At 31.7% G+C, this 72,089-nt stretch overlaps 1 protein-coding gene and 1 long non-coding RNA gene across 4 annotated transcripts in view; one reads left to right on the top strand and one right to left on the bottom strand.

The window, feature by feature from the left end:
* The window catches only part of LOC127717601 (uncharacterized), a 7,655-nt gene extending 5,578 nt beyond the window's left edge, over nucleotides 1–2,077 (bottom strand). Inside the window, exon 1 of the long non-coding RNA XR_007989260.1 lies at nucleotides 2,011–2,077. This is a non-coding gene — a long non-coding RNA (uncharacterized LOC127717601). The remainder of the gene's footprint in view (nucleotides 1–2,010) is intronic.
* Nucleotides 2,078–18,963: 16,886 nt separating this feature from the next.
* LOC127717573 (hemicentin-1-like) lies at nucleotides 18,964–40,015 on the top strand. 3 transcript variants are annotated; one of them, XM_052223269.1, is made up of 13 exons: nucleotides 18,964–19,057; nucleotides 20,840–20,869; nucleotides 21,837–22,142; nucleotides 23,588–23,893; nucleotides 25,376–25,693; nucleotides 27,094–27,393; nucleotides 30,759–31,055; nucleotides 32,165–32,473; nucleotides 33,123–33,221; nucleotides 33,870–33,909; nucleotides 35,042–35,091; nucleotides 35,946–35,973; nucleotides 39,197–40,015. In XM_052223269.1, exons 1-13 carry the CDS (start codon nucleotides 18,979–18,981, stop codon nucleotides 39,351–39,353), a joined length of 2,319 nt encoding a protein of 772 aa, XP_052079229.1. In that variant the 5' UTR covers nucleotides 18,964–18,978; the 3' UTR covers nucleotides 39,354–40,015. The 3 variants fall into 3 exon arrangements, with proteins under 3 accessions (XP_052079229.1, XP_052079228.1, XP_052079230.1); XM_052223268.1 differs by having other exon boundaries at nucleotides 35,039–35,091; XM_052223270.1 differs by lacking the exons at nucleotides 18,964–19,057; nucleotides 20,840–20,869 and adding an exon at nucleotides 21,388–21,545 and having other exon boundaries at nucleotides 35,039–35,091.
* The last annotated feature ends 32,074 nt before the right edge of the window (nucleotides 40,016–72,089 follow it).

Below are 72,089 nucleotides of genomic sequence, written 5' to 3'. Positions count from 1 at the left end.
GATAACTTTTTACACCACTGGGTCGATGCCACTGCTGGTGGACGTTTCGTCCCCGTGTGTATCACCAGCCCAGTAGTCAGCACTCCGGTGTTGACATGAATATCAATGATATGGTCATTTTTATAAATTTCCTATTTTCAAAAGTATGAATTATTCAAAATACTAAGGATTTTTTCTTATCCCAGGCAAAGATTACCTTAGCCGTATTTGGCACAACTTTTTGGAATTTTTGGTCCTCAATGCTTTTCAACTTTGTATTTATTTGGCTTTCTAACTATTTTGATCGAAAAAAAGTTGAATAATTCACTCGAAAAAACACGATCTCCGCCGGACACTATACCTACTGTGAAAAGGTTACCAGGAAACAAATATGTATGTATATATATTTACTTGCAAATCAATCAGAGCAGTTAGTATAATATTTCTGGTGATTCTATTGTTTTACCGGGGCACATATTTTGAATATTTGAACGTCGTTATCAACATTACATTAGTTTTATGCTTTGATTACAGCAAAATTTTTGTTTGATATACATAGCACTGTAAATTAACACATTTCCGCTTGCTTTTAGGTGATACCAAACATCTTGACTAAAATTTATTTGGCTTGTTTAATTTTCATAACATTTTGACAAAATATTTACTTTGACCCTTTGACAAAAATATAAAAAAATTTAAAAAATTTGAACCACACACTTTATCGAAAAAATTTCATTATATATATAGCAGTTTGACAAACACTAATTTTGATTATTGAGGAGCTTAATATTTCCTTAACAATAGAACGTGATTAAAACGTTCAGCTGATTTTTACAGAGTTATCTCCCTGTAGTGTTATAACTTAACTCTGTAAATCTCCCAGTAGTGTTATAACTTTCTTTTTTTGTCTGTTTGGTGGTCACACTACAGTGTATAAGAAAGTATAACAAAATTACCGAACTCCAAGGGAAAATTCAAAAAGATGAAGTCCATGAAAACTGACAAAATGATACGTTATCAAACAACGGAATGAGTGGAAAACAACTCACATTCCTGACTTAGTACAGGCATTTTCCTAAAAAAAGGGTGGGCATACATTGTTAAAAGACGTAGGTAAAACATATGTGACGTTTTATTATGCATATTAGAATCAGTAATAAAAATCTTTAAAGTCGATTTACAGTAAATGATACTTTCTTATGATTACTCTGGAGAACATTTAATATGAAATTATATTTTTGAATAAATCCACGAATTCCCCCAACTGTAGAAAATGATTCGTATTTATATTTAGAAAGACATAAAAATTATTCTATTTCCAAACGTCTTTTCATAAATTTGAAACCATTCACTGATAACATCAGACTGTGTAAGTATGTGATCTTTTCGTAGTTTATATAATACCTTCCCAGTAGAATACAATAATTTAGAAAACATGAGCAACACGACGGGTGTCACATGTGGAGATCACCCCTATTTTTTGGCGGGGTCATGTTGCTCAGTCTTTAGATTTCTTTTTTAAGCCATGGCGTTGTCAGTTTATTTTCGACTTACTCCTAAAAATTGTTGAATTTAAGTACACTCAAACAAACTTATATATATATATATTTACATCTTTAGTAGGGGTCATTTGAGACAATTTAATGTTATTTTTATTACAGTTGAAAAAAAAACATCTTAAATAATTTAATTTTGTTACGATTTATATGCCTCTATCATGATTGGCATTTTAGAAATTTTTACGAGGCCATGATTCAGGATTCACTTTGGTTGTTTAAAAACGTCTAGAAAGCAAATATTAAATTTGATTTTAAATAATTTGTATCATTGTTGTTAAGTTGAAACAGTAATTAATTTGTAGACCGGAAATTAATGATCAGAACAACAGTCTCCTCTTACATTTGAAAGTCTACATTTTAGGGAGAGGCATGTATGCCAACAGTGGTTGGCCTTAACACTATATCGGTTGAAAAATTCTAATTAATATTTATATTCCGTTTTAGCAATTTTTATTTGTGAATATGTACATACCATGTATCAAGATCAAGTAAAATACTCCTATTAAAAATAAGAATTTCATGTTTACTTCATAAGGAAGTATATTCTACAATTGACTTACATTCTAATCGACGATGCATATCGGGTTAACCTATTAATGACAGATCCTGTTTTAACAAAAAAAACTTTAAAAATACCACTATTTCGGGACACAACAAAATTAGTCAACGTAATTGTTCGCCAAGTAAATGAGTAGGGACAATGTTGTATTCATCTTATCAAACTCCCGTTCTTTAACGAAAAGTTATCAAATATTTCCGTAGACTTTTCTTAAATGCTACAAACTATATGACTTTATCTTTGGTCAGCAGTTTGATAGTAATGAGTGGTTACGGGGAACACTTTCGGATCAGTCATTTGCTTACTTCACGATAGGTTTTTTATATTTTATGAGCAAACAATATCACAAAAAGGATGAGAATTTTAGATGGTCTTCTCTTAGAATATAATATTGATGGTTACAATTTATTAGTCTTCAAATTTTTCAATATATTATTACAAAATTCCCCCGCGTGGTTTAAATGACATATAAACAAACGAGATAGAGAAGGTAAGGTAAAAAAGTATTCTCATATTCGCGCTTGCGCATGTTCCATTCTTGTATTCCAAACAAGATCCGATGATCAGCAATTATCTATATATATATACACGTAGTCAATATGTCACAATTGGGAAAAAGAAACAATGGAAAAATTTTACAGTTTGACGACTATATTGGTATTTAAAGATCTAAACTGGATAACAAAGTATGTCCGTAGTTGAGTTTAGACCTCGACACATCGTTATTAATCCACCAATTTCGTGATGGTGACCTTTAAACTTTATAGGATCAATATCAATCTTCTTCCTTATAACTCTGTTGAATCAAGTTTTGTATAACGAGCACATCCCGGTTCATGAATTCGGTATTGTGTAAACATGCACGAGTGTAACGTATCAACTGAGATATGTAAACGTCATACGATGGAGCGCTTGGTATGCTCCTGCTGACAAACAGAAAGTTGAATTCATCACGTCTTTCATAATTTCTAGTTTGAAGTCGTCCATTTGTGTCAGTTGCGTTTGACTCCTATCTTAATTCACTAGTATTGTCCGGGTACTCTGGCTTCCTCCATCAATAAATATGATCGCCATAAAATAACTAATAGTGCTGAAAGTGGCGTTAAACACCAATCAACTAATCAACCAATCAATCTTATTTAAACAAAATTAATAATCCCAAATTCACTGAAATATATGAGATGTAAGACCTTATAGAAATTTAGGTAATTGAGTGGAAAGATACTTTATATTTTTGTCTTTTGGAGGTTCTTTACTAATATTGCTTCAAATTAGTACAAAACCAAGACGGTCAGTAGGATGACCAAGAAGTACTAATGTACAAAAAAGTGCAAATCCGTTACTTAAAGTTATTGGAACTGATTTTTTGAAATTAATAAAAGTTAATATTTCGAATTAAAAGTCTTTTTGAATTGTTACGGTTTTAAACACATATACGTAAAATATTAAGATAAAAGTCGTTTTAACAAAATAAAATAAATGTCAAATGAGCACGAAGTTTATATCATCATTTACACAATCAGTTAACGCGAAAAGTAAACGCGCGTTTACTTTCAAGTGCACGCAAAAATACACTTGTGAAATCTGTAGTAAACGCCCGTTTACTTTTAAGTGCACGTGAAAATAAACTTGTGAAATCTGAAGTAAACGCCCGTTTACAACTGACTAAACGGACACAGAGTAAACGCACGTGTACTCGGGTAGACATTAGAAATTTCCATTTAGACCGCGTTAAAGTAATTATAGTAAACGCGAAAAATGAAGTTAACTAACAAAATATGTGCACGCGGCGTTAACGTGCGTTTACTTTATGTAATGCTTGGTCTACACCCAACTGTATCTGTAGTGATTTTTTTTTATCAGAGTTGATTATCATGTGGTGTATTTATTTAACGTCATAACGTGCTTACCATCACAGCTTCCAGAGCATCAAATATATTAATAGGTAAGGCGTGGCTATATATGATTTGTAATACTAATCGGCGATGAAACATGTCAAAGGTTAGATGCTAACCAATGAAATTTAACGGTTCTTTTCATGAATTTAAAATGTTTACCAAATAGATTTGAGCTTACTATGCTAAGCACAAAACGTATCCTATTTTCAGAAAATAATTACATTAATGTTTTTGGAAGGACTTTTATTTCAGTTACATGTAAATGCATTTTTGCCATGAGATTTTCATTGCAGTTTACAGACCTGAGAACGATTTATGTGGTATTAAATAGCGTTCCCTCCCCTTGGGAGAGAATATATGCAGGATCTTGTTTGATGTACCGCGTGCTGTTTGCTTTCACAGCCAGTGGGACGAGTAGTTTCAGAGGAGTGTAACGTTGTGACGAAAAGGAAAGAACTTTTAAACTAATAGTGGAGGAAGTCTTCTTATCCCAAAAACATGGAAAAGATCGATTAATTGATAGGGTTTTGATCACGTCCAGGGACAGATTGTTTAAGCATACCCAATTCACAGAGAAAATCATTGTGCTGGGTGGATGAAATGAATGAACAAGTAACATAGATTTTAGTCATGTTTATTTTCACACGATAAAAATAGGTAACCAAAAGAACGCTGGAGGGAAACCTTTTTCGCCTTAAAATATACTGGGTTGGGTTGCCAGAAAAGTTAGACAAAAATGAGGACATGATCTCCTTTAAACATATTTTAGGAAGGTGTGATCGATTTATCTTTTTAAGGTTTTTGTATTTCTTGGAATTTAAACGTATTCGATTAAGAAATTTCGTAATATTGCCTCTAAGTTTATTCATTTTTGTAGCTCCCATCGTGCATACCTTTACTTAAAGTTAAGGGAATCTTTCATAATTTAGGGGTTTAGGAATTGGTTAAAGTTATTTTGAAGGTAAGGTGTAATCTGGTTGAGCACACACCAATTTGGCCTAAGTACCCTAGAGAAAATGACTCCCCCGCCCCATTATACTTTATTAGTTTGCAGTGTTCATTTATTTTGTAAATCATAAGGGTATTTCATGGTCATTGGTATAACACTATTTTACTATTCCAAACTAGTGCAATGATTTTCAATTTTGTAACTGATTTTGCCGTCCAACGTAATTGTTTCCATCGCTTTTTTTTAGTATTACATAGAAAAAAGTGCACCAGGCGTACTTCAATAATGCGTGTAATTTCCAAACTGAAACAAATATCGCATCGCAAATATGAACTTTTGATTTTTATAACGGGTGATCTGAATGTAACGGTAGACATTTCTTCCTCTATTAATTACAGTTGTCGTCAAAAAATTGATACATATAGAAATAAGGAGATATGAATATGATTGTCTATTGCTTAGGGGACAAATAATGCCAAAAGACAAGTTAAAACTGCTGCAACTCACCCTAATTTAAATATATTTAGCATTACAGAAACACGATGAGGGTAATTATAAATGCTGAGGAAACAATTGGAAGCGGCGATTTATGACTGCAAGTTTTAGAAGATAAATCGTTTTGTTTGTACTTTCATTTTCTTTTCACATTCAGACATGAGCAAATGTTAGAAAGTTTGCATATCCCCCAAAAAAGTAGAGATTGTGGCATTGTCTATCAATTGGTTCTTACAACCAGAAACAAAGTACATGTTTCTACAATAAGATCCTTAAGTTTTTATAGCAAATCGCTAATCTTATATGCATTTTTGGTTTATAGAACCCTGCGCTCTATTTGATTCTTTAATATGTAAATTGTGTTTAAAGTCTACATTTTGCACCATTTTACTGCTATCTCGTTTTTGTGGCCTACTCGGGAGGAAAATTTCAACGCTTTAAAAAAAAAAATCGACAAAAAAGTTCTATTTCCTGACATGCATTAGGGATAAGGAAATTCTATATACCAATTGGGTTTATTGCACTTGCTAATCTCTTATGGTTGGACAGGAAATATTAACTAGTGCCATATTTAAATATGTCTTACCAGTGGATTGTATTTTGTTAACGGCAGTATCAGACTAGTTGTTGTCTCTTTGACACATTTAGTGTTTGTTTATGTATTTGTGCTTTAGTCATTGACTGATATTTGTCCAATGGACAATCATAATCATATCTCCTTATTTCAATATGTATCATTTGTTTGACGACAGCTGTTTTTAATAGAGAAAGAAATGCCTACCGTTAGGATGGCTTTTTTAAGGGGAATTTGTGTTGTAAGACCGTTGGCCTGTTTCATATTTCATTAACCATTGTTTGTCTCTGTATCGTTGCTACTTTGTTGTATTTCCTTGGTGGACTTTTGAATGCTATTTTTATATCCTGTTAGTATTTATCCATACTGCTGGCTGTTCAGCTTGGGAAATATTGTTTGATTGTATATAGATATAAGAAGGTGTTCTTATTTGAAAGTGTAAGAATCGAGGGATTATTATATATGTTATCCATTTTTAAAAAATTTTATATGAAATGTTTCAACGATAAACCAAAGGTACATTTTTTGTGTTTTTGTTGTTGTTGTTGTTTTTTTTTTATATCAATTGTAAACCAAATTACTTTCGCGGATACTTTTATACGTTTAGACATTTTTTTGCAGACTTCGTGACTATTTATTTTCGAGATTTACTAACTTTGTTGATGATTAGAGAAGATCCAATTTAGTAATAAAATTAAAAAAAATGTAAACCTCTCACTTGTATGACAGTCGAATAAAATTCCATTATATTGAGAACAATGTGCGATAAAAAAAAACAGACATAGGAGGTAAAAATGTCACAAATTGGGGTACAGCTGTCAATATTGTGTTAGTCTTAATCACTATAAAAACAAACAACTATGTCAACAAAGAAAAACAAAATGGCATGTAGCCGCTCTATAGACAAAGCACAAAAGCAAAAATGAAAGACAAGAATGCAAAAAATTTCCATAGCACAATAACACAATGGCGGGATGTATAAATACCAAACCACGCCAAAAGGATAACACTAATAATGGACTAAACAGTAAAGGTAAACAATGTAAAAAGACAAATCAAAAGAATACTATAACACGTAATTACGATGACAAACAACGTCAGTACCTAGAACCTATACTTCAAGACGATCTATAACACGTAATTACGATGATAAACAACGTCAGTACCTAGAACCTATACTTCAAGACTATCTATAACACGTAATTACGATGATAAACAACGTCAGTACCTAGAACCTATACTTCAAGACTATCTATAACACGTAATTACGATGATAAACAACGTCAGTACCTAGAATCTATACTTCAAGACTATCTATAACACGTAATTTCGATGATAAACAACGTCAGTACCTAGAACCTATACTTCAAGACTATCTATAACACGTAATTACGATGACAAACAACGTCAGTACCTAGAACCTATACTTTAAGACTATCTATAACACGTTATTAAGATGATAAACAACGTCAGTACCTAGAATCTATACTTCAAGACTATCTATAACACGTAATTAAGATGATAAACAACGTCAGTACCTAGAATCTATACTTCAAGACTATCTTTAACACGTAATTAAGATGATAAACAACGTCAGTACCTAGAATCTATACTTCAAGACTATCTATAACACGTAATTACGATGATAAACAACGTCAGTACCTAGAACCTATACTTCAAGACTATCTATAACACGTAATTACGATGATAAACAACGTCAGTACCTAGAACCTATACTTCAAGACCATCATGTATTATTTGTGAAGTTGATACGGAATATTTATCAACACGATCTTGAATATTTCGATGAACTTTTTTTTAGAGAAAGGACAAGACGTTTTTTGACATGACTCTTGTTCGTCAACCTTCTGCTCAGATACTGGTGACGTTTTGTCGTTCTTCGTAGGGTTATAAGATCACAGGATTAGATTTCTAATCTTAATTTTCACTTTAGCTAATAACGCACTCGATTTTCTGTTGTTTCTGCTTTTTGTTCGGGTTGTTGTTACTTAAACGTATTCCCGGGTTCCATTTTCTATTCGATGTCATAACTATTTTAAAAAGTTATTTTAATTAATTTGGTGATGTCTTATATGTTAAGATGGTATAAGTTAATAGTTTATTGCTGTACAGTCATATGATGTTATTGACCGACGTTATACTGTAGCTGGTACACTGGACTTGGTTTCATCGTCTGATAAAAGTGGGCACAATCTTTGTTGGGATGTTAGTCATCTGTTTAATAACAAAGTACCTCAATCAGTGTGTTTGCAGTTGAACATTAATGGTATGTTGTATGAAACTGTTTGATCAGTTGGATATATGCAAACTAAAAATATAAAAAAAAATTGTTGAAATACACCGAATTGAATTTATATTAGGAATCTGGCATTCTTGATAAAGACACATGTTTGATCACTTCGGCATTTATGTTTAAAGACAAAACATAGCCAAATATTTACTGCAAAGACATGTCCACATTCAATCCTCAACCTGAAAACATAAAGCAGGATGAATCTATCAAAGCACTTCTACAACTGACGGTTCGTTAATAGCAATTATTTTATATCCATTACTTTGGAAGGCTTTTCCCCTTTAATGACATATTTCTCTCTTTTTAAATACAATAAGTGACATTTGTAATTAGAATCGTATACATAGGCAAATACATTTTGAACTGAAACAACCATTTTGAACTGAAACGGCAATTTTGAACTCTAAAAAGACTAAGATAAATTATTGGGTCATGTTCAATCTTTCCATCAATTTTTCAACAGCGCTACATTCAGCACAATTTAGACATTTCGCTTGCAGCTAATAAAGAACTGTTCAATTTATGTTTAAGCTGTTCAATAGTTATTTACTAATACAAATCAATAACTTTTTCAATAATGATTAAATACAAGACAATTGTCTGCATGAACAGTACTACATTTAAAACAAGAGAAAAATCATCTGAAATAGCTTAACTGCTTATTAAGACTTAACGTTTTTAGAATCAGACTTTTTAGTTGATGTGTAGATCAAATTGATTGTTTGAGACTAAAATTCATTGCGTGTACCACAATATTAGCCTAGTATCTTTGATAAGTTTTTGAATGGTGATTAGACTAAAACCTTATAAAATTGAGAATGAAAATGGGGAATGTGTGAAAGAGACAACAACCCGACCATATTGCAGACAACAGCCGAAGGCCACCAATGGGTCTTCAATGCAGCGAGAAACTCCCGCACCCGGAGGCGTTCTTTAGCTGGCCCCTAAACAAATATGTATACTAGTTCAGTGAAAATGGACGTCATACTAAACTCCAAATTATACACAGGTAACTAAAATTAAAAATAATACAAGACTAACAAAGGCCAGAGGCTCCTGACTTGGGACAGGCGCAAAAATGCAGCGAGGTTAAACATGTTTTTTTGAGATCTCAACCCTCCCCCTATACCTCTAGCCAATGTAGAAAAAAATAAACGCACAACAGTACGCACAGTAAAACTCAGTATAAGAGAAGTCCGAGTAATGTTTACTTTTAGATACCGAAGATCAAACCGTTATTATCTACGTCGTGGTTGGAATAGTGACAGGATTGCTACTCTTCATAATAATCACTGCAATACTTTGTTAAAGAAATGGTATGGTTTATATTATTAAGAAAGTTAAACTTCACTCGTTTCATACATGGTAAAAAAATACTAAAAGTTTCTGTCAACTTTCTCTGATGGAGTTTTAGTTATATGCTCAACTAATTTAGTTGTACCAGAATAATTATTACGTTGTGTATTCATATAATCATAATATCATAAGTTATCTACGTCCATATCTACGGATATGGACGAAGATAACGAATTTATCCCCGGTCTTAGTCCAAATCTGGCGAATTTTAGTGAAATTCGACCACAAAAAGTAACGTGAATGCAACGTTTTTTTTTATTATCTAAAAAGTTTTATTGAAATTTGGGAATTGGACATATTTTTAACGAGATGTATGGTACTACCTTTGGTAGAACCCTACAGGTAGTCAAATATAAGAAGTTTTTAATCCAGAGACAGAGAAACTGGAATGAGTCAAATTTTGCGCTCAATGTTGTGCATAGCTAGGCCAGTAGTCCCATTCATTGACAATGTGGCAGCCAAGTGATGCATTTACTAAAATGAGTGCAAATGATTGGTATAATAGGATAAAATCGTTAGTATATTAAATATTTATTTCATTTTGAATATTTAGCGTATGTATTTGATTGCGCTTTTTTTTTATAAGTAGTTCGGTCTACTCGACTATAAAAGGTTGTTCTTCCGCCTTTTTCATTTATCGAGATAAATTCACACATATTCGACAGGTATATTATTAAAATAATTTGCATGTAGTAACATGATACCAATTTCTAAAATGTTGTCTTTTATTTTGTAGATGCATGTTACTGTTCATTGAGGAAGTCGACCGTTTTGGACTCTATCGAAATTCAATGTCAAATAATACATAATTAAAACTGGTTGGTGTGCACTCTCAATCCTTTATATATTTATTTGTTATTTATTATAGAGAAATAAGAAATGTTTTATATTCGTGAAGTTCCCCGGTGTAATGGGTAGCAACGTCCGGGTATATGGGTTAGCTACACCCGGGGCAATGGGTTTTGTAACGACGTGCGTTAACCAAAATCCTAGAAATATACTATGCCGTGGATAAGATTTTTTCTTTGATATTCAAACATTATTAATTAAGGCGACTGAAGTTTACCGATGTTCAAATATCATCAATCGATTAAGAACTGATAAACCATGATAAGAAACATGAACATCAAACATCAAACATGAAACAACAACATTAGAACAAACTACAAAACTCAGTCTAAAAGGCTAGACTCATGAGATCGATACAAAGCAAATCACATGACTAACAAAAAATACGAAAGACATTAGTTATAGATCTGAGAATACTCACAGTTACTGAAAGCTAGTTCAAAGCCAATAACAACTAATAAAAAATGTCACGATATAAGACAAAATATTAATTAGAACACTTTTAATTGATGAAGTGTAAAGACTTCAAACATAGCCTCTGAAAAATTGTATTGTTCAATGGAAATATTAGTATTGATAGGATGTAGAACCGTTAGCAGTAGTAACTACATATGAATATATGCCGTTTTCATTCAGTACTTAACAGACATGTTTCCAAATAGTAACTCATTGAAAAAAAAGCATTTTTATCTTAAATAATTCAGTTTTAACATAAGTTTAGATGTAATTATTTCGACCTAAATTTAAGCATTAAATACATATCACAACAGACAATAATTCAAACCAGCATGATTCTACAGGTAAAAATAAAATAAACTGACAATGCCATGGCAAAAAACGAAAAAGGACAAATAGACAAACAACAGTTCAAAGCACACAACACAGAAAACTAAATACCGAGCAGACACGAACCACACAGAAAACAGGGGATGATACCAGGTGATCCAAAAATATTAGACGATCTTGATCTACATGTGGCAGCCGTCGTTTTGCTCATGTTAGTACAAATCCGATGATAAGTCTTAATATTTTATAATTTAACGAACATGTTATCAACTGTTTCTTTGAATCGGCTATGTTTTACTTTATTTCATTTTATTAGAATACTGTCATATTAAATGCAACCGATGTGCATTCTTATAAAAAATACAAAACAATGCAATTTTGTCACTCAAACCCCTTCTTCATTTTTACGCCATTTTTCTTGTTTTTGTTGTTGTCAATTGTTTTATATTCTTGATATGTTATAACCGCGGTATTCCCTAGTTTTGCACATTTTTCTCTATTCTTTTTTTTGTTGATTTTCTATATTTTTTGCGTATTATTCTTTATTCGGTAAACCCTATCAACAATACCCCCTTTTATATCATAACACTTATCTTGGTGTCCGACATATTCCTCTCAAGTACAATATATTTTGTATTTACATCATGTACATGTATTTTTTGCCCTCTTTTGCGAGATGAAATATCACTAAATAATTTCGTGCTTTCCGAGCAAAAAAAAAGAAAAAAAACATAACAAAACAAAATTGTCATTAATGCACTCGAATGCGTTTTTCTTCACTGCAGTCTACTTGACTGCTTGTTTAATTGTGCACCACTCATCCCCCATCTTTATCCCAATTAGCACTCATTATGCTTCCTTACTGTACCTTTGTCCAGAAACATATCACATCATTTCTATAGTTGTGGCTTCGGTTGCTGACTTTTCCTTACATGATACATGTAAGCCTGTACTCTCTTTTGACCTATTCATTCAAGAAACTGGCATTACATAATGGGTATTAATTGTACACAGTTCAGAGAGAAAACAGGTTTATTTTACCCTCTCGCACGGTTTTCCAATAGAAAGTATTGGATGTCAAAAAATGATTTAATGTGTGTTTGTCTACTTAAAACGCATGGATTGAAGATATTCCCTGTCATTGTGTTTGTATGTTTTTGTTTGACGGAGAAAAACGACCAAAACGGCAAATCGGTTCACGATAAATTCGAATTTTCTTTTGGATCCGAAAAAGCAACGACTAGGTCAGTATGTATATTAGTTTTAACGCGCCTACTTATTAATTTATTATTGATTATCGGAGGTGTTGAACTAAATCCCGGACCTAACCACTTAGACGAAAATTCTGATAGTACCGTTAGTGGAAACTCGTTTGATCTCACCTCACTCTTAGAAAATAACATATCCTTTATTCATTTAAACGTCCAAAGCTTAGTCCCTAAGCTAAATAGATTATCAATAGAATATACTGAATATGATTTGATGTCATTTACTCAGAGCTGGCTTAATCCATCTGTAAATGATACCGACATTTCAATTCCATCATATAAACTGTTTCGTAATGATAGAACTAATCGCGTCGGCGGTTGCGTGGTAGTGTATATAAAAGAAAATATTAACTGCGTCCATAGACCCGACTTGCAGATAGGTAGTTTAGAATGCGTCTGGATAGAATTAAAATAAAAAAACAAATCCTATTTATATGGAACATTTTACATACCCCCAAATAGTTCACAACAAACATGGGACAATTTTTATCATTCAGTTGACCTTGCTATTTCTACTAATAAGGACATTATCCTTACAGGCGATTTTAATATAAACCAAAATAATAAAAATCCCAATGACAAAATTACAAACTTTATTGCTCAATATAATCTTAATTAATTAATTGAAGAAAACACTTATTTTACTGAATACAGTTCGTCAATTTTAGATTTAGTCATTGTAAGCAATCCAAATAGTATTCTTTACACCGATGTCGGTCCACCTCTACTTGAACAAACGCGTTATCATTTGCCAGTTATAGGTATTATTAATTGTATTAAAAAGATTGATCATCCCATTAGGCGAAAAATTTACCTGTACGACCGTGGTGACTATGAATCATATAGACAACGCCTTTCGGACATAAATTGGGACTCTTTGTTCGTCGCAGATGATGTGGAAAAAATTACCATAAACATAACCAAAGTTATTCTCGAAATCGCAGAGCAAGTTATCCCAAACCGATTTATAAATGTAAAAAAAGGCGACCCCCCATGGGTAATTACAATGCTGAAAAAAATTATAAAGAAAAAAAATAGATCCCATAAGAAAGCCAAACGATCGAACACACCCTATCAGTGGGAGAAATTTAGAAAAGTTAGAAATAAATGTAATACTGCTGTTGAAAAGGCCAAAAACAGATACTATAAGAAACTATCTGATATAATTATGAACGATCCGTTAATAGTAAAAACTGGTCTAAAATGGTCAAATCATTATTTGGAAGGCAACATAAAGAAATTCCTTTACTGAAAGTAAATGACGAAATAATAGATGATCGTGAAAAAATGGCTGATATTTTTAATGTATGCTTTAGTGATCAGTCGAATATCGATGATTCTAACGTCCAACTGCCAGATTTAGAAAAGTTTACTTCAGAATTATCCACAATAGAAATTACAGAAAAATATGTTGAGGACATATTGTTAAATTTAGACACGTCGAAAGCTATTGGGCCCGATTGCGTAAGTCCTCGGTTATTAAAAGAAGCGAGTAATATTGTTAAACGTCCTTTTTGTAAATTATTTAACATGTCTATTTCTGTTGGTAGGTTTCCCAGTGACTGGAAACTTGCCAATGTTATTCCTGTTTTCAAAAAAAATTCTTCTACGGTCAGTTGCTTCACTGGGTCAAAGACTACTTAAGAGGCAGGAAGCAACGAGTGGTTATTAACAATAAAACGTCAGGATGGCGAGACATTAATGCCGGTGTTCCTCAGGGATCAATCCTTGGTCCTCTCTTCTTTTTAATATTTATTAATGATATTGTAGCTGAAATTCAGTCAGAAATAAAACTTGTTGCAGATGACACAAGTCTGTATCTTATAGTGGACAATCCAGTAAATGATGCATTAAAGTTAAATGAAGATTAAAAGAATGCAAATAAAACTGAGAGCATGACCATATCCCGGAAACTTAAAAAACCATTTCATCCATAGCTTTTCATGAATAATTTTCCTTTAAACTCTGTAAATGAACACAAGCATCTTGGTGTGATACTGTCAAACGACGGTAATTGGCACAAGCATATCGATATGATGGTTAAAAAAGCTTATTCCCGCTTAAACATACTTAGAAAATTTAAATTCATTTTAAACAGAAAAACCTTAGAACAACTTTATTTTTCTTATATAAGGCCGGTTGAATATGCTGATGTAGTTTGGGATACATCTACATTGATTTTAGTTCATAAAATAGAAAGTGTCCAAATAGAGGCTGCAAGGATTGTGACTGGAGGAACACGGTTAACATCTATTACTTTACTTTATAAGGAAACGGGATGGGAAAAACTAAAGGATAGACGAGAGGCCCACAGACTCACATATTTGTACAAAATGTCTAACAATATTACTCCATCTTATCTTAATAATATTTTACCTGAACGGTTTCGTAATATACATGAATATAATACGCGTAATGCGAATGATTTGCAACCTATTGCAGCTAGAACAACATTATACTCCAACTATTTTCTCTCATCAACAGTAAAATCCTGGAACTCGCAGACAATTGAACTACAAAATAGTCCGTCCCTTCTCGCCTTCAAAAATAATTTTAAGAGTAACCGTGAAATTAAGCCGGTATTTTATTATTGTGGTTCCAGATCCGGTCAAATATATCATGCGAGAATAAGAATGAACTGTAGTGGACTCAACAAACACCTCTATGACAGAAACTTGATACAATCCCCGAAGTGTGTTTGTGGAGACCCTGAAACAACGGAACACTATTTATTAAAATGCAAAATATTCAATGTACCTTGCCAAAGACACATTCACCACCTACAGATTCCAATCAAAATTTCAACTAATGTCTTACTTTTTGGCTCCGATAGACTCGCAGTAGAACAAAACATACTGATATTCAAAGCTGTGCAAAACTTTATTATAAATAGCAATCGATTCACATCCACAATCAAATAATTCTAATTAATCACTCCTCCTCTATATTACAAATATTGTTTCATTCTTTAATAACACTCTCATTTTTCTAAAAACGCCTTTCACCCCCTTCCTTTACTATATATTTTTTCTTATGAATTTTCCTTTTGTTATTGTAATCATTGACTGTATTTTGTTACATATTTATTCGTTTGCTATTCAGCATGTACTCATAGATTGTAATCTTATTTTCGAATTTAGGGAGACGGATTTATATAAGAGCACTGCTCTTGTTTCCTAATCCCAATTAATGAATCTCTGACTTGTATATTTCGTATTTATGTCTTTACCCTTGTAGCTATATATTATACCGATTTCTTTAATAAAATATGTTTACAGTAAATTAAATATTTGTATATACGTTTAGTTTAGTGTTGGAAGCACATCGCGGTTTATATATAGATATAACACGTTAAAACCATTCAGAAACTCTTGAAGGTGATCTTTTAACTGCAAGTCCAATTTTTTAATCATGTATAGTATATTGTGACTTTACAGTGGTATTCTCAATGGACCGTTTACACAGGGCGGATATTAGGTGTGCCGGAAGACAAACATTATACAGTTGATATACCTACAATGGATTAATTTAAGCCCTGATGGAGGTACAGTCCTTAATCAAAATGATTTAAAAACATTTATAACAAGCTCAATTTGTATGTTTACATCATTGGCGTCCTGGATGTACTGGATGCAAAAAACTCTTCCAAGGTTTCAGACCGATATACATGATATAAGCTATTAAACGAGACACGTGTTTCGACTACAGAAGACTCACCAGTGTTGCCATATTAAATACCTTGCGAAACAGAGTTCAGGAGGATGGTTTCCTTTCATCTGTTGCTACGCTTGGTTATTTTGCACTTTGTATACAATTGTTTCCTTCATTTTCTGCTGCAGTCTATTCATTTTCATCCTTTCTTATGCAAATTATTTTCTTTCATCTCTTATCAGAACAATTTATTTATTTTCAAAATACTTTACCCCCGAAAACCAAAAAAATGTCCTCTATATTCGAGATATTTTGAAAATCAAATTTAATTGATTATCTGTGATAGAAAAGTTCTTAGTATAGTTGTATTTTTATTTTTACTTTTTCATTTTTTCAAGAAGACCTTTTAGTTTTCTTTTTTTTCTAAAATTAAGCGATTATACAAAAACAGCTTGCACATTTTACCCTTTATGTTTATTTTGGGTTTGATACTCTTAAGCCTCAAAACCATGACATCGAGCACACCTAATCACGATTATTTCCGAAAGAAATGTACTTCATTATTTCAGAGATATACTGATTGTACATTGTCGGTTTAAAAATAATGCAGATTTATGGGAAGGAATGGTATTACTTCCTCAGAACAGGGATACACATTAACAGCTATTGTTTGTTCTGCTAATGCGCTTTTTGGTCACCTGGCCCACGGGTCACACGAGCTTCTCTCATCACATTGTGTTCGTCGTACGTCTTCGTTGTCCGTTAACTTTTACAAATTTCTCTCCTCTGAAACTACTAGACCAAATGCCTGTACCAAGTCAGGAATATGGCAGATGGTTTTTAATTGTTACGTTGATTAATAGCGTCTGATTTTATCAGTTTTTATGGACTTCCCCTTTTTGAATTTGCCTTAGAGTTCGGTATTTTTGTTATACTTTTTTATTCAAATTGGCCACAATCATTAGAAAGGTACCTAGATTCACCAGTGCGTCAAAAGAACCCGTAGTTGTAAATTTAAACTAAAATTAAAGTGATGAATAACCTTAATTGTCAGTTTGGGGGTTTGCAAGTTGCTGACCTGCAAAAATTTTATAAAGATTAACGTTGACAAGTGAGATTTGGTGAAACAAACATAGCAAACTTTCATACGAAATCTGTGAAGGAGTACTTTAAATGATGAAGCATTGTTTAATTAACCATGTTAACATTCAGTGCTCAGCCAATACAGACTATAGACCAATAAAGTCTAATGTTTGGCCAAAATTGTGTTGTTCCTTGCCAAACAGTACTTAAATACAATATTTGTTTAATTTTACGTATATATGTTGCACTTATATAGAAATTGTGTAATTACATGAAATCAGCATGGTCAATCAGATCCCATTTTTTTATAAGTTTATTTTATTATTGATTTTTATGTAATACTCTGTGTTGTATATCATTTGTACATGTTGTAACTATACTTCCTATGCTGCACAATTTTTTAATGCTTTTTTGCAATAAGGTATTCATTCATAATCCTAATTCATGTATTTGGATAAGAAGATAGACAAAACAAATACATATCAAGTGATTTGCATTTATCATTCTTTAAGAGTATGACGGAATGGCTGCAAATAGACAGGATATGCATGTTTATACCACGCCACAAGACAATGATTACAGTCATCATATGACGATACCTGCAGCCTATACTCACCTTCCACCAATAACTGGAAACTCTTAAATCAACAACGTAGTTCTAAACCATGAGATTTCAGATATTGTATTGCGTGATACAGTAAAGAATTTAGTTATCAGCGAAGGTTCTTAAATTCATATGCAAAGGGATTTATGTCAGCAAGAGATAGAATTTTAAGTTTGTAATTGTCTATCTATATTCATTGTATTTCCATTATGTCCTTCACATGTATATATATCAATATACATACTTGTCTTTCATCGTTTACTGGTAAATAAAAGTTTTTGTCACTCAGAAAACAAAACTTTTTTATTGGACACTTACATTGGCTCAGTACAAAAATCATAGTCCAAACGATTGGAAAGATGGTGGACTGGAACAATGGGATGCATTATTTCAATTTCACTGATATATGAGTAGTATTGCCTGTTCTAGACAATCCGGTACATATAAAAATATAAAAATTGGTTGGTCTTTTGAAGAGACATTTCTATATATACAATATATAGATAATCGCTGGTCATCGGTATAGAGGACACTTTATTCACTTTACCCTCTCTATCTCGTTTATTTATATGACACCTAATATAAACCGCACATGTGTTTGTTTTGAATTATGTAATAATGTATTGCAATATTTGCATCATTATAAATTGTAATCAGAAGACGATCTAAATTTTTACTCCTTTTCCCGATATTTTTTGCTAATAAAATATTTATAATCTATCATGAAGTAGGCGAATGACAGATCCGAAAAGTGTTCACACGCAACGACACATCAGTGCCTAGCTGCTGACCAAAGATGTTGTCATACTGTTAGTGGTACTTGAGAAAAATGCTACGGAAATACTAAATAGACGACCGAAAGGACGGTTGATATGATGAACGCAAAATAGACCCCAATCAATTACTGGGTGTATAATTACGGTTAATAGTGTTGTTGTGTCGCGAAAGAGTGGTATTTAAATTTTTTGTTCAAACTGTCATTGAATTGGTGAACCCGATACGCATTGTCGATTAGAATTTAAATATTAAAATCTAGACTTTCAAATATAATGTTATGTGGAATATACTTCCTTATGAAGTAAAAATGGAATTCTTGGTTTTGATTAAAGTTTTGTACTTGATCTTGATACATGGTATGTACTTATTTACAAATAAAAATTGAGTATACCGAATCTAAATAATTACATTTTTGACCAATACAGTATAAATGCCATCCTTTCCAACATGTTTCATACGCGCCTCCCCACATATCTAGCCTTCAAATATAAAAGGACAATTTTGTACTGATCATTATTTTACGGCCTACAATTTCAACTTTTCCACGTGCCAACAATGATACCAATCATTGTTTAAAACAAACATTTAGATGTAATTAATTAAAACACATTTGCATATTAAACGTTCTCAAAAGTAATACCAAGAAAGTATCATTTTACTGTTTATACACCTTATCGCTATTTATTCAAATCCGGATAAGTTCTAAAATTACACAACTTTTTCATCCAGTTGAAGCTATTTGGGACCCTTTTAAACAATGTACTATGCCTAAAATTTTTCAAAGAGAAATGTTTAAACCATCGTAAACACTTCAAACAAAGCATTTTTATTACTTTGACTTGTTTTTTTAAAAAAGTAGATCATAATCTATAACAGTTTTTCAAAATGTTTGCTATCAAAACGTTTGCCTTTCTTAGCTCATTACTGATAACCTTTGTTTTTGCAAGACTTGACTCAAACAGAAAGTTGTATAAGTGAATGTTTTTTTCGGATTGGACTACATAGCGATAAGGTGTATTGACATCGAAGACTTTTATATCATTAATAATTCGCAGTCGCATAATAAAAACGTCACATGTGTTTTACTTATAGATTATAACGTATGTATGCACTGTAGTCTGAACACCAAAGAGACAAAAAAAAAGAAGAAAAATATAAGTTAAGTGCAAGCGATAATATCTGAATTTACAGTGCTATATCTTAAACGATTTCTGGTGTTATCAACCCATGCCACTATAATTTGACAATAACGACAAAAAATATTTTATAACTGATGGTGTGAGACAATATAATACCCCTCCCCCCCAAAAAAAAAATATATATATAAACAGCTCTGTTGAGGCGCAAGTAAATAGATATGAGTTCACCTGTGATCCCCAGTTTCCACTTTGTCGTACATGTAACGCTTCAGTGAAATCAACAACTGTAATTTTAAACGTTGGATCTTCACCAGGATGATCCTTTGACAGGGGAGGTGGGTCAGGTACACCAATAGGTGACCAATCCTGTTCCTACAGGGAGTACACCTCCTTTTTAATTTTTCGGTATCCACAAATCGAAAAGAATGCCAACTTTAAATCTATTTTTCTATGTACAGGGTCATTAAATTTTATATTTGTCGGACGGACTATTGTATGCATTTAACTGTATGATAACAATACAAGTATAATCACACACTGAAATAATTTCACGTAAACAAAGAAAACATATGCTTTAGAATCACTAGTAACTTTAAAACTAATAGAATACAAATTTAAATAACGCATATCTCCGTCAATAATCGAAAGAAATTCAAATTTATATTTAATAAAAAGGTAAAAATGTTTGTATTTAATACTTGATATCTTTTAAATTTCACAAATATTGTCTTGCTATTAAAGGTAAATGAACAAATGGTTCATTACACTAATCGATTCATTTATTTTGATGACTTCACTTGAGGTTATTTATTAGGCATCTTAATCAAAAATATTCATTTGATGTTTCATTATAATGTAAGGTATCCAAAAATTAATGCGAAGAAAGCGTATAATTTCTATTGAATATTTTAAAGTCTTGTATACAGTGTCAATTCTATGTTTACATGATTTATAGTTGTATTTAAAGAACATATAATATCAAATAATCGAATATTTTAGCTATACCAAAGGTGCGATTACAAAACGGAGGTAAGATCTCATTTTTTATATACACAAACAAAAGTTAAATCACAAAAAATTCTGAACTCCGAGGAAAATTCAAACCGGAAAGTCCCTAATCAAATGGCAAAATCAAAAGCACAAACATATCAAACCAATAGACAAGACATGTCATATTCCTGACTTGGTACAGGTATTTTCTTATGTAGAAAATGGTGGATTGAACCTGGTTTTATAGCGCCAAACCTCTCACTTGTATGACAGTCGTGAAATCAAAGTGAATCTTCTTAATTCGATTGATTGTAATTTTACCCATCATGCTTATATAAATATTACAAATGTGTTAATATTAACAACATTGTTATTGTATATTTTAGCCACACCATATATTATTGTTTCTCTCTTTTTACAATTTAGTTATACTGCTTATATACAACATCTACTAATCACAGTGCTACATATGCCTTTTTCAAATTTTACTTACAGCTCTTGAAATGTGTAAACCCGCAGTATAAAACGATTATGGTATAATGGTGTATAGTTTATGGTTTTATAGTTTATGGTGCATAGGAATAGTGTATGGTGCATAACGAATGTTTTTTAAGACAAAAATAAACACAACATGAACGTTATATATTGTATGTATGCAATTTGAATAGACTTGACTTGTTGACAGATGGGAAGTTTGGCAGTAATGAACTTAAAGGTACATGCACATCTAGTGACAATCTATAATGCTGCATACTTCGATGATGCTTTTATATTTACATTTTGTATAAGTTTAATGTCATTATGTAATGGAAGTACATGTATTTGGCTATAACTTTTCAGTTCCGTTTAATAATATTGTTCTTTACGTGTTCAGGTACATATGCATCTTTGGCTTTCAAAGTTTTGGGTTAACACATTCCTGATGAAGATAAAACCTGAAAAATGATTCGGAAACATGGAATTCTACAGTGTTATTTTCATTTTACACGTGTTGTTTATTTTGTAGGTCAGATTTCAATAAAAGTTAATCCCTTAGATGGGACTGCTGTTTACGGAGATGCCTCATACACCATACAGTGTACTATAACTGGAACCCAGGCTACAGCATGGTCGTGGTCAAAGAGTTCAATCACTGGTGGTACAACAACAACAATATCTACTGGAAGCAAATACAGCATTGCAATGTATCCTAATGCTACGAATTTAACTATCAACAATATTGTGGAGGAGGACGAACAGGATTATTTCTGTCAGGCGACAATTGGTATAGGATTAAAATTCCAGACACGATCAAGGCTTATTGTCAATGGAGGTCAGTTCTAGTTAGGTGTAGCTGACAAAGTAAATGAGCTCTAATTTTGAATAAAAAGTTGATGTGGTAATACTGATTATTTAAAATATATACAGCTAATAGATAATTGAAAAAAAAATGTTTTACTAATGTGGCAGATCATATCATTCATGATAAGATAAATTTAAATATATATAACTCATACTAAAAGCCAGTGATAAGATTTCAGAAATGCTATCATAAATGAAGGGGCCTTTCATAGATGACTATGCGGTATGGGCTTTGCTACTTGTTGAAGGCCGTACTGTGACCTATAGTTGTTATTTTTTTGTCATTTGGTCTCTTGTGGACAGTTGTCTCATTGGCAATCATACCACATCTTCTTATTTATATATAAGCCGTATGCACACTTGGAGAACAATATACTAACACCTAGGGAACATATGCGATCATCCCCGGTGTTTGAAGGGTTTTGTGTTGCTGAACATTAGTTATCTGTCTGCTTGAAATGTATTGCAGACTGTTGTTCATTTCGCCATTTTTTTTATATTTTGCATTGGTGTTGTTGGTTTCTCTTTTTACTTATGAATTTTGATTGTCCTTTGATGCTCGTCGTGCATTTTTTTTTCTCACGATTACTCTATACCACGTGCTAAAATAAACCTTACAAATTACCAATGAGTTTGAAAAGTTGGTACAGGTTTAATCTGAATATAGTTCTATATTGACTATAAAACTGGATTATCCAAATGTAAATTCTTAAAACATATGAACGCTTTGTAAAATTACATAATTTATTTAAAATTACAGTCATATACAAATATCAATAACAAAGAAAAAAACACAACGTTGTTCATTGTTGTTCTATCATAAACATTTAAATTTGTTGCACGTAGTACATTACAAAAATTGAAAATTAATTCGGAAGTGTCTTGGATCAACACACCGAACAGTATATAGAATTTTCAGTTTTTGATAGCATACTTGAATGATTTTTTAAATGAAATTAAAAAATGTAGTATGACTGCCAATGAAAAAATCATCCACCAAAAACCAAATGACACAGAAATCAACAACCACAAGACACTGCACGGCCCATAACAACGAGCAAACCCCACTACGAACAGCAATACACAAAAGACCTTCAAACGACATACAATCCAAAAGAGAAAACCAACGGCTCAACCTAAACTCAAAACAATAAAAGATAGATAAATACTGGTACAAATGACAACCATTAAATTTCAGGGTCCATTATTTTGTTTGTTTGTAAAATAAACCTCATTTTGATAAATTCATATTTTCACTTTTCTCTCTGACACCTTTTTGTAACTATCATTCATTAATTCTAAATGGTAAATCCTCTCTACGGAGATTTTAGTTCGATGAATTAATAGTATAGTTTTTGCCTGTAGTGGTTATATTTTCGTCATTTAGATAATGGATATTGTCTAAAATCTTTTCAGGTTTACTGGCTGTTGGTATTTCTCCAACTGATGCTGATGTCCTCCAGGGACAATCTCAGTTAATCACATGTACTGTCGTTGGAGAACCAGCAGCCACATTCATTAATTGGTATTTCATACAAGCTGGTTCTGAGCGAGAACAAACATTAAGCACAGGCAATACTGCCAAATATTCTGGTGGTAACACTCAGACTCCTTCCTTAACAGTACTGAACTTCCAATCATCCGATAGTGGAAACTATGCATGTATTGCTTCAAATGCTGCTGGAAAAAGTTCGAGTACATATTGTGCTCTTAGATTCATAAGTAAGTATATGTTAATATATCTTGGCTTCATATTTTGATTACAGGAAAAAGGTGGAACATTGAGAGTAATTCTTGGCTGATTTGAACTTTTGATTATGTTCCTACTAAGATTCAAAGCAAAATATATTACAAAAATTACCAGCGTTGTTCTTATGGACAATATAAGCCATCAAATATGTTAGGACACAGACATCAAAGAAAGCAAATACATAACACCGCGTTTTGGAAAATTAAAGCCAAAATGCATGCTTCTAAAGCAGCTAAAACAGTTTAATGTAAACTCTGTGTATGGGACTTAAGTTATTGTAATGGAAAAAACTAATCTCAATTCTGAAAAATGGTGAAAAATTTAAACAACACTTTATAAATTTCATGCGTCGGAAGCTCTTTTCTGGATTTAACTTCAACAGGAACCCCCTAAGCCGTATATTTGAACGCAAAGGATGTTTAAGAACCAAGACAGTTGAATAGCTGTATTAATTACCAAAATGGATCTAAAACAATAGCCAAATCCATCGAAGGTCAACTGTGTCTGAAGGAGTTGAAACCTTAGTTTCTTAATGATTTCTAAATTCATAAATAGACAATTTAAGAAAGGTTTGTTATAAATCATGACTGTACCGAAGTTAAACATATATTATGCACAGCCATAATATATGAAATAAAAAGCCAATAAACACAAAAAGTAATATCATATACTTGAATGTAGGGATATTTAGTAAATGCATGTCGAATAAAAAAAAAGAAACAACAAAATTACAAACAACAATCTGCAAAACACTGCACAGAAACCACAAGTTTGAGAAACACAGATGTAAGTGGTTGCTCTTGAACTTTCAGTAGTTACATATAGCAAGTTAACTTCTGTGATGGTCGCATTCAGTGCTGTCACAATCAGGCAACATATGATCAAACATATCGTTGGTCCTTAGTAACAAAAAATATTCAATAACGCTCTAATAAATCATGGTGGCGTCCTTAGACTGTATTGGTTTGATCGCTGCTGACGATTCTTGTGTAGACGAAACACGCGACTATCGTACTAAAATCAAAACTTGGCATCTTTGATGACTTAGTGCAACCGAATGGTTGAAGCAAATGCTTGTGGTCATTTCGTTCCCATTAATATTATCAGGCTAGTAGTCAGAACTCATTTGCTGGTATACAATATCATTGATATTATCATTCTCTGAAAATTTAATAGTTTGATATTCATAAAATGTTAGCATATTAAACGTACTAATGTTTGTCTACTCAAGATTCGGCACAACATCGATTTTTTTCTTTCATTCCAATGGTCTTTTCTTTCATACATGCTATAATTTAATCAGGCTTCATACTCAATTTAATCCAATAACGTTAATTTCTTAGATAGAACGCGCATCAGGCGAAATGATGCGTGTGCATTTCAAAATTTATACAACAATCTTATACATGTACAGGTATCCAGACAAATTAAAATTATGTTCATTTCGATTACAGGTGATCTTAATGTAACAGCTTCATTGAAAACACATTCCTCTATAGAAGGAGACTCTATAGTTACCATACTATGTGCAATAAGCGGCACGCCACTAGCTATTGAATGGGACTGGACAAAAACATCCGTTAATGGAGTCAAGGTTGAAGTAATAGCTCAGCAGACAAATAATGCTAAGAGACAAGTAATAAATTCTGCAACAAACCCTAATTTGAATATATATAGCATTACAGAAAACGATGAGGGTATTTATAAATGCAGAGCAAATAATGGGAAACGTACATTTATGAGTGAACCTGTCATACTTAAAGTTCTAGAAGGTAAACTGTTCTTACTTCTATATTGAATTTTCGCATAGTCATGTACTTGGGTTAAAAAAAAACACAAAAAAGTAAGTGTTTTATTGTCTATCCATTGGTTTTGAAACTGAGAACATGCGACGAAAAACAAAATGTGAAAATTTAATGTTGTTGTAGCAGATATTTAATATTACTTGCATATCTAGTTAATCGAACTCTGCACTCTATGTTTCTTATGTCAATTTTTTGTGTGGAATGTACATTTTGTCAAATTTTACTGATATCTTTTGTGTGTGATATAAAATGTCAACGCTTTATAAGAAAAGCTATAGCTAAAAACTTCGAGTCATGTGTTTAAGGATATTACATTTCAATATACCAACTGCATTAATTACACTTTGGTAATCTCTTAGGGTTAGACAAGAAATATTGATTTATGCCATATGAGAAATACATCTTACTAGTGAATCTTATTTGAAATAATTAGTTTATAACTTCTAACTGAAGTTAAAGAAAGAAATATAAAATAACTGAGGCGGAAGATTCAAAACGGGTATTCAAACCGAAGTCGAAGTCGAAGACAAACTGAAAACGTCACAGCAAAAATCGAAAAACGACCAAAAGACAAACAACAGTCTATAAAACACAATGTTGTCGACTTAGTACAACCGAAATTTTGAGCGTAATTGGATCGGTGTTTGTTAAGAGCGGTATACTACTGTTGCATTTATTTAACTTCTTTCTGCTTTGGTCTTTGACTTATCCCATTGACAATCATAAACATATATCCTTATTTTCATATGTATTATTTGTTTGACGAAGACTGTAACTTTAAGAGGAAGAAATACTTACACATGCAAATTTTGTTCACTTAATTTCACATTTATTGAGTTTATATGTTAATTTATTGTGAAACTGTTTTAAACGTGAAATTTTTCAAGTTAATTTAATGTAAAATTTTTCGCGGGAATCAAACTTGAAAATTTTCACGTGAATTTCATGTGAATATAGAACTTTTTAAGAAAGTGAAGGTTTTCAAAGGAAAATATAATATATTTAGTACAAGGTATTAGCTATTAACAAAAGTTATAAGTTTGGGAAAATATTTTTCAACTTGGACATCATAAATATTTTTTCACGTGAAATTCACTTGAAAAATTTAAATTGAAATTCACGTGAGCAAAATTTGCCTGTGTACCGTTTTAAAGGGAATATCCGTTGCTTGACCATAAGCCTGTGTGTTCATTGATCATTGATAATTGTTTGTCACTATATTTTGTTTCTTTCGTTTATAATGTAATAGTTCTTGAAAGTCATCTATTTGTTATATTAGTGCTTCAAACTAATCATTGCGTCTACACGTTTAAATGAAAAGCTACATTGTTCATTTAAAGTTCTTACCGGAAGCATTGATATTTTAGCATCCATTAGGAGGGCTCCAGGTGAACCTGAAACCAGTAGATCATTAGAATTTCAGACAGGAAAACCTGTAACTCTTTCATGCAGTTCTTCTGGAGGAAATCCACCACCATCAGTAATTTGGTTGAGAGATGATATTGTAATGTCGTCTGGTAGTAATACATCTACTAGTGGTAATGTAACAACAACAACATTGAATTTTGCAACAACTGCTGATGATGATCTAGAGGTATTTGAATGTCAGGCAGCTAATGGATTCCTCCAGAGACCACTAATAAAGACAACTTATCTTACACTTAATCGTATGTATTGTCACGTCTTTAGACAAGCATTCATAGCTGTGCATATTTTATATACATTAGTTTCTTGTGAAAGAATGTATGTTGACAAAATTTCAATGATTACATCTGATTCGTTTACAATGTTTTCTAATGAAATCTAAAAAAAAAATCGATTAAACATATGCTCACGCTTGTCAATATTACTGTCAATGAGGCCATTTGGAAATAATAACTGTAACATTCATAATATCGCAAAATTGAATTTGAAATGAAAGGTGAAAAAAAAAGAATTAAAATGTTACCTATTGAAAGGACAGTTCAGGGGCGGACCCAGCAAATTTTGAAAGGGGAGTTCCCAACACAGGATAAAGGGGGGGGGGGGTTCCAACTATATGTCCTCATTCAAATGCATTGATTTACAAAACAAAAGGAGGGGGTCCAACACCCGGACCCCCCTCCCCTGGATTCGCCATTGCAGTTGTTGTGTAATATATTTTTTGAAAAATTACGTCACAATTAATTCAGTATCTTGGTAGTGGTTGTCTGTGTGTCTTATAATTTTTTGCACTTTCAGAAATTTCAACTAATCTTAAGTATATCTTTCCTGAGAATAGTAAAAGCCTGCTATAGGTATCAGCATATCAATATTATCACAACATATTTAAGGCCACACCAATTTGATTAATAGTTCTTTGGATTTTCCCGCTCCTGTTTTGGAGAAATTGACTTTTCAATAAATAAAAAAAAATAACCGCTTCCGCAAATTTTTGGGCCGCATGTCGCTCCAAATTTTGTTTCTCCATGAAATTTTTTTTTTTCACATAGACCTTTTTTCTTGTGCATATATTGCTCCGTTCGATTCAAACGCACGTGTGATAAATCGAATTGTAAATAAAAGGTCAAAAAACGGGATCCATTTTATGGATAAATAGTTCAAAGTGGACATCAAGGAGCCAATAAACAATCACTACCATTTATAGATATAATGAAAACAACTATATAAAAAAATATTTAATATTTTGCAGGGGCCTTTTTTTTGGTACATACAAGTACACATATTTAAATTTTATTCAACATATATCATTTACCTAACTGACATAATTCCACAGGCACTTGTTTCAGAATTTTTTCCCTTATATACCTTAATAACGTGTTATATTAAGGTATATAGGAAATTTGTTTTCTGAGACAAGTGCCTGTGCATAATTCCTCTTGTTAAACTGCATCTGCTATGCTTCCTTAAAATATACACATGTATGAATTTTAATGAAAATTCACGCAGACAAAGCTTATTTGACGAAAATATTTATAAATTAACTAAACCCCAGCGAGACAAGAAAGTTGGGTATGGTTCATGCGCCAATCCATCAAATTATATGCATTAGAGCATGTTTCTTCTCCTTTTTCTATGAAGTAACCCAGTTTTAACATGTACATAAATTCTAAATCGCACAATTTAAAAAAAAAATATACCGCTTGCTTCACTTGAAGAGCACCCGCCTCATAAAAACTCATTTTCAAGAAAAAAAATGCAATCAAAAAAATTTCGCTCGCTCGTCCAATATTTTTTGGAGCTTTTGTCCGAAGAACTACAAATCAAATTGGTGTGGCCTATCTGTGGAACCTTGTTTGTGTTTTGTTACTGACCAATTAACATACAGCCTACATATCATTTGATTCATTCCCAGGGGAAAGAAGGAGGTGTGATAAAAGCCATTATTTAACCCCTGCAGTGGCAGAAATAGTAAATCTATTGAAGCCTTTAAATTTTATGCTAAACTGGACACCACTTTAGTGAAAAAAGGTCATTTGTAATGTTACTATGACGTCATAAACATTTCGATATTACCATACTTGATCTAAAACGTCCATTTTATACATAGGTGTTAGTAAAAATATATATTTCAGTAACAGCTTTACCCAAAAATATATTTTACACACATAAACTTTCTTGTTAAATACAATTTGGTGTAAAATATCTTTTTGGATAAAGCTTTTACTCATTTCTAAATATTGATGACAAGATCTCAAAAAAGGCTATTTTAACAGTTTTTGCTGTTTTACACTTGATTAAAGTTGGAGTCCCTATTGCTAATATATAAAACAAAGTTCAAAAATATAAATAATGATTACCGACAAAGGAGAGCCTCATGAACATCTGATTGGTGTAATTTGTTAGATTTATTGTACTTTTTGATTTTGTAATTCATGGGCAAAACGTGGCCTAAACATACCTTTTCTTTGCACGCCATTTGCTCATGTTGCTGTTGAACGTATTTCCTTCTCATGTTCGTAGAAATTAAACAACAGCTTATCTGTTTTTACCTGCTTTTCTACATAACTTTAAGAAATGACGTTTGTAGACCAAAATCATTTATAAAACTATATAATTAGAGCTACGATACCTTATCACACAACTGCGTAGTATTGTATACATATCAATTTTAACATAAAAGTTTCCTATATCACATAGAAATAAGAAGATGTGGTATGAGTGCCAATGAGACAACTCTCCATCCAAGTCACAATGTAAAAAGTAAACAGTTATAGGTCAAAAAACGAGAAACGAGAAACCTTTTATGAACCACATCAACAAACGACAACCACCGAACAACAGATTCCTGACTTAGGACAGGTGCAAACAAATGCAGCGGGTTTAAACTTTTTACCAGGCGCCAACCTTCACCCTAACCTGCAAAAGTAGTGTAACATAACAACATAGAGAGACACACTATAAAAATCAATTGAAATGGCTTAACTCAATCAAAAAGACATTTTAACAAAAAACAAGTAAACATACACTGAACGAATAAATTTGATCTATAACACAATATAAACACAATATTAAATAAAAAAACGGGGAGATGAAAAACAATATCAAAAAGACAACTATAACCTGGGACAAAATTGAGTTAAATAAAATAACGTACAACGGTAAATTTGAATATACTAATTTTGTTGTTAGGAGTACGGAAATGTTTTTTACAAAATAAATAAATTTGTTGTTCATAGTACGAGAACAGAAGTGAAAATTTATCGTCATGCTAAATACTTATGCAAGATTGTACAAATTAAAAATAGTGAGACGAGATATAACACAAAATAAGTAAACATTGAGTAACAAAAATGCATTACAAATTGTGTCAACATGTCAAATGAACACGAAAGTACAATTTGAGAGTACTTGCAGTTACTAAAAGCTAGTTAAAGCCAAAAACAATTAATAATAAAAAATCGTGCACCAGAGACTAAAATCAACTAAAACACATCCCAGGGATTTAGTCTTTTAACGCCACGGACAGTCAAAGAAGACATGACTTGTGCAATGTCAAAATATAGTATTGATATGTACATCTGTAATACAAATTTCTTTTTTTCGTTAATAGCTTCAAACAACCCTCCAGGTCAACCACAAATCACAGGATCACACCTCTATGATTTAGGAGATACTGTAACATTATCATGCAGTTCTACAGGAGGAAATCCTTTACCAACAGTTAATTGGCTGAGAGATGACAATGTCATCACCACTGGTATAACTTCATCGTCAGTCAGCGGAATGATAACAACAGCTCTTACTTTTACTGCTGGTTTGGAAGACCACCTTGAAGTGTTTAAATGTCAGGCGAACAACGGCGTTTTACAGAAGCCACTTTCATCGACAACATACATTGAATTATATTGTACGTATAATCTTCGAGCATTTCAGACGATGTTAACAAATGTACGTTTACTGAACAAACTAAATTGGTTGTTATTGCTAAAATTGTATTTACTACAAATAGCAATACCGCTACAGGTTCACTCTTAGCAACTTAAACACATTTTATTAAACTCATGACTGAGGTAAGTTTTGAATTGCAATTGTTTCTCCTAATCGCATTTCATATTTTATTTTTTTCTTTAAAGTCAAAGACAAAAATAAAAGCTAAATTTCTTTTCGCTTTTAGATATATTGATGATGTCACCCAAGAACCCATATTTCAATGCGTGCTTGCATCTCAAACATCTGAGTGTACTTGGGATGATGAATACAACCGTAACATGAAGGTCTGTCTAATATCTTGAGCTTTTCTTCGATATTGACACAGATGGACGACTTAAAAAATATAATCTATATATGACACACGTGATGATTTTAACTTTACAATCAACGGTTTTTTAATTATCGGCTTTGAAATATCCTCTTTCTAATCGTATGGCGTTAACATATCTCAATTGATACGCTACGCTCGCGCATTATCACTCTATATGGACTCCTTTGTGTTTCTTACACACAAAAAATTGTTGCAACAGAGTTGTGAGGAAAAACGGCTGAAATAAGCACTACACAAGTTGTACGCCCTGGATCACGAATTCGTGTCTTAAGTCAGTACGACATGTTGTAGCATTATTAGATTTATGGATGCCAGAATAGTCCCTTTTAAAATATGTTATTATACCGATTGTGTTTTATTTCTGATTGTAACATTTTGACTAAGTGTGGATTCCATGGCAGATGATGTATACATAACAGTAGACGCTTACTCTGTCGGTGAACACGGTCCTTTTGAAGTTCATGTAATTCACGAGGTTTGTGTGTTAGAATGATTTGTTTTCTTAATCAGTCTATTAGATCTGAAAGTGAATAACTATTGGTTCCTAAATTCTTTACCCGGCTTTGGGTTTGTTAGATCAGGTTAGTGTATTCATAATCAGAACTGATAACTATTTTAAAAAGTTATTTTATACATTATCTGGTAATATTGTATATGTAAAGATACTATATATTTTCATTTTCCTGTCATTTAAGTTGCACCAAAAGTTCCTACACTGACCGGACCTACCAACTTGGTCTCTGGATCTTCAGGAACATGGAGTTGTTCTTCAATGAATGGATATCCTGCTCCGACCATTTCCATGAGAATCCAAGACCGACATTACACAAACGAACTTATTGTTGTACAGTCATATGATGTTATTGACAGAAGTTATACAGTATCTGGTACACTGAACTTGGTACCATCGTCTGACAAAAGTGGACAAAATCTTTGTTGTGATGTTAGTCATCTGTTCAATAACAAAGTACCTCAATCAGTGTGTTTGCAGTTGACAATTAATGGTATGTTGTATGATAGTGATGTTTTTTCTCGGAAAATATATATTCAAGTGTTTTATGTATTCAATTCGAAATGCGCCAAACAAATATCATGAAAATATTTGATGAAACATGGGAAATACACCGAATTGATTTTTTTTTTGGTTACGGGCATTTCTGATTCCAGACATCTTTTTGGTCTTTTAAATCGGTATTCAACTTTTAGCCTATTATTATTTTACATCATCAAAACAAAAAATTATGAATCAACAACATATAGTTGTTAAAGAAAAAAAATGGATTTGAACAAGGAGATTTGATAAGTTAAGATAAATATAAGAACATTTTACGTCGATTTTATGTGCATTCTACAGAATGTGTTCGCCTTTTTTGAAATTCAATCACTTATAAATCAGATAACAAAAGAGTTAAACACATTTTTTTTCGATTTTCAGTTATCGTTTCTCATAACAAAAGTTGTATGCAAAATTTTACCAAAATCAGTAACATAGCCCATTTAGTGTAACTTGACGTTAATTTCTCATCTGAACAATATTACAACTCTGATCAATATTTTTAGATTCAGACTTTTCAATTGACGTTAAGATAAAAATGGCCGTTAAAGCCTAAAACTAGTAATATACAGATCTATAAACGTATTATTTACTTTTAGATGAAGAAGAACAGAATGTTATTATGTACGTCGTGATAGGACTGGTTGCATTATTGCTGCTCTTCATATTAATCATTGCAATACTTTGTAACAGAAATGGTATGGTTCCTTATTAAAACAAATATTCCCAAAGGGTTGCATTCATGCTGATCTATAGTTTTAAGTTTCCAGCGAAATTCTCTGATCGGTTTGTATGTACATGTTCTTGTTGGACTTATCTAAGGGAAATGTTTTGGTGGTGTTATAATATAACCATAGTTATAGTGTTTTTACTCTCCGAACATTATAAAATATCTTTCGAACAGTTATTTTGACTAAAAAATAGCGGAACTATTGCTTATCTCTGTTCATTCGTTACATTTTGTTTTTAAGACTCTTCAAAGAATGATTTCATACCAACTGGTATAACATTTACATTGGCACGTGTACTATTTTGCAAGTTCAATTGATACTGGTATAAAGAGAAATATTTTCAATGACCAAATATATACACATGCTTCTGTTTATAATAAGTGAATATAATCGTTTTAATTAAAAACTAAAGTACAATAAAAGTCTGATATTTTTCTTTGTTTTATTTCCCTTATGTTGACATCCTTGATCTTTCGTTTTCAATAGTCTGAAAAGCAATAACCTCATGACTTTTTTTTATATAAATTAAAATCAAATCAAATTTTTGAGAAGTGTAGTCAGTATTAGTAAACATATGATTTATGTTCAATAAGATATGGTTTTTATTTGTTCAAGGCTGTAAACTTAGTCAAGGCAAAAAGAGAGAAAATACAAAGTAAGTAAAGATATTCAAAAAATTGTTTACGTTTGCATGTTGATTACTTGCATGTATGATATAACTGATTGAACTGTTGATCTATCATCTTCAAGATAAACATAAATATACATAACTTTTTTCGATGCAGAGTGTCTAATTTCAGAAATTGTAATCTCACTCCTTTTTTCTGTGTTTTTTTGGGTTAAACGGTACTACTTAATTGCTTGTGGAGAAAAGGATATCAGCGTTAGAAAAATATATAACATACAATTATATATAACTTTAAAAAAAGAGGTCGGTGATACCAAAGATACATTAAAAACTCATGAGATGGAGATAAAACTGACTACCCAAAAGCAAACAAACGAAAACGACGAAAAGCGAGACATTTAAAAAAAAGTGCTACATAGAAAACTAAGGAGACTGACAGTATTTGGATCTTTTGGAAGTTGATGTTCTTAAACTCTTCATTATTACGTTTACAGTCAAACTGTTTAGATTCGAACACAGCTGGTGACTCCTAAGAAGATGAAACGCGTGCCCGGCGTACTGAATTTAAATCATATTATATAAATAAACTCATCATATATACCATGATTTAACGTTTGTACGCCAAATGTACGTTTTGTATATGAAAGACTCATCAGTGAAGATACAAAAAGGCCAAATATAATACAAGGTTGAAGAGCATTGAGGACCTGAATTTTCGAAAGGTTTTGTCAAATAAAGCATAGGTAATTCATTCCTTTGGTAGAAAATCCTTAGTAGTTCGAAAAATTCAAAGTTTTGTAGACAGTCAATTTATAAGTATGACCATATCAATGATAGTTCATGTCAACACAGACATGCTGACTACTGGGCTGGTAATACCCTTGGGGAGGAAACCTCCACCAGCAGTGGCATATATTTAATGTGTTTTTCTATTCAGGTCTTTAAGAGATAGGGTGCTTTCATAATGATGTTTCATTGGTTGGATGTTATTTAATATGTTAAATATTTCAATCTAAAATATAAGGTGTTACATTAACTGTCCTCTAGCATCACTGAAGGACATTATCTACTGAAATACGCATTTGGTGCCGTAAAATTGGTACCGTTAATGTTTTGAATACATATTCAGGTGTTTTTATTTTATCATTTGTTTTAGCAGAAAATATGTATCACAACAGACAGCAATTTCTAGCCAGTATGATTCTACAGGTAAAACACTGTCATAAATACTATAATATTTATATCAAAACAACAACTGCAATCAATATCTTTCAAATTGTATATTGGAAAAAAAATGCATAAGTCCCTTGTTTGCATTTTGTAATGAAGTGTGCATCCTTCAAGAAGAGGCGAAAGATGCAATAGAAGATCAAAACTCATTAATAAAAGAAAACAGACAACGACAACGCCCAAGCTAAAAATGAAAAACAACACAAAGACTAACACATTCATAAGAAATACACTGAAAACTAATGGAGTACTAACACAACACAAAATTGTGGATGATCTCAGGTTCTCCAAAAAGGTGAGCAGACCCCGCTCCACATATGACATCCGTTATGTTACTCCTCTAAATTACATCGATAAGTTAGATAAGTTAGTTAGGTATCACATAATATCGGATCGTTCATCATTCTTCGTTCATTTTATCAGCGGTAAAATACCTTGCAACTGCTTTATTTTAACTATTACTTTTCTGGGACAATACAATTAAATTCTCCCAATGTCTTTTCTTTATTGACATTTTGATTTTGTGTGGATATATATTACGGGTATTGCATGCATAACAGGAGACGCTCACCCTGACGATACATCCGGTCCCGCTCCTTTAGGAGTTCATGCCGTTTTGGTTTTTACCTTGATTTGTAACATTAACTGCTGTTTTCTCAAATTCATATCATCACACTTACTTTAATATCAGAATTAGAATGTGAACGACAATACTATTGTTTTGCATTTATATCTATATATATATTGTGTCCTCCTTTATTATAATTATGCAAAAACAAAGTATATTAGAGTTCAGAGTAAAAAGAAATACACTTGTATATGTTTTGTTTCAGGTAATCTTGGACAGCAGAATCGTGACAGGTAGGTTGTTAATATAATAAGAACAGACGCAGCTGGAATTTTTGTATCTTACATAGATATAAGAAGATGTGGTATGAGTGCCAATGAGACAACTCTACATCCAAATTACAATTTATAAAAGTAAACCGTTATAGGTCAAGGTACGGCCTACAACACGGAGGTTTGGCTCACACCGAACAGCAAGCTATAAAGGGCCCCAAAAAATTACTAGTGTAAAACCATTCAAACGGAAAAACCAACGGTCTAATCTATATAAAAACGAGAAACACGTATGATCTACATAAACAGACGACAACTACTGTAATCAGATTTCTGACTTAGGACAGGTGCAAACATTTACAGCGGGATTAAACGTTTTAATGGTACCAAACCTTCTCCCTTTTCTGAAACAATAGTATAACATCACAACATAGAAAAACACACTATAAAATATCAATTGGAAGGCTTAACTCAATCAAAAAACGTAAATTAACACACAATGAACGAATAAATTTGACCTGTGACACCTGAATGCAAATACACAGTTAATAAAAAATTACAAGGGATAAATAATTAAAGTCAAAAGTAAATAAACAGGTTTAAACAAAGTTAAAGTATGATATCACTGTGAAATTTCAAACAATTTATAGAAAATCATCACTTTTGAATAAACCTGCGTCATATTATACACAGGTAAATGAAAATAATTTTGTTGTTAAGTATACTTCTTCTTCTGTGTGTATAAAATCTTCCGTTTAGGAATACCAAGAAATTTCTTTAATATCAATAAAACTAATCTAACACTTGGTACATATGGGGTGAATATCAACAATAAAAATATACAATTAGTGCTAGATAAAACTTCCTGTACAGGTCCAAGAACAGCTTCTAAGGAAAAATGAAATAATTTTGATGTTCATAGTACGAAGAAGTGAAAATTTGTAGTAATTAAATACCAAATAATCAAAGCTGGTATATAGACAAGATCCATGTTAACATTAAATAACAAAAAAGCATTACAAATAGTATCAACAGGTCAAATTAAAAAGAAAGTACATGTTTATTCTAGTTTTTGGAGAACGTCAAGATTTAAAACGTTAAAGCAAGGTTGGCAAAACGCGGGCTTTATGATTACTGACAAGCCCAGAAGAAAATACTTGGACAATTAAGGTTTCACAGGCGCATACTTGTAGATATTTGGCAAAATTTAAAAAAATGGCCTGAATCTTTGATTGTATTGTGTGCTCTATTACAAAAGCAATTCATAACGATATATAAGATGGCTTAGTATTTTAATTCTAATTTTCATTATATAAGTTTACTTGTTTGAGATTCTAATCAGATAGTGCATTAATTTGAGAAATAATTGATGCAGCAACACTAAGATGTACACGTACATCTGTGGTTTTGTTACTTATATTTCTGCTTTATATCGATCCGATCTCTTTTCAACTGCTTTTTATAGATTGTTCATATGGTGTGCTGTTACACCACTGTCAAAGGTTAGGGGTGGGTTGGCCGCCCGCAAAAATGTTTAAAAACCAGCCACATCCTGTATGTGACTCTCCCAAGTAAGAAGCCTGTAATTCAGGGGTTGTCGTCAATTGCTGTATAACATATTTGTTTTTCGTTCATTTTTTTTTCATAAATCAGGCCATTAATTTTCTCGGCTGAATTGTTTTACATGTGTCATTTCAGGGCCTTTTATAACACACTATGCGGTATGGCTTTTTCTCATTGTTGACTGCCATATGGTGACCTATAGTTGTTTACTTCTTTTTCATTGGCAATTATACCAAATTTTCTTATTTTTATATGAATGCACATGCCCAAATGAACATTTTTCTCAATAAGATTTGTAAATAATTCTTATAACAAGTTATCTAATTGTTGTTCTGTCTAAATTGGTAGAACTGTTTACATGAAAGCAAATATTTCAATATATTTATATAGCTAATATTTATAACATAGAAATAACAAGGCCGTGAATACCTTACGGTGGCCTATAATGCTTATACATATACGTCAGTTGGTATCTGGTGGATAGTTGCATCATATTGAAAATGTGGTAGAATTGCTTATGACAGATTGTCCAAAAAATGTGCTCAACTAAGTAGTCTGCCTATACTGAAATATTGTAGAAAAGGAAGACATTGAGATTTTCATCTTCTGAAAATGACTTTCAGTGTTTATTTGTAAAGCTGTATATATCACACATAGATACGTTAGAACTACAATATGGCCTACTATTGTGTGTACCATAATATCAAGCTTAAACAATCATAGTACTACCGATTTCAAGGAGTATTGCTTCATCTGGAACAACCTTGGCTTATACATCCGATTTTTCCCGCCAGGGCAAATGTTTTCTAAACCTACTTAAAGCCGTTGAATAACACTTGAAGGTGATGAGATGTAAGTTAAACTTTATAATTGTGAACAGTATTATGTGCCTTTTCATGGCGGTTGACAGAATACCGTAAACACTTCCGATATCTTCCCTTTTCAGCTCCCGCTATATAATTTATTTTTATAACTATCTGATTTACTCAGTAGAAATGGTTAACATGACAATGAATAAACGAATGAAGCAACCAATACATTTACCACCGAATCATTATGTAGTTTTTGACATAAGTATAATCATGATTGAGCACACTATTCTTATTTTTTAATCTAATATCATGAGCAGTACTCATTTCAATTTTCCAGATGCGCATTCAACAATTAATGTCTGCACAGGCAATGCCGTTTTAGTACTGTAAAAGAGAGGCAAAAAATACCAAAGGTTCATTCAAACTCGTAACCCGAAAACAAACTGACAAGGCCATGGCATAAAACAAAAAACGACAAAAAAGACAAAACAACACTACACAAAACACAACACAGAAAACTAAAGACTGAACAACACGAGACCTCACCAAAAACTGGGTTTTTTTCAGGTGCTCCAGAAGGGTAAGCAGATCTTGCTCCACATGTGGAATCCGTCATGTTGCTAATTTAAGTACAAACCCGATGATAAATCTAATTTGGTAGGTCACATTCAATGAAAAGAGAACGGGATTGTGGTAACAATAATTGTAAACCTACTTGTTTTCTCGGATACTCAATTTTTTGTTTGGCTCCTTATAGCCGACTTCACAGTAATCTTAATTTTTTTGATTTTTTTAAAGAGAATACAACAAATATGACATAGCATTATACATATCAAGTAATTTGTATTTATAATGTTTATTACCTTCAGAGTTTATAATGGAATGCTACCAAATAGAGTGGAGATGCATGTTTATAGCACACCACAAGACCAGGACGATTACAATCATTATATGACGATACCTGGAGATCTACGTAATACTTATTTTCAACCAATCAGCGGAAACACTTTGAAATCAACAACGTAGTTGACCTGATGTTCTAAAAGACAAGTCATGAGATTTCAAAACATTTTGTAAATGTATACTTTTTATTGTGTAATACAAGAACGAAAGAAATTATCAGCGATGGTTCCTTGATACATACTTAAAGAGATAATACTTTGCAAGAGCTGCAATTTTACATTTCGAATTTGTTTTTCTGTATATGAACATTATGTCCTTTAGATATATATATGTGCCTTTGTCCGTAGACAGTAACAATGTTCCACTACTGGTAAATGAAAGTGGTCACTACAAAGTATAAACATTTTGAGTGTAACATACATAGGCTCAGAACAAAAGACCCAATCTAAACTATTCAAATGTTTTGAAAGATTGTGGACGGGAATAATTCGAATTTCACTGATAAAATACGATAAATTGTTTGTTTCTCTCCTGTTGTGATTTTCTGTATTGGTTTATCCAAAATGATATTTTTGTTCCAAATTTTTTCACTGAAGCATGACTGCAAAGGGCCCTCTCTTAGGCAGTCAATGCCCCCCCCCCCCCCCCTATATGAAAATTTCTGGATCCGCCACTGCTAATTACGTAATGTTTTGTAAATAAACAGTTTATTTTGTCCTGCATAAATTAATTTGTGTGCATAAATATTTTTGAAATAAAAGCGCCGTTTGAAATGATGATATTCATTCAGTCTTCTTTATTCATATTGTCAAGGCATAGAACAGACATAATATCGAAGTAAGACTGATGTTTCAAACTTTCTCTCTTCATTTACTGTATCATGTATATCGTTATCAAGTTTAGTAAGTGTTTATATGAAAAATGTAATTAAATATATTCAAGTGCATTTATGTGAAATAAATTTACAAGAAATTATTCTATTAGATTTTATTTTCATATAAACGATGACTACATAGTGAGTGCATCTCTTCTCAAGATCACAGTATGGTATACGATATATATTTGAAGTACATACTTGTTTACAATAACTTTATAAATTATGAACTAATAATTTTTTCTGGAAAACTAAAGAGCTACCTTTTTTACACGAGATTACTACAATGTGCTTTGATATTTTTTTTTTTTTTTTTTTTTTTTTAAATTTTACATACTTTATTGAAAACTTTCACATTTTTTATTTGGATACAGAAAGTACCGGTACCTTATCCCGGCCTCGTTAAACATTAGCTGTATATTTAGATAGAAAATAGTTAGTAATTGTTAGTATTCTAAATTATAAAATATATACACTATATTATTATGTATCCATTATTTCTATATTGTGCAATAAAGAGAGAATTTTATTTCATAAAGAAAGAAAAATGAGAAGAGAAAATAATAAATAAATAAAAAAAAAAAAAAAAAAACCAACAAAAAAACAACAAAAAAAACCAACAAAAAAATAACTGAAATTTGGATTTTTGGCAGCAGTATTTTGGTCAAAACTAGCATGTGTCTTAAGATATAACATTAAATAAATTTGGCAAAGTTGGTTTTCCATTGTAAAAAAATCATACAAACACAAAATAGACATTAAAAAACGTACATGTGGTTTTAGGCACAAAACAAGAACAAAAAACAATAAACAAACATATAACAATATATTAAATAAAACATATATGGTGGTTTGGAGAAGGCTAAAACAATATACACAGTAACATTACATAGGGTAATGCTAATTTGTTAAGTGTAAATTATTCTAGTATTGGAAGCCAAGGGTCCCAGTAGAGGTTGGCAATGTGTAGAGGCTTTGTTTTAAAAAAATATATTCTTTTCTAGTATTAGATTTTCTTTTAGATAATTTTTCAGCCCTGCAAAACTGACTTGATTTTCACACAGTTTTGTTCTATAAATAAAGAATTTTGATAATAGTATTATTAAATTTTTTATTTTATTATTTTCTGTTTTTCCTAAATTTCCGAATAAAATTATATCCATGTTAAACGGAATAATTATTTGTGTTTGGTTATAAATCCAGTCACCGAGTCTTATCCGCAGATCTGCTATTTTATGGCATGTCCAAAATATGTGTTCAATATCTTCGGTAAATTCATTGCAGAAAGTACATTTATCGCTTTGTTTTATTTTTATTTTAAATAAAAATTTATTTGTGCCAAAGATTCTGTGTATTATTCTAAACTGGAACCATTGAAGTTTTGAGCTTTTTGTGGAGTAAAAAGACATACTATGCACGGTTTTCCAATCAAAATTTTTGTTCAGTGTTAAGGACCATTTGTCTTCACAGTTAAGTTTAGTACTGTTTGTTTTTCTAATAGAACATTATACAGTCTTTCGAGCCTTTTTTTGATAAAAAAAATATTCTTATATTATTTGGAATAATTGGTCCTTGTGTTTTATTAAGATTGTTTATGGATATATCTTTCTTGAGAGCTTTTTTATATGATTTTATTGATGAAATTACCCTATTATAAGTAAGAAAGTTTGACTTAATTTTATAAATGTCTTGGAATTGTTGAAAAGTCATTAGTTTTCCCTCATCGTTTAATAGATCATTTATCAAAAAGATCCCTTTATCTGCCCAGTCTTTATAGAAAATAGATGTTGTTCCTATTTTAATATTTTCATTATTCCAGAGTGAATCTGATACAAACTCGTCTTCATTTTTTGGTATAAATTTATTTTGTAAATCTGTCCAAGCTTTAAAGACCTCTTCCCAAAAAGGGTTTTTACATCTTTTTGTTGGGCCTAAATAAATTAGGTTTTCAATACTGATTTTTCAGTACTTTCTAGTAGCTTATTTAGTTTTGGGTTGTTTTTCAACAACCGTCTAATCCATGTTAGTTTTTAATCCTTTTATATATTTGTCAATATTTATCATTTTCAGCCCTCCTAATTTGTGTTCAGAACATAATATTCTCTTTTTATCTTGTCAGGTTTGTTTTCCCAAATAAATGAATAAATTTTGTCAGTTAGTTGTTTTAAAGTATTTTTGCATAGTGTTTGTAATGTTAAAAACAGATGGTTCAATTTTGAGATAATTAGTGTCTTGATGATTGTTATTTTTCCAACCGGTGTTAATGTTTGTTTAGACCAAATTTTTATTATATTCTCAATTTCCTTAATTCTTGGACCATAGTTTTACAATTCCATTTCATGCAAATTGACAGAAAAGTTTATTCCTAGTAATGTAATCCTACTGGAACCCCATTCCAATCCCCATTTTACACACATGGTGTCTTGACTATATTTTTTTTTGCCTATCCACACCACCTTTGTTTTGTCCAAGTTCATACGGAGACCAGACATGTCAGTATATTTTGTAGTAAGCGAAGAGATGCATCTAGAGATTTGGGAGTACCGTCCAGTATTATTGATGTGTCATCGGCGTATTGAGAGATAAGATATTCTGTGTCATCAATTTTAATTCCTTTAATTTCTTTGTTCTTTCTGATTAAAATTCCTAGAATTTCAGCACATAAAAGAAAAAGGTAAGGTGATAAAGGATCCCCTTGTCTACAGCCTCTTTGGATCTCAAAGAAATCTGACAGAAAACAGTTTTGGGATACTGATGAGCTTATATTTGTGTAAAAACTCCTTATCCAATGTTTTATAGAGGGTCCAAAGTTGAAAAAGTCTAATACTTCATTTATGAATTTCCATGATACGGAATCAAAAGCTTTTTCAAAATCTATGAGAAGGAGAAGACCTGGTAAATCATTTACTTCTGTATAGAATAAAATATCATATATGAGACGAGTGTTTTCTCCAATATATCTTCCAGGAATGAAACCTGTCTGATCATTGTTAATAATAATAGGTAGGACAGATTTTATACGCTCTGCTATACAGCTTGATGCTAGTTTATATGTTGTATTCAAAAGACTTATTGGTCGCCAATTTTTCATGAACTGTCTAGGTTTGTCACCTTTTGGTAAACAAGTAATAATACCCTGCTTTTGAGTTATTGACAATTCCCCCCTTTTGTAACCACAAATTATAGATCTGAAAACAAATTTTCCTACATTTGTCCAAAAAAAATTAAAAAATTCATTTGTATAGCCATCTGACCCAGGACTTTTCTCATTTTTCATTCTACGCAAAGCTGTTGTCAATTCATTATAAGTTATCTCCCCCTCTAAAGATTCTTTTAAAGTATCAGTTAATATTTCAATATCAGAATCAGGAATTTCGTTATTAAGATTTACACTACTCAAGCTCTCTGTTTTAGTATAAAGTTTTTTAAAGTAATTTTTGGCCTCTTCTAATATTTTATCTTGTTTACAAATTGTGTCCCCTTTTTCGTTAACTAGTTTGGGGATGGTTTTATTTATAAAATGTTTAGTTTCCATATTCAAAAAGAAACTAGATGGCTTTTCCCCTTCTTCAATCCATTGCATTTTCGATCTGATATAGTACCCCCTCATTTTTTCTTTCCTTATTATTCTAAGATCAGATTTATGGTGTTCAATTTCTGTTAATATTTCCTCTGTTAAGATGCTTTCCTCTAATTTCTGAATTTTTTCTGATAACATTTTTTCCTGTTTATCTCTTTCCTTCTTTTTATAAGATGCATAGGAAATAGTTTTTCCTCTGATTTCAGTAAGTAATATTTCTAAAAAGAGTTGGTCATTTATTGTAAAGTGGATATCTAAATCATTTATTTGTTCTAAAGTTTCTCTATTATATACTAGTGATGCATATTGGTCTTTTACTTTAAGTATAGTGTCTTTTATAGTTTTGGAATATTCAATATCATGTAAAAGTGAGTTGTTAAATTTCCATAATCCTCTTCCAATTATGAAATCATTCATCTTCAGATTTAATATTATTGGGGAGTGATCTGATCTATAGCTGTTGTGAATTTTTACATCATATACATTTTGATTAAGGTCTTGGGTTATTAAAAAGAAATCTAATCTTGCTTGTTTTATGGGATTAGCTTTTCTCCATGTGAATTGTTTTAAGTCTGGATTAATTTCCCTAAATGGGTTTGTTGAATTATAAAATTCTATTTAGTCTAGAACTTTCTCCTTAGCTTTTGGGTTATTAATATTTTGATAATTATATGTATCAAGACTTTGGTTTTGTACTAAATTATAGTCTCCAATTATAACAACTGACTGATTGTTTAAAGTTTATATCATTTCACTTAGTTTTATATAAAATACTGTTGTATCTTTGTTTGGACCATATAAGGTTATTAGGGTCATTCTTTTTCCTTCTATTTCCATATCAATTCCTAACAAATTTCCTTGATCGTCTTTTTTTACTTTACGTATCTTATACTCAAAGTTTGTTGTCAATAAAATTGCTACCCCTCTTTGATTTGTTGCAAATGAATTAAAAATTCACTCTCCTCCCCATAGATTTTTTATTGATATTTCACCATTTTCTGAAAAATGTGTATCTTGTAAGCAATATATATTACAGTTTTTTGATTTAAGATAATCAAAAACATCTCTTCGCTTCTCTTTTGAATTAAGACCTTGACAGTTGTATGAGAAAATTTTTATAATATTATTACTCATTTTTCTTGTGATATTTCTATTTTATAACAAAACAATAATATGTAATTTTGATGAATGCATAAAAAACTGAATGACCCATACAACTGACTGTGTACTTTTAAGTGTGTGAATGTCAAAATATCCTTCAGATGTCTGATCTCACCTGCCATGTCTGTGTGGAATTCTAATTGTAACCAGAATACACCAACGATGCTGTATAATATAATATAAAGAACTGTGCCAATAGCATGGTATAGAGAAAAAGACGTACAATTTGTAAAATGTAAAAATTGAAAGAAGAGAAAAATGAGATCATAAATAATCCAATAAAAAAAGACAAAGCAAGAAAATCAAATAATTAAAAACAAATTATGTTGTTCAAAAAGTAATATATCCACTGCTGTTCTATTTTTTTTTCAAGTACAGAAATGATGTGCTCTATGGGTGATATCTTTATCATAAAAACTAAAGACGATAATCTCCCTTACATCATCAATCAATAGAATGATTCTTAAGCGTCAATGATTGAGATGACAGTTAGCTTAGTCATTAATTTCATTAAAGTTATTTATATATATATATTTTTTTTTTTTTTTTTTTTTACGTTATCTTATAATTACTCATCCAAATATACACAAATAGTTAGGTTTATTCAAAAAGGTAGAGATAATGAAAAAACAATTTATTTATTTTTGTTTATATCAAAGTTAGTTGTATATGCATGATATGTGTGTACACAGATTTCACTCTTGCCTAGCTGTATTTTTTTAGAAAGAAAGAAAAAAGTACACGTATGGTACTTTATGCATTCGGGTTTCATAGTTTGTTGAGTTATTTATTAGCTTATAGTTCTTCTACTCAATACTACAAATCTTCATGTAAGCATTTATGCTATTTTGCAATTTAAGATTGAGCATTCATGTCACAGGAAAATATTTCTCCACAAAACAGTATATAATTTGATCTTGACCTGATTATAAATAGTATATATGTAGGTTAATAAACTTTCAAAGTAAGGGCTCTTGTAATGCACATGTTAAACATGAGTATAGAAAAAAAAACTAAACAAACAGCAAAAAGAAGCATTAAATTATGTTAGAGCAATGTATAGCGTTTCAAAAATCATGTTAAAACTTATAATTCTAACAGTATATTTTAGTATTTAGATGGAGAAACATGGTTGGTACATACAGGGTTTCAAGTACTATGTAATCTTCATTTTGATAAAAAGATGCAGATGCTAATGTAAAACATACTAGGTAAAGAAAGGTATTCATTATAGTTTGTGATTTAAAGTTTGAAATATCAACAATTTAGTACAAAGAATATAAACTTTTGAGAGCCCAACACCACATGTTTAACACTATATGTTCCTTTGACTTATGGGGTGTTGTTGGGTTGTTGTCCCATTACAGGATTGATCATATGAAAGCACTTTATTAGAATGTTAAAAATATTAAGAATGGAGTTTATTTGTTTACTGGTAGATAATTTTTACATCATTTTTTTCTTTTTCATTTACAGATTAAAAAATCTGTTTTTATAAACGACTCCTTAAATAAAACATTTTCTTCTTATAATATTAGGTTCTTCCTGTATGTACCAAAGAATGATGATAAAAAATACACATATTTTTTGGGCCAAAACTAAAGAAAAAATTAAAGCTTAAATAACAAGACTATGAACTAACATGCAGCCTATGTATATACTATATGATTGCGACTTCAACAAAAAGCATAATGGAAAAAACACACAAGCAAAAACAAATTTAACACAGCAATATACTTACTGACAAGCAAGTCCTACAAAAGATTGAACATTTTAATATGTTAAAGTTGTATGATAAGTTTTTCAGTCATAGAAACAACAAAGAAAAGCACAAGATCGCATCAGCCTGTATTTACAATTTCTGTAGTCACAGTCATACATGTACTTGTATCATCTGACACAATTAATTTTTTTGCGCGTATTCCACACATCCTTTGAGTTAAGTCGTGTTTCTAGAACCAGGATTATGCCTCTTACTTTTATTCTGGTTTGTAATTTCTCGTCATTTCTTATTTTATATGCAACTTTTGCAAGATCATTTCGTGCCTCTTTCATTATAACGGGTAAATCGTCTACTACTCTGATTTTTTTATTTGCAACTTTGTATGCATTTTCCATTATTAATTGTTTGTCTGAGTAGTGCATAAACCTCACAATTATAGCATCTGGTCTTTTTGGGCCAACAACTGGGGCTCTTGATGGGATCCTGTGGGCATTTGCAAGGGGGAAACTTTCTGCTTTAAACTTTTCTATCCCCAGCTCCTTCACAAAGAAATTGTCTACTACTTCCCATATGTTCTCATCTCGTTTTTGTTTTATACCGTAAATAAGAATATTGTATTTACGCTCATGTTTCTCTAGAAAAAGTTGATTTTCTTTCAATGCGAAAAGTTTGTCGTCAAAGTTTTTTTTTCAGACATTCCATTTTTTCCATTTCTAGAGTATTGAGTTGTGACTCTATGTACCCTATACCTCTATCTAGCTCGTTGTGATCTAGTCTAACCTTTTCCAACTCAGTTTGTGTAGTACTAAGATCTGACTTTAATTGCACAACTTCTGACCTGACCTCGGTAATGAGATGCGTTAAGTTTTGTTCAACAGAGTCTAACCTTGATGTAAAGAGTGTTACCTTTGAATCAATACCCATGACAACAGACTTCAGATCGGCAATAGCTTATAAAGTCGCCATATTATCGAGTATATACCTGACAAGTTCCGATGTAAACAATCACTATTCTCACAACTCACGTTGATTATGTAATCATATAATTATTGTTATTTACACAACATTCTGAATTAAAGTAGAAGTAATTTTTAAGTTGTTTACTGTTTACATTATTTTTCCCGACAAATTACTTTTTCCTAGTGGACATACTACTTTTTTTCTTTAGCTAATAAATTTCGTGGGTGCCGCCATGACAGGGGCAGATAACTTCTTCTTTCGATAAGAAATAAGTAAATCAAGTAAGATTATATATCTGCAATGACATACATTATGTTTAAAGATCTTTTTTCAGCGCATGTACTGTGTGTCTGGTTGTAAGAACCAATGGATCGACATTATCCCCATTTCTACTTTTTGGATATGCAAACTGTCGAATTCTAGTGCATGACTGAATGTTAAAATTTTAAATGAAAGTACAAACAGCTTACCTTCTAGAACTTTAAGGATGACAGGTTCACTCATATATTGCTGTTTCCCATTGTTTGCTCGGCATTTATACATACCCTCATCCTTTTCTGTAATGCTAAATATATTTAAATTAGGGTTTGTGGCAGAAGTAATAACTTGTCTCTTAGCATTACCTGTACCATAGCTATTATTTCAGCATTGCCTCCACCAACTGGTGTTTTTGTCCAGTCCCATTCAACAGCGGGTGGTGTACCGTTTATTTTACATAGCATGGTAACTATAGAATCACCTACTATAGTTGAATATGTTGTCAATGATGCTATTATATGCAGGTCACCTGGTATTAAAATAGATACTTATTAAATATACTAGTATCAGTTCATGTATAAGATAATTTTTAAGGATGTTCGCTACTCTGTTTCAAAATAACAAGAATTTGTAATGACTGAATTATAGATTACATGTATATATAAAGGAACTAAGAAAGCAGGACAAATGCAAGGTCTTTGTTCTTTTGAGATATGACCGTTTGAAAATTTGGCGGGAAATGTTTCACTACAGATTTTTCTTACAATTAACATTGGCACATTTCTTTCAAAAACTTTGAAAAAATTACAAGGATTTTATAAAATTTTTAAACTCTCATTTTTTTCAAACTATATGTATTGATATGATAAAAAAAATGTAGGCAATGGCGGGGCTAGATTTTTATTTGCACAACATGGATAAAACCAGAGGATATCTGACAAAAAATCAAAATCAAGACTAGCAAACATTTAAACAATAAATTCAAAATCTAAATTTAAGGTGGTACCTAACACTACAGGGAGATAACTCTGTAAAAATCAGCTAAACGTTTTAATTACGTTCTATTGTTAAGGAAATATTAAGCTTCTCAATGATCAGAATTAGTGTTTGTCAAACTGCTATATAATCAATGAAATTTTTCTGATAAAGTGGTTGGTTCAAATTTTTTGAAATTTTTATATTTTTGTCAAAAGGTCAAAGTAAACATTTTGTCAAAATTTTATGAAAATTAGACGAGCCAAATTAATTTTAGTCAAGGTGTTTGGTACCACCTTAGGACTATTGAAAAAAATTTAAAAAGTTGCACCAATTCTTGGAAAGGACATATATGACTGGTGATAGATAGACATAAGTGCTTCAAAAGATGAGTATCAAATTTGCAGAAAATGGCGACATCAATGATATTTAATGTCAGCACAAGAGTTCTAACTACTGGGCGAATAATATTAAACTGACGGGGTTGAAATGTCCACTAACATTTGGTTAGACCAAACGATTGTACAAAGCCATCAAATGTGCCAGGCTTCAATGTAAATTCACCAGCCGCGAGTTTGGTCTACACAAGACTCATTTGTTGCGATCAAATCAATACAGTTGCGGACACCATAATGATTCGGCTAACCGTTGTCGAATATCTTTGTAACTGATGACCAATGATAAGTTCAATTGAATGTATCAACTATCCCGGCAGTTTTTCTGCGATTTTTACCCATGATTGAGTTCAACTTGCTAGTAGCAATGCGACAGTTACCACAAGAGTAAAATGAATTGTTAGCTCTTCCGGAGAAAATGAGTTCCTCACTGGATTTCGGTGGAGTTCGTGTTTCTCAATATTCAGGTTTCTGTACAGTGTTTACTAGACGATTATTTGTTATTTGTTGTTAGTTCTTTACGGCAAATGAGTAACCTGTATTTATTCAGCATGTAGAATATACGCCCCGTTTTTTAATATCTACTAAATTTTCCTTTAAATGCAAATATAAAATGTTGCATATTGTGTTTACCGCTTATCTATTTCATATATGATGATATATGATCGTCTTGCATGATATTTATTACCAGCTGTTAAGTACTTATATGATGTTTTTGCAGGTTATTCGAGAAAGATGGTTAATGCAGATTGAAATTGATATCCTACATTTATTGATTATCAGAACCATGTGAGTTCTTTTTCACAAACAGATATATAAATTATTTGATATTATTCTGTCCTTTAAATTTTTTTTTACAGGACACGTTTTTAAATAGATATAAGAAGATGTGGTATGAGTGCCAATGAGACAACTCTCCATCCAAGTCACAATTTGTAAAAGTAAACCATTATAGGTCAAAGTACGGCCTTCAACATGGAGCCCTGGCTCACACTGAACAGCAAGATGTAAAGGGCCCAAAAATGACTAGTGTAAAACCATTCAAACAGGAAAACCAACGGTCTAGTCTATATAAAAAACGAAAAACGAGAAACACTTATGAACCACATCAACAAACGACAACCACTGAACATCAGGTTGAAATGACTTAGGACAGGTGCAAACAAATGCAGCGGGTTTAAACGTTTTAATAGAAGCCAACCTTCAACCTACCTGAAACAATAGTGTTACATCACAACATAAAAGACACACTATAAAATATCAATTGAAATGGCTTAACTCAATCAAAAGACATATTAACAAAAACAAGTAAACATACACTAAACGAATACATTTGATCTATGACACAATGTAAATACAAAATTAATAAAAACAAGGGAGTTAGATGTACAACAATATCAGAAAGACAACCATAACCTTGGACAAAATGCCGCCAAATAAAATAACGTACACAGGTAAATAAAAATGATTTTGCTGTAAGGTATACATGGAGTACGGAAATATTTTTTTACAAAATAAATAATTTTGTTGTTCCTTGTACGAGAACAAAAGTGAAAATTTATCGTCATACTAAACACATCAAAGGTGGTATATAATAAAAATTTTGAGATTAAATATAACACTGAATAAGTAACCATTAAATAACAAAAATACATTACAAATTGTATCAACAGGTCAAATTAACACGAAAGTACGATTTGAGAGTACTCGCAGTTACTGAAAGCTAGTTAAAAGCCAAAAACAATTAATAATAAAAAATCATGCATCAGAGACTAAAATCAACTAAAACACATCCCAGGGATTTAGTGTTTTAACGTCCTGGACAGTCAAAGAAGACATGACTTGTGCAATGCCAAAATAAAAGTATCGACAGGAGTAGGATAATTAGGAGTTAACCTGTTAATAAATATGTATAATGTGATATATAGAGTAATCTCTTTATAGAAAATGAACGTGGATGTGTATTTATACATTCCAAAAAACCGTATGAAAAGAATACAAATTTAGTTATGTTTTAATCTGCTGATGACAAAATCGATATTTGTGCCATTGTAAACTATATTCAAAGATCTTATTACTACATTGGTAAGATAACCTTTACTAATAAGTTTGTTTAAAGGTTCGATGAGTTTACACGGATCACAAAGTGAATTCCGCGCTTTTAGTTCAATATTACCGTAAAATTTAGGATGTGAAATACCGTTTTTAATAAGTTTTCTACAGGTACAGCCAAATTTTTTAATCAAATCTTTGTATCTATGAAAGAATTTAGTAAAAGTTTTAAGCAATTTATGGTAACGAAATCACTGACTTAACAATTTACCAGTGATGCATTGATTACTGGTAAATTAATAACAGAAACTGCTCCAACAAAGTTATGAGGAGGACAGATTAAAAATGACACTCCGTAAATTTTATGGACACCATCACGAATTGGTTGATTCATACGATGTGTCTTTGTCCAAACTAACAAAGGACATTTTTACCTCGTGTTAGATTGTGGTTTTCCATTACGTCGTCTGATCCTTTGAGTACCGAACGTGACTTATTCCCGATTGTGACTGTTTTGCTGAGTGTGATTTCGCATTGCTATAAGACGTGTCACGGTATTTGTCTATCCAAAATCCATGTATTTAGTTTTGATGTTATATTTGTTATTCTCATCGGATTTTGTCAAATTTCTTATCGTTTGTAGTTGTAAATCTTATTTCTTTCTGTTCTATTCGTGTGTTACGGTAAAGATAATTAATCACCCAGTTACCCAACTACAAAAAAAGATTATGAACGGTCAGATATGTTATAAAAAATATTCTATACATGTTAAAATCCAGAAAAGCTATCCGAAGTACGGAATTATTAGTGCTTTTTTCATTTAATATCACTGGGTCTATACCACTGCTAGAACTAACATGATTAATAGCAAGCTTTCTTCCCTTTTGGTCATGTAGCCTTTCATGTGTTCAGGTGTTATACACATTTGGCTTCCAAATGTTTGGGTTTGAGTGTTTCTAATGAAGAACAATCCAGGAAAGCGGACTCCAAATAAATAGTGTTATTTCATCTATACACTGGTTAGTTTCAATTTTCAAGGTTCTTATCCATATAGGGACATAATGACAAGTCCACGGATATTTCCTAACAATTAAATATTTATCTCACGGATAAAAGTGTTCAAGCTAGTCATAATGTCCAAAGAATATAAATCACTATTTTGATAGCACAGATTGATATTAACAACTGGAATACAATCTGTTCTCTGAATGTGTCTACAAAAACATATCAACACAGAAATTTACAGAATTCTAATTTTATATAGTCTTGAAAGTTAAAATAGATATAAATAAGATACTTCTTGACAATTCCATAACTTAGTTCATTGTTCATCATGTATTGTGTCAACAAAGTCATATAAAGTCATATCACCTGAAATTTGACTTGATAACAATCGATAAAGCGTGACCAACAAATTGTTAATCAGTATCAATGAAACAATAAAAAAAACCAGATGACCTTAGATGGATGAGGCTATTTTGTTATGCCCTTTTAGTTCTATAAATGTTTCGATTCTTATACATCCTTGACTTTTAAATATTAGTCTTTTGAGAGTTCCCGATAAAGGAAAATCCAGAGAAGCGCTCCGGACGCATGAAATTTACAAACTTTAGTTTTCATTTTTTATAATATGTATCATTATTCATAAACAGGTATGAACCAAAATACTGCTTTAAAGTTCTCCAATAATTAAAAAGGGTATGTAGATATAAGAAGATGTGGTATGAGTGCCAACGAGACAACTCTCCATCCAAGTAAAAATTTATAAAAGTAAACCATTATAGGTCACAGTACGGTCTTCAACACGGAGCCTTGGCTCACACCGAACAGTAAGCTATAAAGGGCCCCAAAAAATTACTAGTGTAAAACCATTCAAACGGAAAAACCAACGGTCTAATCTATATAAAAAACGAGAAACGAGAAACACTTATGAGCCACATCAACAAACGACAACTACTGAACATCAGATTCCTGACTTAGGACAGGTGCAAACAAATGCAGCGGGTTTAAACGTTTTAATGGTACCAAACCTTCACCCTTTTTCTGAAACAATAGTGTAACATCACAACATAGAAAGACACACTATAAAATATCAACTGAAATAGCTTAACTCAATCAAAGGACATATTAACACCATTGAACATACACTGAACAAATAAATTTGACCTATGACACAATGTAAATTCAAAATAAATAAACTAAGGGAAGAATAATAAAAGTTACATGTTATATCGGTAAGAAATGTTAAACAATTAAAGAAAAACAATATGCTCGAACAAAAATACCATCCATTTGCAATAACTTTAAACACAGGGAAATGAAAATAATTTTTATTGTGAGGTATACCTGTACAGTACCAATAGAGAAAGGAAATATTTTTACAAAATAAATAATTTTGAATACAAAATAAGACCGCATTTGAAAATAAATATTTTACATGTAATATCTATCTATAATTGTACTCAGTGCAAAATATTTGAATGTTAATGATAGAACGACGATTTCCTGCATTTTGCTATCGCCATTTTGTTTCACAATATGTCGTTATTTGTGTATGATATCCAACAGTTATCGGCTTTAAAAATTCACCATGTTTCAACCAAACAGTTCCCATATGGGAGTTATCTCCCTGTATATTATTTAAGGTGTTTTAACGTCTCACAAAAAAAAAAAAAAAAAAAAAAAAAATCACTGACATCAACAAGTCAAGTCAAGGATAAAGGATATGACAGTTGTTGTCCATTCGTTCCGTTGGTTGTTATAGTCCAACGTTTAAAATTGTCAGGTTTTATTAATGTCCCCTTCTTAAGTTTACCATGGTGTTCGGTTCTATTTTCATCATAACTGCACGGTTATATCACTGTGTAAAAAATGTTAAATAAAATATCGAACTCCAAGGCAAATTCAAAGAGAGAAAGTCCATTAAAACTGACAAAATCAAATGCTGAACCATATCAACTAACTGAACAAATGGTAATTTTTGCAACACAAGAACTTACTTCCAGTAACAGTCAGAGTAGTAGTTGTACTATGTCTAGTTCCTACACCATTGGTGGCAAAACATGTGTAAGTTCCTACATCACTTTGCTCTGCATTAAAGATTGTCAGGAATGGTGTAGTGATAGTACTGCCACTGTATTTGTTGGTGTCGGTTGGGAATGTAATACGTTGTATGCCACCACCAATATTTATTTGCCAGTAAACTTATTTAACAGTGAGTGTAGAGGTAACAAGGCACTGTAGGGCCACAGTGTTACCAGGAGTTACAGAATATGACAACTGTTGTACAGAAACAGCTGGTACTCCTTCAAAAAAACAAAATTTATTATTTGTCAGAAGGCAACGACAAAATGAAAAAACAAACAACATTCAAATACCAACGACCAAAGGAAAAGTATTTGAACAACTACAGGTCACTGTACAGCTTCAATAAAGAGCCAAGCCCATACTATATAGACAGGTCTGATTCATTGTAAGACCTACGCATTGAGCGACTAAGTTCGTACAGAATTTTCACAATCTTGTCTACATCGATCAACACAATTTGGTATGTGTTTCATGTGAGATTTAAAGATACACCCTGTAGTTGGAGAAGTTCATAGTCTATTCTGAAATTATAGGAAAAACTGAAAAACTTGACATTAGTTTTTAAATAAAACAAGCCATTCAGTTTCCAAAATATTGTAACAGCAAATTTTAATAACACAATATCCATATTTTTATAACTGTTGATGTAATTAGAACTGTGGAAGCCATTAAATAATGTACTTTGTCATTCAATTTGTGTCAAAACTATACAGGATGTAACAACTCATCAGAAATATTAACTGTACTTTTTGCCAATCGAACTGTACATGATTTTTATGATTGTCAAACTGGTAAATTACCTTGTGACCGCACCGTACAATTCATAAGTGAGGGGTAGACAGGGATAAGGGAACATGGGAGTTAGGGGCAGGAAGCAGAAGTTAGGGGGAAGAAAATGGGGGTCAGGGGGACTTGAACTTGGGGAAGACTGGCAGTTAAAATAGGGATATGATGTGGAAAAAAGTTGACCAAATTTTGTCTGGGAATAATGGAGGGAGGAAAGTGGGAGTAGGGGAGGGAAGTGGAGGTTAAGGGTAAGGAAGTGGGAATTAGGGCCCCCTGTCCCTCCTTATATAAGTCTGCTATTCGTAGATGTACTAATCATGGAAATGATGTGTTAACAACTTTTGCTATGGAAAAGGTTAATAGTAAACCTAATAGTTTCTTTATATTTATGTCTTACCATATGTTAAGATACTTTAGGAAGCTTTAAAGATACAGATACTTTGTTTTTTCATTAAATTTTTCAAATTCCTAAATCTGTTAAATTTGATATTATAGGGGTGTTGTTGTTTTTAAAAAAAATCACACATCTTTAAGATACAAAGTGTAGGGAAAATAATTGGTAATTCACAGAAGGGAATTGTCAAACCACATTCCGAAATTATTGCATTATTCTGGAAGAACTCTTGCTGAGAAAATTGAAATTGAAGATTTATCCTTTTAAAAAAATTGTCTAATATAAACCAAAATATTTATTTACAATAAGAGGCCCTTACTGAAACCAGTTATTGAACAGGTTACTGTATTCAGTACCCCCCAACCCCCTGACTGAGTACTTGAGCACAGTATTTGATGGCAATAGTAGAAAGCCTAATGGTGTGAAAAATGTTTGATAGCAACAATAAAGGGCCTAGTACTTGCAAAAAGATTTTATGTGGAAACCTATAATGCTTTCACTGAATTGCATGACATTTTATCATAATGTTGAATCAAATAATGTCCCCTCTCTAAAACAATTGATGATTGATACATTCCTTATAATAATCAAAGTATTGTTTACGTGTATTATAATGCTTATTTTTTGACATTTACAATGTTTGATTTTTAGGGTATATAAAACATGATGAAAATGTAAAGTACAGACTAAGTGTTGTAGATAACTTCCAATCAAGACAACGTTTAAAAGTATATCAGCAATTAGATCCTACACAAAATTCTATTTAAAAAAAGAAGGCATCCGTGTTTAGAAATTTGAAAAAAATTAGAAGATGCGGTATGATTGCAACACAAGAGACAACATTTGGAAAGCATTTGTTGTTGGTCCTGGTAAGCTTTATAACCATATATTTAGAGAGTAAAATACTATAATCTGAGAAATCAGTTAGTGCAAATATAACTATAAAAATAAGAAGATGTGGTATGATTTCCATGCAATGGAACAACTATCCACTAGTGATTTAATGACATGAATGTAAGCAATTATAGGTAACTGGACGTCCTTTAACAATGAAAAAAAAATAATACCTTATAAACAGACACAACAGACCCGGATGTGAAAAAAATCAAACGGGAAAACTAACGGCTTATTCTATAATAACCTGATTTGCGATAAAACAAATATGACACATATAAACCAACGACAACCACTGAATTATAGGATCCTGACTTGGGACAGGCAAAAAAAAAAAGAAAGAATGAATGATATCAAGTAAACACAGTTAAGGTTCATATATCAAATTCTACTACTTGATTCAGTATTTCTCCACTCAAGACATGTGAATCTTTAAATTTATGCATAGTGTAGAAATATTGTATTGTATGAGATTCATTTGTGGAATCTGTTTCTCTAGTGATTTTTACACAATATGTGAGCTTGATCTTTCATATTCAATGATTTTAAAAAAAGTGTTTTATTTTTGGACTCTTCTCACCCGGTATGAGGGCCTTTTTGTATGACACCATAATACCATAAACATAGGAAACTAAGAACAATGGAGATCATGCTTGAATCTTGACTAAGGTATAACTGAAATCGAACTATTTACTCTTTGATAATAAAAATATTCAACTTTTTGGTAAAGTGTGAATAGTATAAGAGTAGTAGGAAAAAAGAAACACAATTTTCTTATGACCACCTAAATAAAAGTTTAGATATCAAGTATTTGTATAATGTGCAACAAATTTCCATGAATTCGACAAATAAGGATGATAGTTCAGCTTATCTTGCAGCAGCAGCGATGAGGTAAACTATTTTTATAAAGCTTTATACAAAAGATGGTAGAAGATCTGGGATGCTTGAAACCTTGTATGCAAATGCATTATTTTACAAGTTTCCATCTGTTATTTGTCGATGGTTCTTGTTCTCATTTTCATGGATTAGCGACTGTTTAACAAATATAGTTTTTGTCAAGTGAATTTCAGGTTACGCTTTAGTTGGATTGTAATTTGATATGATGATGTTGACAGATAAGCCACAGTGTAATGTAAACACATTTTCCCAATCATAGTGATTATGATTTGTTTCCATCCAAGTTTTTGGCAAATGAAAAATGTTAAGAAGTGGAAGTCTATTAACTTATACATTGATACAAAGAAGTTTTATTTGTCATGACATCAAACATTGTTTTATTAAAACAACATTTACATAATTATAAATTGCATAATTTTTTTTAATCTTATTCTTACAGGATTATGGATTAATATTGACCATTTTGAAGAGCTCAGCAGATATAAGTTTCCATCATATATATACCAAAGGTCAATCAGTTGATAGAGAAGTGAAAACTCTAATGCGCCATAACCAAGGATGTCTTTTATCATTTGAAACTGAAGAGGCAACGTTCCACACGTTTGAGAAAAATCATAATGGAACCTGAAGGTTTACCAATGATGAAATTTATCCATATATTAGATAACCAGCTTTTTTCAAGAATGAACAGACAAACTAAAAATGAAGATTAAGAAGCAACAAGAGACACAGAAATTTGTAAATTCAAACATGAAATTTTTAATGATTATCACTTCAATACCAAATAATCAGCTTTTATGAAACTTCCTCATAACTAGCTTACACAGAGTTATAAAGACTTTAAACATTTCAAGAGTGACCTTAGCTAGAAAAAAAAATAACTATTTTCTTTTTTTAATAGAAATAATGAGATAATTCTATATGATTTTATGAAGAATAAATAAACATAATAATAGTAAAATTTATTTGTACAAGGATTAGTAACAGATAGATAAGGTAAAGTTTGGCACGCATTTTTATCCTATTTCGAGTATCAATTTTGGGACAATGTATGATTCTCTTTATACAACAAGTTCAAATAAAAAAAACATCGACAGGTTTGACGACAAAGTGGACGTTATATCAATTCCATGAACATTGATATTGTTCATGACGTCGTAGTTAAAACTGCACAGAAACACATAATAAGCGTCACAAACAAGGCTGTATATTATTAGCGACTATATAAAGTCAAGTCAAAGTTAATACAGTCAGCATTTTCACTGTGCAAATAAGACAATTACAGTACATGTATAAAACTATATATTTATGCACAAATTTCGAAATTTGCCCAATATGGCTTGAATAATCTCAATTTTTTAGTTGTATTTGAAAAAAAAACCAACACATTTATGTTTGTTCAAGATCAGATGCAGCATTTACAAAATATCCTATCGAGGCAAATAGTTTTGACAGGGTTGGAAGAAATTATGACGATGGTGCTAAAAAAATCACAGAAAGATTGCATTCATGTTAATAAGTTGTGCACATGCTATTATGGATTTGTTTGAGGAATTTTCCACCTGTTAACCGAACTTGGAAACTCATTATTTTTTCAGTAAAATTTAATTTAGTGCAGTCAATTCCAACAGGTTTCAACCCAGATTCCTGCAACTTCACAGAAGGATTGCGCATGTATTGAAGTTTTGCACCCTTTTTTGATTTTGTAGGATTTGTTTACAATTGTTGCGGCATCCGAGAACTTAGTGATTTGTCAGCTAAATACTTCTCATACAGTTCAGCCCAGTTCCCTTAAACGACTTTTAAATATTGCAAAAAATTAAAGTTGGGCACCTACTATTATGGGATAGTTTGATGAATTTTCCGCTATTTTTGTAGAAATGGGAATTTTGTAAGTTTCACCAGCTTTACATAATACAGTTTATATGTTCTGTGCAACCCGGAAATTTAAGTCTTTGATCCTTTTTTAGTCTGTTAATAGACTATGTGACCTTGACCTTGACCTTGTGACTATAAAATCAGTAGTTATTATTTTCAGTCCAAGATACATTATTTGTCAAAATTTGGTAATGATCCAATATAGAATTAATCATAAATAAGAAGATGTGGTATGAGTGCCAATGCGACAAGTATCCATCCAAGTCACAATGTGTAAAAAGTAAACAATTATAGGTCAAAGTACGGCCTTAATTACTTCCAGTTATAAAATTAAATATGTATTACCATAATAAGAAATCTTAATACGCTGACTGGTGCACCTAATTCATTCTGTTGTAAGTGAAATTGAATTGTCATCACTCAGATAAAACTATCTATTCTAACATTTGATGAATGAATAATTATAATAATAGAATTTTTTACATTTACATTTTTGATATTTTAAAATTCATTTTTGTATTTTACCTTGTTGTTAAAATGAACTTTTTAAAATTTTGACTGAAAATTACTTTTTAAATTTTTCCTTAATTTTCCCCAGGACCTAACAGTTACTTACACATGTTTCGTTACCTTGGCAACGGTGAAGAATTTGAATTTTTCAAAATTTTCAGTCAGATGGCATCATGTCATGCAGCTTATATTATGCTTATCTGAAACCATAAGTTATTAATTGCGGTCGATATCCTTTCTTTTAACAGAGAATGGCTCATTGCTGAAAAAAGATGGGCAAAATCGACATAACATTCTGTAAAAATGGTCGAATCAAAATTAACATGATCATCAATACAAGATGGCAAACAATCCTACCCAGTATGAGAACTTTCTGTTATACGGAAGAGTTGCGTTCTAAAGGTGTCGTTTTTAAAATATTAAAAAAATGGTCAAAGTCCCACATGTCCCATACCTCTGATAAAATTGTCAAATCATACTGACGACAAATCATGGTCAAGAGAATATGACGACAAATAATACTACCAAGTATGAATATGTTTGCAAAATAGTCTCCGAGTATTGATGTGTTTCGGACGGACTGACCTACGGATGGAGACCATACCATATCCCCCGCGACGCAGCGCACTTTGAACAAAACAAATTGACATCTGACTAAAACACTGACAAGATAGCATAATTATCATTACTGCTTGCGTCACTATGTAATTTACTTACTTCCAGTTATAGACAGAATGGTAGTTGTACTTTGTCCAGTTCCTACGCCATTGTAGGCAAAACATGTGTAAGTTCCTACATCACTTTGTTCTGCATGAAAGATGGTCAGAGAAGGTATGGTGGTAGTAGTGCCACTATATTTTGTTGGCGTCGGTTGTGAATTTATTATATGCTTTGCTATGAATTCCCCTTTGTCTTTTCCAGTAAACGGAGGCAACTGTCAGCGTAGAGTTAACAAGGCACTGCAAGGTCACAGTGTCACCAAGAGGTACAGAGTATGACGACTGTGGTACAGTAACAGTTGGTATACCTTTGAAAGAATATGTCAGAAGGCAACAAAATGGAAAACAAATATGTCAAATATATGTTCCCAGTGCTCTATAAGATAATCGCATCCGATGTAAAATACAAGCATAATAATAGATCAAGTAAATAATCTAAATATTGGCCAGAGCACCTGATGAGGATGAACGGCCTTGGTCCGAGTGTGACCTAAACTGATATCCGAAACACCATGCGGAATAAAAATAATAGAACAATAAATCCAATACAATAAAAAAAAAATACTTAAATAATGGTATGAAATCAATACACTTAGGACAAACTACGAGTGTCAAAATCAAGCCCTCTTTACAACTTATAATAATCAGAAAAATGTAGAGGGTCTTTCAAAACAACAAATATATTATAGAAATGCTTGATTACTTCTTCGATTGGTTTAGACACGTGTAATAATTTTATTATTAATGCTGATATTATACGATATCAATGTGTAGAAAACCCGATAATCTATACTTATTTTGCCAAAAAATCATGGTTCAAAAGTTATCTGACAACCAAAACGAATTCAGTTTATCAATTACTGTTGTGAGCTTGATCATTGACATAGTGGTCTCAAAATTAAACGGTTTAATGTTCATTCAAAAGGGAATTAACAAATAAAATATTGTGAAAAGATGAAAATATTGTACAATAAGATAACATCTGTTACCAAAGTATTTTGTGTAAAAATCTCCGTCTATCAATACACTACAAAAGTCAAAAAGTCTGAAAAGACCAGTTTTTGTCTGAATTTGCATGAATTATTACTCGACATTCTTAATTTGTCTGAATAATTTTTAAAAATTCTTGACATAGTATGAATTTGTCTAATAAGGTTCTTGATTTTTCTTGACAAGTGTCTTGACAGTATGAACATTGTCTTAAAATTTCTCGACACTTCCTGTATCATCTGATAAGAGTCTGGATTAGTCTCGACCAATTCTTGACTGTCTTAAATTTGTCTCGATCTGTCTTGACATATTCTTGACATTCTTAATAATGTCTGAATATGTCTCGACATATTCTTGACATTCTAAATAATGTCTGAATATGTCTCGACACATTCTTGACAGTCTTAAATATGTCTTGACACTATCTCAACAGTATAAATTTCGCCTGAAATGTGAACAGACTTATTCTGCACTGTTTATGACATTCTATTGCTGTTGTATACTCCTTTTTATTATGGCTAAACTAAACTTTGAAGAATCAAGGATTAATTTGGTATAGTAAGATACCCTTTTGGTGCAACTAAGTTGGAATACCCTGAATAATCCCCCATGTAGTTTAATTTTGATTTATTTTTATTAAACATTTAAGTAATTGTTTTCACTTGGAATATAAGTCGAAGGTATTGACAAACAGCATTTAGATTTTTGCCGTTCGCAAAACTGCCAGTCAAATATGCTTTACTAAAATAGGTGTCTTGTATCTCTTTTGGACCCCACAATTCATCTTTTAGGTTTGTGTGGCTAAAAAAAGAGGGCGGCTTTCGTTTAGGTCAAAGAATTTGTTCCCATCTTGATTCAAAAACATTATTCATTTTTTAGAACAACCCAAAAACATTTTTTATTCAAATTTGAGTGTTGAATTTTATAATTTTTTATCAAAAATAAATATTTGTGATAACTCCTTCCTGAAAAGGAAAAAATGTTTAGATCTATATTATGCATGTCTGTTTGAGAACCATTTCATAAGACCGATGATTTCTATGGGAATTATTCAATTTGTTTTTATGTTAAAATAATTAACTTCATAATTTTGATGAAGAAAAATCCATTTCAATTCAATTTTTTTTCATCAAAATGATGATTTTCATTTTCATCTATCAACAAACTTTTTAAATTGTAGTGGCATGGTCGGTCAACTGATAAGTTGTATGGCTGATTACAGGTAAAGCAATAACTTCTATTTGACAGTTGCGTGTACTCTGGGGTGTGGAATACCTTAATTTTATGGGGAACATCCTGTCCATGTGTAATACTTAATATATTCCAACAGATGACATTACACAAATTTTTCTTCTGTTAAATGAATGATTTGTATATCATCATAATTTGCTATTTATATAAACCACATTTTGGTATAATAATTATTTACCATATCAACATTGAATATTATGAATGTAGAATGAAATATGTCTACAGTATGATTGGTTTGAATCATTTAATTTATAAGATTTAGGAATCAAAATTTGTAATTATTTAAAAACCCACATTGCAATTGTTTTATATCAACACACCCACATTTGAATTATTTTATACTTTAGATTTCATAGCCATATTTGCATTTGTAAAAATATTTATATACCCAAATTTTCAATTATTTTACATGCCCAACTTTTATTTTTGTTGTAAAGAAGTGTAACTTGAAACAACAGTATATCATATAAAGAGAAATAAAGATTAAAGTTATATCATGAATATTGGTCATGATTTGTAAAACTCAGAACTGTCAAGTAAATTTAAGACACGATTCAAAATGTTCAGAATATGTCAAGCCATACTGAGAAAAAATAAGAATGTCGAGAATATGTCGAGAAATTTCAAGATAGTATTCAAATGTCAAGAATTTGTCAAGAAATTTTAAGACCATATTCAGAATGTCGAGAATATGTCGAGTAAATTTCATACAAATTTAATATAAATGAGAATTTGTCAAGAAAAATTAAGACACAAGTCATACTTTTGGAGAATGTCGAGTAAAAGTTCATGCAAATTAAGACAAAAACTGGTCTTTTCAGACTTTTAGACTTTTGTAGTGATAGCAGCAGTGGCCTGGACATAGCCCCATTGACAGACCAAAAAACAATATTGGTTCCTTGGAATCTACCGCATGTTTTTGTCTGCTTTTTCTTATGTTGAATCATCAAACAAAAGTTATTAAAGATAACATATCTTGTCCTTACACTTGGCATTATTCATGATATTTTAAGCCGATTCAACCTTGTTGCAACTTGGCTTAAAAGCAATCTAAAAGTGAAGGATTTGTCTTAATTTGAAATTTAAAATCAACCAACTGACCCCGAAATATAAGGGACACCACTGCAGCCTACAGCAAATGTAACTAACTTTCTTCGGACATACTAAATGCTTAAATACACTTCCAAAAGACAGAAACACTTCAAGGGAATGTAATATGAAAAACGAAAATCATTGGGTAAATTTCAATGAGACTAATATAAAAAAAAAATATCAAGAGACATCTAGAAGTAAACATGTCATTTCTGAAAAGACTACACGATACAAGTATATAGTCCTTATAAAAGGAGTAATGGCTAGTAATCAAAAATTCAAAATAAATAATGAATTGCTTGCAGTGCTACAAAACAAACCACAAATTTACAAACATGCAATAACATGCAGTTCGCTGAAAGTTTTTAAAATAGGAAACTTTAAACATTTTTAATTTAGTTATGCAAGGCCAATTGCAAGAAAGTAATGTTGTGTTAGAAATTACAAACTTAAAATGGCAAGGGTTCTTTTGATACCATTTCCATTTTTGAAAAATGTTTCTTTTTATGTATTGGAGCACTTTATTTTTATAAATGTAGAAATGTAATCAAAATCTAAGTAATAAAATTCTTTTAGTTTGTCTTTTACAATCAAAACGAATTTTGGTTGTTTGTAAATATCTTGGCCACGTCTCTCATTTTGTAAATAAAATATATTTACCAACAAATAGGTGCATATCAACTTCTTACTGAAAAAAGTGTTTGCAATTATTGCAGAAACACAAAACCAATTTTGAAAGGTTCTGAAAAGTTACACATATTTGTATTCCCCGATTCACATTAATATGAGTTTGGGATAAAGCAAGAATGATAGTTAAGTAGCAGGAAAATAATTTTCAGGATTTTCGTTTAAAGTCACTAGTATTGTCTGAAAGGGTACCTAGCTCTTTGTATAAAAGGAAGGAAGCCGTTAATGAAATTGTATTTGCAGGAATAAAAGAAGACATGGAGTGTGGGAAATACATTAATGTGACATCAAAGAAATATCCCCAAAAAAATCCAAAGCATCTAGAATTTCATACATTTGATGGTGATTATTTAAGACAGCAAGATTGCTACGCAGAATCTAAATGTTCCCACGCTGTATAAATGGAGAAAGAAATTGTGTGTCACAAGGTATGATAGGTAAAATATGGTTAAAGTCCCATAACTCCATCAAAAGGATCAAATCAAAAGGACGGTAAAGTACTCATGTTGGCAAACAATCCCACAAATAATGAGAGCTTCAAGTCAAATTGTTCAAAAGGAGATGCGCTCACAAGGTCACATTAATACAATATGATTATCCAAAAAATAGTCGAGTCCAATAAGTCCATAATTATGGTCAAATCAAAATGACGGTATAATATGGTCAACTATACACATAACGACAAAAAAATCAGTAAAGTATAAAAACTTTCTGTAAAACGGTCTCAGAGGAGTTGCTTTCACAAAATGTTGCTGTTTCAATTCTCCTACAAATGAATAAAGCCCTACATCTTCCGTAAAATGTGTCAAATCATAACAACTTTGCCAACAAAAAGTAAAGGCGAACAAAGTTACCAAGTGTAAGAGCTTTGTGAGATGAGGTCGCAGAGGAGTTGTATTCAGAGTATGTTATCGTCATAATACTCAACAAAGTAGACAAAGTCCCACCACTCCCTTTAAATTGTCGGATAAAAATAACAGTATGATATGGTCAACAACACAGGATGACAACCAACAGTATTAAGTCGGAGACCTTTCTGTTAAATGTTTTCAGAGGAGTGGCGTTCACAAGGTGTTTTTGTCAAAATTCTCCCAAAAATAGTCAAAGTCCAATAACTCCTGTAAAAAAGGTCAAATCAAAATAACTGTACAATGTCATTAACTACGCATAAGGGCAAACAATCGGTCTATGTACAAGGTGTTATTGTAAAACAACTGAAGAAACGGTAAAAATGAGACATCAGTCCTCTAAAATGATGAAATCAAAACGACGGTACAATATAGTCAACTATACATGATGCAACTAATCCTACCGAGTATAACAGCTTTCTGTGTTACATAGTAGTTGCGTTTACAACGTATCATTATAAGTATAATAAAAAAAATGGTCAAAGTCTCATATCTCCTGTAAAAATTGTCACATCAAACCGACGATAAAGCATTATAGAGAGAATATGACGAAAACTAATCCTACCAAGTATGAAAGCTGTATTTCAAATGGTCTTGTAGTATTGATGTGTTTGGACTGCCGGATATACGGGCGGAGGCTTATACAATATCCCCCGCGGCGAGACACGCGAGCAACAAGAAAAATATAATATCTGACTAAAGAAAACCTCGGAAAATAATATTATCATAACTGCAAAGTTATAGCACTGTGTAATCTAGCAACACAAGTACTTACTTCCAGAAATAGACAGAATAGTTATTTTCACTTATTTGAAGATCTGTCATATTTTGCTGATATTGCTTGTAATTTGCATTTTATATCACTTTTATATCGCTGTGTAATTTTGCAAAAAAGGTACTTACTTCCAATAATTGACAGAATAGTGAATGTACTGTGTCCTTTTCCTACACCATTTGTAATGACCGGCATCACTTTGTGATGCATGAAGGATGGTTAGAGATGGTGTGGTGGAAGTACTGCCACTGTATTTGTTGGTGTCGGTTGTGGATGTAATTAGTTTTTTGATACCACTAATATATCTTTCTCAGTAAACATAAGTAACAGCGAGTGTCGAGTTAATAAGGCATTGCAAGGTAACAGTGTTACCAGGAGTTACAGAATATGACGACTGTTGTACAGAAACAGTTGGCACACCTTCAAAAAAATAAAATGTATAATATGTCAGAAGGTAACAAATGAAAAAGTATGTTAAATACATGTCCCATTCATAAAATACCTTAAACTGTTAACATACAGATATGTTTTGCCTGTATGGAATTATTATTGTATAATGCAACTTTTGAAACTGAAATAGCAACACTTTAACATGTTGAATATGCAAAACTTTAAAAGTCATTGAACTATGAGATGTGAAAATGCTAATACAACTGCAAATCAATTTTATTGATATACTATAAGTGAATCCCCTAACTTACCACATCACGAACTTTAACAAATTGCTACCGCTGGAAACAGCACGCATCCGAGACTTTGTCAAGTCGAGACAACAATTCATATAAAGTCATCATTTAAGAGCAGTTATTCCTGTTGGATGACAAATGACGATTTCAGCCATTTTCACTTATTTGAAGATCTGTCATATTTTGCTGATATTGCTTGCAATTTGCATTTTATATCACTTTTATATCGCTGTGTAATTTTGCAAAAAAGGTACTTACTTCCAATAATTGACAGAATAGTGAATGTACTGTGTCCAGTTCCTACACCGTTGGTGGCAAAACATCTGTAATGCCCGACATCACTTTGTGCTGCATTAAAGATTGTCAGGGATGGTGTGGTGGTAGTACTACCACTGTATATATTGGTGTCGGTTGTGAATGTAATTAGTTTTTTGCGACCATCAATATATCTTTCCCAGTAAACATGGGTAACAGTTAGTGTAGAGTTAACAAGACACTGCAAGGTCACAGTGCTACAAGGAGTTACATAGTATGACGGCTGTTGTACAGAAACAGTTGGTACACCTTTGAAATAGTGAAATATGACATATATAAATATGTTTATGAAATATGACATGTCCGAAGGCAAAATGATAAAGAAACATGTCTAATATATGTCCCATTCAAGATTGTAAAACAATTGGTCTTATTTTCCAAACTATCTTATTTATCACTTCAAAACTTTGACAACCCATTTCCCGTCCTGAAATTGTTCTTGCTTTTATATTCCGGATTGATCAATGCCAGTGCTTTTTACGTCTTGTTTATCATCAGCAAACACGTATCATAAAAGGGGAATTTTCATAATGCTGATATTATTTGTAAACATTGAATTGTCTTTATTAATAAAGATGGGTTTCAACTTTAAGTTTATGAGATGATCAATAGTATATTTTATTTGAGTTTATAGTAAAACCAGGTAACTAACCTTTACGTGGTAATAATACGTGCACAAATAATAAGTAAGTCCAAAAGAACGATTGTCAAATATTATTTACCAATCCAATCTCTGCATAAGTCTTTCCAGTAGTTGTAGTTACATTTCATACCAGATACCACTTTAGCGAACTGATGTTGATATTTAAATGTTCTCCCAAAAACAAGTATGGCGAGCATATGGCATGAAAATAAAGAGAAAATATGGAGGCTGTACATACAAGAAACGTCCTTGCATACATTTGATGATGACTTGTAAAGACAACAACATTGCTACGCAGTAGCAAAATGTCCACACCCGCTGTATACATAGGAAATTAACTTGTGTGCCTCAAGGTCTATGTGATGCTCATAATATGGTAAAATTCCCATCAAACTGGTCAATTCAAACTTACGATATAATGTGGTCAATTGCAACTACACATAATTGCAAACAATCCTGCCAAGTAAGCAAGTTTTCCGTCAAATTGTATAAAAGGAGTTGCACAAGGTGACACTTTTACAATAAGTCCAGTAAAAATTGACTGGTCAAATTGACGGTAGAATATGGATAACTTCACATGATGGCAAATATTGCCAAAAAGTATGAAAGCTTTCTCTAAAACGGTCTCAGAGAAGTTGCGTTCAGAAGGTGTTGTTGTCACAATTCTCCAACAAAGGGCCAATGTCCCAAAACTCCGGCTAAAAGGGTCAAAGCATTATAATGGCACAATATACTAAACTTCACTTGATTGCAAACAATAGTACCAAGTGTAAGGGTTTCGGTCAAGTGATCTCAGAGGAGTTGAATTTACAAGGTGTTATATTGTCATAATACAACAAAAAAAAGACAGTGCGACAACTCCAAGAAAAATGGTCGGATTAAAATGGCTGTATTATATGGTCAAAAACTAATGATAATAAACAATAGAACAAAGGATGAGAGCTTTCTTTCAGGTATAGAACCACTAATTCAGGCCCGGTCGGAAAGAACATACAAGAAAGTAGTACATATTTTAAACAAAATAGTTCCTACGCATAGCTGTATTTTTGTCAATAGTGGGAATATTTGGGTAGTTTTAGTATCAAATGAAAGCTTGGGGACTTGGGATCATTGTAAAACCCTTGTTGAAAGTTTTATTTGAATAATAAAGAAGTATATGAAATTTTAATAGGAGGGCTCATTTGGCCTGTTGTTCAGATCAGAAGTTCCTGTTTTTGTACTATCAAACTTCCGGGAACCAGTACGCTCTAATATGCAATTAAAGGTATGTTGATTTTTTCAGCACAAGTCAGCATAAGGTACAGTTTTGATATGAAATAACTGCCACTTTATTTGAACTTAAGACAAAGTAGCCATTTATGCTTGAAATTGCAGAATTTAACATAGAAAGCAATGGGGCTATGAATTAGTGGTTTTATACCTATTACTGACAGGCATGTGAAATTCTATTTTTAGAAATCATACCCTTTACAGTAAAAATTGGTCACATTTGTTGTCAGAAATCATGTTACATTATTTTCTTTATGTAACAATTATGTTAGTGTCAAATTACAGCCCTCAAATTGCTACAATAAGGTATTTTAGCCTTTTTTGGTCATTTAGCATGCACACAGTTAAGATTTTACCTGAAATTTAATTTTTTGGATTATCTAACACTGAAACCAATGAAACTTGTATATTATGACTAGTTTATAGTATAAATATTGTTTTTAGTCAAATTATCTAGTGAGTGTTCATGTTTTATTGTGTTTCTTGGTGAATTATTTATTTCAAGGAAAATTGGTGTATACTTATATAGGAATTCCAAAATCTCACTTGAAATGCATTTTATAACCATTTTAGCAAGTTGTCTAGCTTGGAGATACATAAATTGTTCTTGTTGATCCATGTTTATACATAAAAGTATGGTTTGTTTACCAAATCACTCTCCTTTTCCAACATGTAGAAAAAAGGGGGGACAAAATTATCAATTATATTTTATGTTTGGACCACTGTATTTATATTCAAGGAAGAATCTCTGATAAAAATAAGACATATAGGTAAGAACACTGTTATTTGAGTAGATATTAACAAATCAGAACTGGAAAAAATTGCAAAAGTGTCATATCTGTTACTATTAGTATCCATATGTAGTTTTCTTTGTTTAACACATATGTTACTACCAGTCCAATTTGAGCTTGAATTCAGTGATATAGTGTTTTGACAAAAGCTTTATGTGTTTTTCTATGCTAGAAATAGATCATAGAAGGAAATTAAGTCAAGCAGAAGTCAATATAACACGTTTGGTGCTGTTATAGGTATAGAACCACTAACTCAGGCCCGGTCGGAAAGAACATACAAGAAAGTAGTACATATTTTAAACAAAATAGTTCCTACGCATAGCTGTATTTTTGTCAATAGTGGGAATATTTGGGTAGTTTTAGTATCAAATGAAAGCTTTGGGACTTGGGATCACTGTAAAACCCTTGTTGAAAGTTATATTTGAATAATAAAGAAGTATATGAAATTTTAATAGGAGGGCTCATTTGGCCTGTTGTTCAGATCAGAAGTTCCTGTTTTTGTACTATCAAACTTCCGGGAACCAGTACGCTCTAATATGCAATTAAAGGTATGTTGATTTTTTCAGCACAAGTCAGCATAAGGTACAGTTTTGATATGAAATAACTGCCACTTTATTTGAACTTAAGACAAAGTAGCCATTTATGCTTGAAATTGCAGAATTTAACATAGAAAGCAATGGGGCTATGAATTAGTGGTTTTATACCTTCAAACATTCTCAGAGGATAAGTGTTCACGAGGTGTTATTGTTATAATAATCAAAATCAAAGTCCCATAACAGCTGTAAAATGGCTGAATCAAAATGGCAATTCTATATGGTACACTATACATGATGGAAAAAAACCTATTAAGAATGAAAGCTCTCTGTAATAGGTCTCAAGGAAGTTTTGTTCACAAGATGTAATTGCCCAAATATTGACAAAAATGGTCAAAATGGGACACATCTCCGGTAAAATGGTCGAATCGAAATGGCGGTACAATATGGTCAACTAAACATGATGGGAAACAACCCTACCATGTATGTGAGGTTTGTGTAATACGTTGGAGTTGCTTGTACAAGGTGGCATTGTTGGAATATATAAAAAATGGGGTTACACGTATGTCCTGACAATGTCCTGACAATGGCCTGACGATTGTCCTGACCGATATGAAACTGCTAAATACTTTTTTTATTATTAACAAGATTTACTTTAAATTTGGGACCAAGCAAGATGACAACATTTCTTAAATAAATACAAGAAAAAAATTTAAAAAAAATATTTTTAAAAGTTAGAAAACTTAACCTGACCAACTTCGACTTTTAACTGATTAATGTCCTGACCGATATGAAATTGCTAAATACTTTTTTATTATTAGAAGGATTGACTTCAAATTTGGAACCAAGCAAGATGACAACATTTATTCAATAAATACAAGGAAAAAAGTTAGAAAAAATATTTTTAAGAGTTAGAAAACTTGACCTGACCAATTTTGACTTTTGCTGACTAATGTCCTGACCGATATGAAACTGCTATATACTTTTTTATTATTGAAAAAATTACCTTCAAATTTGAAACCAAGCAAGATGATAACATATATTAAATGATTATTTGAAAAAAAATTGTCTTTGCCGTGACTAATGTCCTGACCAACATAAAAATGCTAAATACATATTTATTATGGGTTTGATTGACTTCTTATTCGAAACCAAGTCGAATTATAAATTTTTTTTTATACTTATCATAAACAAATTGGAAAACAATATTTCAAAGGTAATAAAAAATGGACCTGACCACCATCAACTTTATTCAACTTAATACACAAACAAAAACGTTATAAGTTCTTACCGTATATTATCATTGAAATTATATTTATCCTATCTATAAAACACAACATCCAAAGCAAATAAATATTGTTAAATGAAAAGATAGGGGAAATATAAGTACAGATTGCTGACTGTGAGTATCAGGACATTAGTGTAACCCAAAAAAATGATCAAACACCATAACGTCATGAAAATGTAGTCAAATTAAGCTGACGATAAAACTTGGTAAAGATAATATCCCCACAAATAATCCTAATAAGTATGAAAGCTACATGTCAAACGGTCTCTGAGTATTGATGTGCTTTGGACGGACGGACGTTGACCATTACCATATCTACCGCGGAGCGTCGCGCGTGGGATGATACATTTCAAATCTGACTAAAGAAAACCACCGATACGACAGCATTATCATTGTAGTAATTGTTGCCTATTCTTAGGACAACACTAGTTTTAAGATAATAAATCCTTATTTTCTGCTTTGCAAATTGCCTTTGTCAAAGATTGTCT

The sequence above is a fragment of the Mytilus californianus genome, unplaced genomic scaffold (assembly GCF_021869535.1).
Source record: "Mytilus californianus isolate M0D057914Y unplaced genomic scaffold, xbMytCali1.0.p SCAF_10, whole genome shotgun sequence".
Taxonomy (NCBI): domain Eukaryota; kingdom Metazoa; phylum Mollusca; class Bivalvia; order Mytilida; family Mytilidae; genus Mytilus; species Mytilus californianus.
The sequence above is the reverse complement of the archived record's forward strand: the minus strand, read 5'-3'. Positions and strand labels throughout refer to the sequence as shown.

Coding starts and splice junctions, on each gene's coding strand:
- LOC127717573 (XM_052223268.1), top strand. CDS start 18,979: ATGTGGAATATACTTCCTTATGAAGTAAAAATGGAATTCTTGGTTTTG. Junction 20,870..21,836: donor GGTGCGATTACAAAACGGAG/GTAAGATCTCAT, acceptor TTTATTTTGTAG/GTCAGATTTCAATAAAAGTT. Junction 33,222..33,869: donor AATACTTTGTAACAGAAATG/GTATGGTTCCTT, acceptor TATTTGTTCAAG/GCTGTAAACTTAGTCAAGGC.